The following is a 72,089-nucleotide window of genomic DNA, read 5'->3' as shown; positions in this document are numbered from 1 at the left end:
AAGAATTTGCAGAAAGAAAATAATTTGAGGCAATCCATGCAAAATGCAGATGGACATGATCCTGCTGGGATCATAAAAATATATATTATGATATTTTTTTTAACTGATTTGATAAACTGTGATTGAACGTTTTTAGTAACAGGCAAAGGGAAAAGCCGAGCAAAGAAAGCACTTTGAAGTGGCAGTGAACCTAAAGAATCCCACAAGAGATTGGAGAGAGAGGACAACTGAAGTGTTCTCAAGGGAGAGTGAGAGCTTGCAGAATCCTAGAAGGAGCAAAGACATTGCTCAAGAGAAGGTTCCAGATAGAGGACCATGCTTACCAAAAGACTGAGCAAGGAGAGCTTAGTGAGGTAAGATTACAGTAAGGAGGACTTGCTATTGCGGAGGCTTGCTGCAATGGAGTGAGGAGCTCATGAAGAGAAGATGAAGACAAAGATGATGGAAGATCATTGCAGAGGTTCTGAAGAAAGACACTATAGAGGAAAGGATGCCAAGACAAACGACATGAAGAGGATGAGTCAAGAGGAGCTTGACAAGCAACTTGCTGACATGAAAGCAAGACTAGAGATATTGACAGAGCTGCTACAAAAACCAGAAGACCAGAAAAGAGGATGAACCTTTCCACTAAAAGGAAAGAAGGTGATTTGGCACTCATTACAGATGAGGTGGAAGCAAAAGGAGATTGCATTATGGACAAAGGAACTCAAGTTCTTTGAGTCAAGAATAAGAATTGAAGATGCCATAGGCAAAATTGTTCAGAGGAAAATGCTTGAAGGAGCAGGAGAAGGAAATGAAGTTATCTGCAAGCCAGAGGAAGGAATATCTCTGGATGATGATTATGAAGAGGTGAGATTGCGTGAGGGTCTCGAAATTTCAGAAGAGAACTTGGGTTAGCATACTAAAATGTTAGCAGGAAACCTTAAGGAAAGCTCAAGGAGGTATCCTGAAATGGTGACAGGAAGACTAGAAGGAAATTCAAAGAAGCAAGTTGAACCTGTGATAAAAGAATTGAAGGAACACTCAACACAACATACTGAAATGTTGTTTGAGACACTAAAGTCTCATATTTGTAGTACTAACCTAACTGTTAATGTCAATTATGCAGGTGAAAAAGGACAACCAATGAAGATTGTCAAAGAAGTTCATGAAGAAGGAACTATGTTATCTGAAAATATAGTAAAAGATCATCATGCTGTCATGATGATAGGCATGATCGAGTCAACCATTGGAGATGTTGAGGTGATCAGCTTAAAAAAAAAGCAATGTAAACTTTGAAACGAGAACTATAAACTCAAAACGGGAACTCTGGCCAAAATACCCCGAAAAACATCAAAAACAGTGCTAGAAATGAAAAGTGTGTATAGTGGAACGATGATTTTATTTTTTAGGGGTCAATTTTGAACATGTTTCAAAAATGGCAGTGACTACGAAATTTACTACGAAACTTTTGTGAAAAATATAGCTTCAAAACGAAAGTGATGATACTGGAACAATGATTTTTTTTAGGGTCAATTCTCAAATTTTTAAAAAATGCTAGTAAAATCAAATTTTTATGTGCCAAACAAAGTTGTTTATGCGGAAAAAAACACATTAATGTTTTTGGTAGGATATCATTTTTCTTTCCTAAGTATAAATTCAACATGTTTTCAACCATAATATGCTAGATACAAAAGGAAAATGATTCCAGGAATGGCCCAGCCACTAGCCGGGTGGGCGGGCGGGCTGCCGGGGTGGCGCCAGCCCAGGCTGCGCCACCCCGGTGGCCAGCATGCCCACTCGGTTGGTGGTTGGGCAATTCCGGGAATCGACCAGCCACTAGCTGGGCGGGCGGGCAGGCCACCGGGGTGGCACAACTGGTGACTGGACGATTCCCGAATCGCCCAGCCACCAGCCGGGCAAGCGGGCGGGCAGCCGATGTGGCACTAACCCAGGCCGCGTGACCCCAGCGACCCACCAGCCCGGTGGCTCGGTGATTCCTAGAATCACCCATCCACTAGCCGGGCGGGCGGCTAGTGGCTGGGTAATTCCCGGAATCGCCCAGCCACTAGCCGGGTCGGCGGGCGGGCCATTGGGGTGGCGCCAGCCCAAACTGCACCACCCTGGTGGCCCGCCCGCTCGCTCAGTGGGTGGTTGGGTGATTCCCAGAATCACCCTGCCACTAGCTGGCTGGGCGGGCGGGTCACCGGGGTGGCGCCAGCCCAGGTTGGGCCACCCCAGCAGCCTGCCCGCCCGCCCGGCTGGTGGTGGGGTGATTCTCGCCACCCCGCCTGCCCGGCTGGTTGGTGGCTGGGTGATTTCGGGAATCGCACATGCACCAGCCACCCGTGCCCGCCCGCCCGACCGGTGGCTGGGTGATTTTAGGAATCACCCAGCCACCAGCAGCCCGCCCGGCTGGTGGCTGGGAGATTCCCGAAATCGCCCAGCCACTAGCCGAGCAAGCGGGCGGGCCACCGAGGTAGGGCCAGCTGAGGCCACGCCACCGCAGCGGCCCGCCTGCCCGCCTGGCTAGTGGCTGGGCCTGGGCTAGCGCCACCCCAGTGGCCCGCCCGCTCGCTCGGTTGGTGGTTGGTTGATTCTCGGAATCAACCACCGCCTGGTGGCTGGGTGATTCCAGGAATCAACCAGTCACCAGCCGGGCAGTCGGTTGGTGGCTGGTTGATTCTGGGAATCAACCAGCCACCAGCCGCCCGCATGGTTCCAAGAATCAACCAGCCACCAGCCGGGCGGCCGGCTGGTGGCTGGTTGATTCCAGGAATAGCCCAGCCACCAGCCGGGCGGCCAGCTGGGCTATTCCAAGAATCAACCAGCCACCAGCCGGGCGGCCGGCTGGTGGCTGGTTGATTCCAGGAATAGCCCAACCACCAGCCGGGCGGCCAGCTGGTGGTTGGTTGATTCCTGGAATCAACTAGCCACCAGCCGGGCAATCAGCTGGTGGCTGGTTGATTCTGCGAATCAAGCAGCCACCAGCTGGCCACCCGACTGGTGGCTGCTTGATTCCCGGAATCAACCAGCTACCAGACGGGCGCTGGTTGATTCTAGGAATCAACCAGCCACCAACCGACTGGAATCACCTAGCCATCAGCCGCCCACCCGCCCGCCCGGCTGGTGGCTCGGTGATTCCGGGAATCAACCAGCCACCAGTCGTCCGCCCGCTCGGCTAGGCAGGCGGCAGGCACACGGTTCGTGGCTGGGTGATTCCGGGAATCAACCAGCCATCCGCCCGACTGGTGGCTGGTTGATTCGCGGCTGGTGGTTGGTTGATTTCCGTAATCACCCAGCCACTAGCCAGACGGGCGGCTGGTTGATTCTCGGAATCAACCAGCCACCAGCCGGCCGCCCAACTGGTGGTTGGGTGATTTCGGGAATCAACCAATCACCAGCCGGGCAGGCGATTGGTGGTGGCTGGTTGATTCCCGGAATCACCCAGCCACTAGCCGGACAGGCGGTTGGATGATTCATGGAATCACCCAGCCACCAGCGAGGCGGGTGAACGGGCCGCCAGGATGGCACGGCCCGGAATCTCCCAGCCACCAGCCGGGCGGGCGGGTGGGCCACCGGGGTGGTGCCACCCCAGGCCGCGCCACCCTGGCGGCCCGCCCGCCCTCCCGGCTGGTGGTTGGGTGATTCCCACCCGACTGGTGGCTGGTTGATTCTCGAAATCACACAGCCACCAACCGGCCGCCCGGCTGGTGGCTGGTTTATTCTCGGAATCATCCAGCCGCCCGCCCGGCTAGTGGCTGGGTGATTTCGGGAATCACCTAGCCACCAGCTCGGTGGGCGGCTAGGCCGCCTGGATGGCACCAGCCTAGGTGGCCCTCCCACCCCCCTGGCTGGTGGCTGGGAGATTCCAGGTCGCGCCACCCCTGTGGCCTGCCCGTCCGCCTCGCTGGTGGTTGGGTGATTCTGGGAATCAACCAGCAACGAGCCACCCGCTCGGCTGGTGGCTGGGTGATTCCCGGGCGGGTTGGGTGATTCCGAAAATCAACCAGCCACCAGTCGGGCAGGTGGTTGGTGGATAGTTGATTCTTGGAATCACCCAGCCACCAGCCTGGCGGGCAGTTGGTGGCTGGTTGATTCCCGAAATCAACCAGCCACCAGCCGCCCGCCTGGCTAGTGGCTGGGTGATTCTGGAAATCAACCAGCCAATAACTCGGCAGCTGGCTGGTGGCTGGTTGATTCCCGGAATCACCTAGCCACTAGCCGGGTGGGCGCTCGCTGATTCCCAAAATCACCCAGCCACCAGCCGGGTAGGCGGCTAGTTGATTCCCGAAATCACCCAGCCACCAGCCGGGTGGGCGGTTGGTGGCTGGTTGATTCCCGGAATCACCCAGCCACCAGCGAGGCGGGCGGCTGGTGGCTGGGTGATTCCCACCAGCCGTGCGGACGGCTGGTTGATTCCCGGAATCACCCAGCCACCAGCTAGGCGGGCGGGCGGGCCGCCAGGGTGGGTTGGCCTGGAATCTCGCAGTCACCATCCGGGAGGGCCATCGGGGTGGCACCAACCCAGGCCGCGCCACCTCTGCGGCCCGCCCGCCTGCCCGGCTGGTGGTTGGGTGATTCTCACCCGACTTGTGGCTAGTTGATTCGTGGAATCACCCAGCCACCAACCAAGTGATCGGCTGGTGGCTGGTTGATTCCAAAAATCACCCGGCCACCATCCAGGCAGGCGGCTGGGTGATTCCGGGAATCAACCAGCCACCAGCTGCCCGCCTGCTGGTGGCTGGGTGATTCCAGGAATCACCCAACCACCAGCTGGGCGGGCGGCCGGGCTGGCGCGGCCTAGGCTAGCGCCACCCCGGTGGCCCGCCCGCCTGCCCAGCTGATGGCTGGGAGATTCTGGGTCGTGACACCTCAACGGCCTGCTCGCCCACCTCGCTGGTGGCTGGGTGATTCCAAGAATCAACGAGTGACTAGTCGCTCGCTGATGGCTGGGTGATTCCGAGAATCAACCAGCGACTAGTCGCCCACCTTGCAGGTGGCTAGGTGATGCTGGGTGATTCCGGGAATCAACCAGCCACCAGCCGGCTGCCCCGCTAGTGGCTGGTTGATTTCCGGAATCACCCAGCCACGAGCCGGGTGGGCAGTTGGTGGCTGGTTGATTTCGGGAATCAACTAGCCACCAGCTGGGTGGGCGGCTAATGGCTGGTTGATTCCAGCGGAATCAACCAGCCGGGCAGGCGGCTGATGGCTGGTTGATTTCAGGAATCAACCAGCCAAACGGCGGTTGGTGGTTGGGTGATTCCCACCAGTCGGGCGGGCAGTCGGTGGCTGGTTGATTCCCGGAATCACCCAGCCACCAGTCGGGCGGGCGGCTGGTGGCTGGTTGATTCCCAGAATCACCCAGCCACCAGCCGCCCGCCCTGCTGGTGGTTCGGTGATTCCGGGAATGAACCAGCCACTAGCCGCCCGCCCGGCTAGTGGGGCTCATTGATTCCCGGAATCAAAAGAAAAAAGAGAGATAGTTAACATTTATAAAAAACCACAATTATTGATTAACTATCTTATAGACATTTTTTTCAGATGAAGGAGGTTGGGTTCTGGATTTATTTTCTGACTCATGTAAGTTTTATTATATGGAATTGAATTTCAATATGTTATTTTTTAATATGTCATTGTACTAATTTAGTTCATTATTTCTTTTGTGCTTGATAATTAGGTACAACACTAGCATGTTGCCTTCAAAAAGGAAGAAATTGCATTGCAATTGAAAAATATCCAGTACAGTGCAATTTCATTCAGCAAAGAATTAATGTTCTTCAATTTCTTCCAGATGCAATGCAAGAAATTGGGTTGAAGAAAGGGGACTTTAGTGAATCACGTGTGGAAAAAAGGCAAAGGAACCCCAACCACCATTACATGGAATGTTTGGAAAGGCATACATTGGGAGATTTGCAGACATCAAAGACCCATTAGAAGAGGAAAATGAGCAAAAGGTAACATAAAATATTGTGGAAGAAGACAATGATGAAACTCTAGAGGACGAAGAGTTTGGATTACATGACATTGTTGATTAAATTTAAGTTATGCTTGTAAATCAAGCTTTGCAATGTTTTGACTTTGACATTTTATGAGAAGAATAAACACTCAATTAGGGTTGTTATACGTTCAATATTTGTAATATGTGATTTCCGCATTGATTTTTAAGTTAATCATTAATTTTTTTAAAAAATGATTATTATTATTATTTTGACATGAAATTCATAAAAAAACTATTAATTAACGATTTAGTTAAAATTATTGTATAAAATTGTGATTTTGACATGTCAATTCTAACAAAAAATTATCAAAACATGTAGTTTTTAGTTATATTTATGTTAAAAATGGTTATTTTTATGTCCATTGTTAAAAAATATTGTTTTTTAGAAACAATTATTTCATGTGTATTGAAAAATTAATTAAGGATGTATAAATATGTAGAATATCGAAAATTTTAAATATTGACCTCCTAATTTAAAAATGCAAAACAATAAAAACCTCACTAAAAAAAAAGGTTAAAATTAAAATTAAAAACAAGAAAATGTGAAGAAAACGACCACTTCAAAAATGATCAAATTTACAAAATAATTATTTACATTTTATACATTAGAAAATTTAAAGCCAAAACACAGGTCTTTTAAAAAAAGGGGGTGATGCAGAATACTCACTTTTTTAAATCAGCATGAAAATCACTATCATTCTAAAACGATTCTAAAACATAATGTACAGAAACAAATTAAAGTGCCAAAAACTATGCTCTAAAAAAAACATGTTCGTTCTGCATCACCCCTTTTCAAAATCAGGTCACTTTTTTGCTATCTCTACGAAACGGGTAACAGTATCAGTTCCCATTTCAAAGTTTACATTGTTAAAAACACCTCAAGGAAGAAGACATGAAGCAGAGATTCACCTAGCAAAAGGCAGGAAAAAGGAAGAAGGGCTGACAATGACAAGAAGTCAACAACAAGATCAAGGAGAAGAAGAAAGAAGCTCTCATCAAGAAAACAATCTTGAGCTGGTGGTCAGGTCTCATGAAGTTAAAGAGGAAGGTTATGAAATTGAACGTGATGGCAAACTTATTACGGTTTTCTCAGCTCCAAACTATTGTGACCAGAGAAGGAAGATGAAACAGGAAGAAACTAACATGCAACAAAAACGGAGGAGGAGAGCATATGGACAACTCCTGAACGAAGTCTGGGGCCTAGGAGAAAAAAATCTCTTTTTGAAAGCACATGATCACGAGATCATGAATGTTTTCAAGTGTGGGAGTCTGATGCAGGAGCATCTAGACTTGGCCAGCAATGTGACATGGTGGTCACATGTTGTGGCTAATACAAGATTGGAGGAAGACTTAGTTGTTAAATTTGTATTAATTTCAATAAGTGTAAGTAGTTAAGAGTGGTCTAATTCTGAACAGAATTAGGAATAAATGGTAAGTGATCCTCCCTGCATGGAGATCAAGCCAAGTGGTCTAGTTTGTTTAGATGAGGATAGGATTGACTTCTAACTGTACAGCTAATTCCTCCATGTGTGGAAAGAAGTAGTTAGATATGACATATGTATAACTTCTTTTTGGAGTTGCAGAGGCGGAGGAGGCCGCAAGGGAGGAGACAGAGAAAAAAAAAAAGAGGACCCGAGGCACTTGTAAGCCTAAGGGCAACATAGAATTCCAAGATTGTGTTTGTTTCCTGCAGTATTGATTGGGGTTCTCTAGTCTTGATAGTTTTTATTGGGTTTTCTTCATTTAGTCTCCACTGTTCAGAGGATGGCTTTGTGACTGAGACGCCTACCTAGAGAGTTATGGAAACAACTGGTAATATTATCAAGACGATTTTCTTTCCTCAATGTGAGTTCGAAATAGTTTTTTTTTCTTCCATTCTTTCATCAATTAGTTGTTTGCTATTTGCAAGTTTTGATTCCTGGGTTTCGAGAACCGTATGGACTAATTTGTTATTAAAGATTGTCTCTTATGAGTTATGGGAATGGAGGATGGATGATGTTAACCGCTTTGATGCGAGGAAGGCGTTTTGAAATTCAAACCCTTCTTGCCCTGTAGACTGACAGAGTAGTTCAAGCAGGATCGTGTTCGTTTAGCAATCAAATCTCAAAGGGAGAAAATGCCTACCGAAACCTTATAGAAAAAGATAGACATGCAATCCTGAGAATAGGGCCTAGAACTAGAGACATGGTACAAGAGAAGAAATCTGGAGGAGGAATGCACAGCTGGCAGGATCTTTTCTCGAAATCCTTCCAGACAAACAAAGACATGGTTTCAGAAATCAATTGAAAAACTAGAGACATAATTTTAACGAGAGGTTGAACAAACAGTTCCAGCAACAGCGTAAATCTGAGAAGCACAGAGACATAATATTAACGAGAGGCCGAACAAGCAGTTCCAGCAACAATGTAAATCCGAGAAGCATAGAGACATAATATTAAAGAGAGGTTGAATAAGCAGTTCCATCAACAACGTTTTTTGCTTTTGTACATGCACTGGTGATGCGGGCTATCCTGCCTCTCATGACAGAGTTTAAGGTGGAAATTGGTATGAATGTCATGCAACCTTAAGGCTACATCAATAAACAATTGGTATATCCCCACTTGGTTGGGTGGATGAGTCACGAATGAATGTATGTATGAGTCATTGGTGATAGGAAGGTCAAAATCACATAGTTGAGTTATAGAGTCATGGTATTTTTCTTGAAAATATTTGCAGACTATGCATATGCTCAGGGGGAGCATGGATGATATAGTACATCTCAGCATGAACAAAGGGGGAGTTCAATCAGAGAATTCATCATGTGACTAGGGGGGAGCATGATTAATACTCAGCTATTCATATATGAAAGTCTTCATTTTGGTCTACCTTTTCTCTTGATACCAAAGGGGGAGAATATCTTGGTCCGCCCTTTGCCCTTGATGTCAAAGGGGGAGAGTGACTTGGTGTTGTTGTTGCCATCAAGTCCAAAGGGGGAGATTTTTGGCATTATGATGCATGTGTTGTACTTGATGGAAACCCACTTGTAGCAGAATAACTCACTTGTACATGATAACTATATGAATCTTCAGAAGAGATATCAAATGTGACAGAATGCATGGCAGTGGTATTTATAGATGTGATGAAATGTAGGGCAGCTTCAAGGAATCAGTTTAGAAGGCAACTCACTCAAATGAAAGATCACAGTATAGCAGGTAAACAACAAAGAATTATAGATCAATCCTTCACAGAATGAAGAAAGAGAGGTATACGTAGGTTCACCCTTGACCAAGCTGTGTATACACGTAGGTTCGTTGTTTACAAGTCGTGTATATGTACACACGCATTTTCACAAAAGGAAAAGCGCATATACCTTGGAAAACTGAATTTTTGGTAAGAAGTATTTGGTCCATGGTATTTCAATCCATGGCATTGGTCCAAAGTATTTGGTCTGAGATATTGACCCTAGGTATTGGTCCTCAGTGGTTTTGGTCCATGGTATTGAGAAAGGCCTAAAACTATATAAGGAGGAGAAAATCATTAGACCAAGGTAGACAAGCATCAAATATTTGATAAAGTGTGAGATCTAGTATGCAGGTTATGGGTTTATGATGCTCTGCTTGATCTGACCCAAGGAGGAACCTTAGCGGTTGATGTAGGACAAGATTTATTGATGGATCAGCATCTTAAGGCTTGGAATGAATTATCTTTATATGGTTTGATCATGTTTATTCTAGATCTGTATACTGATGCATGTGTTGTTCTGTACATATTATGATCTGGGTATAACTGAAGTCTGGAATAACTGCAAAATTATGAATGAATATTTACAGATGTATACACTGGTTGACTTTGGTAAAAGCACGTATACATGCAGGATCCACACATTGAAGTAGCATATACCTTATGAACTATGATGTTTGAAGTTACAATTGGTTTTGGTTTTTGATGCAGAGTTTTGGGTTTTGCTTTATGTTCTGGTGACTGCATTCTGGTAACAATGTTCAGATTGATTGATTGTGATTTGCTTTAGTGATGATGGATGAGATCTAATAATGGATCAGGATCATAATGACTTATCATTATGAACTAGATCTGATTGCTAACACATGTATTATCCTTTATATGTGATGATATGGGTATGTCTGAAGTCAAGAAGTGTAGCGAAGTTATAAGTAAGTATTTGCATATCTATACGCTGGTTCACTTTGATGATGTTGTGTATACATGATGGTTCAACTCTTCCAAGTTGCGTATACACTCTGATGCATGGTTTTTCATGTTACAACTTATTTTGAATGATGATGCAGTGTTCTGGGTACAGATCTGTGTAATGTCTACAGTGATCTCTCTGTTACAGTTGATTTTTTGAAGTTGATTAAAATATGAATGAATGGTTGATTCAGTTGTGCCAGAGGTTCAGAGGTTGTCAGTGATTGATTGAGTTTCAATGGTTGGTTGATGCAAATATAGTTGATGGTTGTATTGCAGTGGTGATTGATTTTGAGCTTCAATGATGTTGATAGGTCCAGTATGAAAATTGGATGAAATGTGGCCTTCAAATTATGGTGTTGTGTTCCAGGAGTATACAGTATGAAAATTTATGAAATGAGGTCCCTGGAGGAGGAGAGAAGGTTGTAGCCTTCTGTAGGTTGGCGCCTCCATACTAGTAAACATATTGGCTAGTACAAGAGCTAGGGGGTTGTAGCTCCCTTCCAGTAGTAGCCGGAGAATGAGAGAGGTTGTAGCCTTCTGCAGGTAGAAGCCTGTGTACTGGTATGAGTCTGCACTAGTACAATGTTGTAAACATATTTTCTTATTATTAAAAGAAGACAGAGACAATAGCAACAGGTGGTTTTCCCCCACATAGGGTTTCCACCTTAAATTTTGGTGTTCATGTGTGTTGCTTATGTGTGATGGTTCACTCTGTTATTAACTGCATATGGTTACTGTTTAATGTTTAATAAAGTATTGATGCATAGATTAAAGATCAACATATGATGAATTAATTAAATCATTAGTTTGTTGGATATATGCTTGTTTCCTTAAGCACAGTTGCTTGTACATGTGGGTTATCCACATGGAAGTAGTGTATACAAATTTGAGTATGAAAAGAGAAAGACTATTGACTTGACTAACACTGATTCACGCCCCCCCCCCCCCCCCCCCCCCCCCCACTCTAAGTATTATTTACAACAACATAATTTCTTCCTCCTAGGGCCTTCTGTCAACCTTCCATGCCTCCTAGAGGATGGCTAGAAGTCATTTATGGCTTGGTCGTGGGCCTAGAAGGCCTCAAACCCTTTGATAGAAGCTTGATTGCTTGAAGGAGATCCATAGAATAATGGGAAAGAAGCTAAATAAGAAAGCACCTCAAAAGAAGAAGACATCTCAAAGGAACTATGGCAGTGGGAGAATCGATTGGGGATTATGTGGAAGAAAATCTTCAGATTCAGAATCACCTTAGAATGAAGATGAACAAGCAAAAGAGCTATCAGGTATGAATTTGTTATCCTCTGGTGATACATTTCTCCATCCATTTGAAGATGATGAAAGTGAATCGAAACCACTGAATTTTCTCTTATGGGTGAGGAAGAAAGATATCAAATAGAGGCAGAATTTAAAAGACTTATGGACAAAATTAGAGATCAGCAAGATCTATTGGACAAAAGGGAATGTCCCTTCAAAGAAGAAGCTACCAAACTAAAAGCTCAACTAGAGGAAGGAAACAATGTAAGGAAGCAATTCAAGGAAAAGGAAGATCAATGTTAAAAGTTGTAGGATGAAGTGACATCATTAAGAAATGAAGTAAATGAAAGCAGCACAACAATCAAGAAACTCAAAAATAGATCCTGTTACTATGAAAGTCTTGAAGCTAAGATCCTCTCGCTAAAAGAAGAACTTGAAAAATCAAATAAGCAAAATGAAGAACGACTCCAAGCTCTTGGAAAACAAGAAAACAAACTTCTTGAATTAAGGCAACAGATGGAAGAAGGAAGAAAAGCGGAAGAAATCATGAAGAAGCAGTATCTTGAAATGGAAGAGCAACATCAGGTTGAGGTAAATATACAAAAAGGTAAATTAGAAGAAAAGTAGAAGCTTTACGATTTCAAGATAGTACTAAGATTTTGGATGATATTCTTAGTAGTCAAAGGTCTCCTGCCATCAAATCTCGTCTTGGTTTCCATGAATTTTTTGAAGATGAATCTAGCTCACAAGCTAAGGCAAGGAACTGTAATGTAAAACCTAAAATGCTCAACAAGGAGATGAGAGGTCAATCCCATCAACAACCAAGGAAAGAAATTCTTCAAAGAAAATCTTTTACTCTTAACTATGGAAGTGATAGTCGCTTATTTCCCCAAAAGAATAATGTTGAATGTTTTATAAGTCATAACCTTGGACATGTTGTAGCAAGATGCGGAAGTAGAATGGTTCAAGACCATCACACAAAAAGATCATCAGCTCCCAGGTACTTTAAAGGATATTGTTTTTCTTGCAATATGAAATATGTTTGGTCACAAAGCCATTGACTGCTATAGAATAAATATGAAACATGTAAGATGTTATGCATGTAACAAATTTGGACATATAACAAAGGAATGCATGAGAAAATTTCGAGCACCATACCAAAAGGAGAAAACATCATCACACTCGAAGATGTGGAAAAAGAAGGAAGTACAGTCAGAAAAATGTGGCATGGCATAGTGTACAAACATGATATACTCAAGAGAAGCCGAAAGTATGAAAATTCAATGTTCTAAATCTCATATGCAAGTTTCATGAAGACAAGTCACATATATACGTGAGTTCGAAGCTGCAGAGTCACGTATATGTAGGTTTGAGAAAAATGCAGTGGGACAGACTCATAAAAACTGATCTGATATGGTTCAAACAATTATCAGTTATCTTTTCTTTCATGATGATAGATGACTAAAGTCTATGGATGTTATTTAGAAGTGTTTTTTATCCTCACAAGTTGTTGATAACTTTATGTATATTTGATTAATGATGATGCCTTGATACTTATTACTAATATATGCAATGATCAGATCTGACAGTGAACAGGTGGAACAGGTTCAGGGAGAGAACATGCTATGCTTCTAATAAAGCATTGTTGGCATTATGTTTATAAGTCTTTGGTACATAATCAATGATGATGATGCTTATATGGCTAAATGATACATCTTGCTATATGAGTTGCCCATGATAAAAACTCATATGATTCTTTGGGTCACATAGTTGGTGTTCAGCTCAGATTTATGGATGATTGTGGATGACTCTGTAATGATGCATATAGTAAATATATGTTTCTTACATGATGATCTTCATAAGGACAAAGAGGAGTACAAAGCTTGAGTACCAAACTTCATTATTTGATGATGAGCCACTCATTTCCTTTATGTTGTTGTCATCATACCTTCAAAGATGCATAAAGTTCATATGGTGTAGTTGTGATTTCTATAGTTCTTGGCGCTCTCATGGTTGAGGATTTTTGTTGTTGATGATATCAAGAAATCTTGACAAATGACCATGAGCTCATGGTTTGCTAGATACATATTGCTATGCTGGATACATGGATGATTACTGAAGTTGCGTATTGACAAATATTTTGGTTGGCCAAGAGAATGGTGTTATTACAGGTCTCATGAAGACATAGCTATTTGAAGACATGGATATTCGAAGACATGGCTTACTTAGTCCCATAATGATGACGAGTTCTTACCTTATGATGATAGGTTCATACTCACATATGTTGATTATCATGGATGACGCTTATCAGATGTGGGATTTTCCCTAGTGATGATACATGGTTGATATATTGAAGGTTCTTGTGGAAAGATCATGTAGTTCTTGATGATTATGTGAAAGATCATGTGATGACTATGGTGTTTTTAATATAGGATATGGTGTGAATGATTTTGTTACTGCTTGGAGATATGACATATGCTGAGTTGATTCATGGAAAGAAACGAAGCAAGCTGATCTTGATGAGATCAAGAGGATGAGTTGATATCTATATACAGACATACTTTGTCACAAGTTGATGATATTTACACTGACATGGACATATACAGGTTGCTGGTCTAGATGCTGTTGGCAAATGCTTATGGAGAAGATCATACATGGTGTATGATAGTTGTTGATGACTATCATGGTCTTTTTTAGATATTTGGTCTCTGTTATAAATGTCATGTATATCATTCAATGTAAAGGTCATATCAAGACCCATGATGTAATAATTTGTCTATGTTTGTTGTAGTCTTTTCATGAGTCCCTTTTGGTCATATGATGTAATTTGTACCCCCACTATGCATAGGAAGGATTATGTAATATGTTTGTCATGTATAAATGATGTAGGAGCATCTAGACTTTGCCAACAATGTGACAGGGTGGTCACATGTTGTGGCTAATACAATATTAGAGGAAGACTTAGTTGCTAAATTTGTATTAATTTCAATAAGTGTAAGTAGTTAAGAGTGGTCTAATTTTGAACAAAATTAGGAATAAATGGCAAGTGATCCTTCTTGCGTGGAGATCAAGCCAAGTGGTCTAGTTTGTTTAGATGAGGATAGGATTGACTTCTAACTGTATAACTAATTCCTCCATGTGTGGAAAGAAGAAGTTGGATATGACATATGTATAACTTCTTTTTGGAGTTGTAGAGACGGAGGAGTCAGCAAGGGGGGAGATAGAGAAAAAAAAGATAGGACCCGAGGCACTTGTAAGCCTAAGGGTAGCATAGAATTCCAAGACTGTGTCTGTTTCTTGCAGTATTGATTGGGGTTCTCTGGTCTTGATAGTTTTTATTGGGTTTTCTTCATTTAGTCTCCACTATTCAGAGGATGGCTTTGCGACTGAGATGCCTACCCAGAGAGTTAGGGAAACACCTGGTAATATTATCAAGACGATTTTCTTTCCTCAATGTGAGTTCGAAATAGTTTTTTTTTCTTCCAGCCTTTCATCAATTAATTGTTTGCTATTTGCAAGTTTCAATTCCTGGGTTTCAAGAACCGTATGGATTGATATGTTCTTAAAGATTGTCTCTTATGAGTTATGGGAATGGAGGATGGATGATGTTAATTGCTTCGATGTGAGGAAGGCATTTTGAAATTCAAACCCTTCTCGCCCTGTAGACTGACAGAACAGTTCAAGTAGGACCGTGTTCATTTAGAAATCACATCTCAAAGGGAGAAAATGCTCGCCAAAACCTTATAAAAAAAGATAGACAGGCAATCCTGAGAATAGGGCCTAGAAACAGAGACATGGTACGAGGGAAGAACTCTGGAGGAGGAATGCACAACTGGCAGGATCTTTTCTTGAAACGCTTCCAGACAAACAGAGACATAGTTTCAGAATTCGATGGAAAAACTAGTGACACAATATTAACGAGAGGCCGAACAAACAATTCCAGCAATAATGTAAATCAGAGAAGCACAGAGACATAATATTATCGAGAGGGCGAAAAAGCAGTTACAGCAACATGTAAATCTGAGAAGAACAGAGACATAATATTAATGAGAGGCCGAACAAGCAGTTCCAACAACAACGTTTTTTGCTTTTGTACATGCACTGGTGATGCAAGCTATCCTGCCTCTCATGACAGAGTTTAAGGTGGAAATTGGTATGAATGTCATGTAGCCTTAAGGCTGCATCATTTTTGGTATCAGAGTAGGAAACGATTTCCTGTGGAAAGGAGGAAAGGAGTTTTTGTGTACAAAAAGAGAGGAGTGTGACCAGCCAAGGTGACAGAGCTGGTGATCAGAAAGATTGGCGGGACAAAAAGACAAAACAAGCGTGTTTTTTGTACAAGGGTTCAAAGGTTGCATATGGAGAAGCAGGTCTTGGAAAAAGACAGAAGTTGACAGTAGTAAGGAGGTGAGATAGCAAATATGGGTTGTGATAAATACTCCTAAGGAAAAGTTGCAGAGGGAAAATGGCCAAGGACAATAGAGATCAAAGATAACAGAGATGAAAGATAGCAGAGAGAGTTGAGAATTTCATTCTCAAGGGAGATTTTAAATTCGAACACATCACAGAACAGAGAGGAGAAGAGTTTTACTCTCAAAGAAAGAATTTGCAGAAAGAAAATAATTTGAGGCAATCCATGCAAAATGCAGATGGACATGATCCTGCTGGGATCATAAAAATATATATTATGATATTTTTTTTAACTGATTTGATAAACTGTGATTGAACGTTTTCAGTAACAGGCAAAGGGAAAAGCCGAGCAAAGAAAGCACTTTGAAGTGGCAGTGAACCTAAAGAATCCCACAAGAGATTGGACAGAGAGGACAACTGAAGTGTTCTCAAGGGAGAGTGAGAGCTTGCAGAATCCTAGAAGGAGCAAAGACATTGCTCAAGAGAAGGTTCCAGATAGAGGACCATGCTTACCAAAAGACTGAGCGAGGAGAGCTTAGTGAGGTAAGATTACAGTAAGGAGGACTTGCTATTGCGGAGGCTTGCTGCAATGGAGTGAGGAGCTCATGAAGAGAAGATGAAGACAAAGATGATGGAAGATCATTGCAGAGGTTCTGAAGAAAGACACTATAGAGGAAAGGATGCCAAGACAAACGGCATGAAGAGGATGAGTCAAGAGGAGCTTGACAAGCAACTTGCTGACATGAAAGCAAGACTAGAGATATTGACAGAGCTGCTACAAAAACTAGAAGACCAGAAAAGAGGATGAACCTTTCCACTAAAAGGAAAGAAGGTGATTTGGCACTCATTACAAATGAGATGGAAGCAAAAGGAGATTGCATTATGGACAAAGGAACTCAAGTTCTTTGAGTCAAGAATAAGAATTGAAGATGCCATAGGCAAAATTGTTCAGAGGAAAATGCTTGAAGGAGCAGGAGAAGCAAATGAAGTTATCTGCAAGCCAGAGGAAGGAATATCTCTGGATGATGATGATGAAGAGGTGAGATTGCGTGAGGGTCTTGAAATTTCAGAAGAGAACTTGGGTTAGCATACTGAAATGTTAGCAGGAAACCTTAAGGAAAGCTCAAGGAGGTATCCTGAAATGGTGACAGGAAGACTAGAAGGAAATTCAGAGAAGCAAGTTGAACCTGTGATAAAAGAATTGAAGGAACACTCAACACAACATACTGAAATGTTGTTTGAGACACTAAAGTCTCATATTTGTAGTACTAACCTAAGTGTTAATGTCAATTATGCAGGTGAAAAAGGACAACCAATGAAGATTGTCAAAGAAGTTCATGAAGAAGGAACTATGTTATCTGAAAATATAGTAAAAGATCATCATGTTGTCATGATGATAGGCATGATCGAGTCAACCATTGGAGATGTTGAGGTGATCAGCTTAAAAAAAAACAATGGAAACTTTGAAACGAGAACTATAAACTCAAAATGGGAACTCTGGCCAAAAAACCCCCAAAAACATCAAAAACAGTGATAGAAATGAAAAGTGTGTATACTGGAACGATGATTTTGTTTTTTAGGGGTCAATTTTGAACATGTTTCAAAAATGGCAGTGACTACGAAATTTACTATGAAATTTTTGTGAAAAATATAGCTTCAAAACGAAAGTGATGATACTGGAACAATGAATTTTTTTTAGGGTCAATTCTCAAACTTTTTAAAAAATGCTAGTAAAATCAAATTTTTATGTGCCAAACAAAGTTGTTTATGAGGAAAAAAACACATTAATGTTTTTGGTAGGATATCATTTTTCTTTCCTAAGTATAAATTCAACATGTTTTCAACCATAACATGCTAGATACAAAAGAAAAATGATTCCAAGAATTGCCCAGCCACTAGCCGGGTGGGCGAGCGGGCCGCCGGGGTGGCGCCAGCCTAGGCCGCGCCACCCCGGCGGCCAGCATGCCCACCCGGCTGGTGGTTGGGCAATTCCGGGAATCGACTAGCCACTAGCTGGGTGGGCGGGCAGGCCGCCGAGGTGGCACAACTGGTGACTGGGCGATTCCCGAATCGCCCAGCCACCAGCCGGGCAAGCGGGCGGGCAGCCGATGTGGTGCCAGCCAAGGCCGCGCGACCCCAGCGACCCACCAGCTCGGTGGGTCGGTGATTCCTAGAATCACCCATCCACTAGCCGGGCGGGCGGCTAGTGGCTGGGCAATTCCCGGAATCACCCAGCCACCAACCGGGTCGGCGGGCGGGCCATCGGGGTGGCGCCAGCCCAAACTGCACCACCCCGGCAGCCCGCCCGCTCGCTCAGTGGGTGGTTGGGTGATTCCCGGAATCGCCCAGCCACTAGCTGGGTGGGCGGGCAGGTCACCGGGCTGGCGCCAACCGAGGCCGGGCCACCCCAGCAGCCTGCCCGCCCGCCCGGCTGGTGGTGGGGTGATTCGCGCCACCCCGCCTGCCCCGCTGGTTGGTGGCTGGGTGATTTCGGGAATCGCACATGCACCAGCTGCCCGTGCCCGCCCGCCCGACCGGTGGCTGGGTGATTCTAGGAATCACCCAGCCACCAGCAGCCCGCCCGGCTGGTGGCTGGGCGATTCCGGGCGATTCCCGGAATCGCCCAGCCACTAGCCGAGCGAGTGGGCGGGCCACCAGGGTGGGGCCAGCTCAGGCCACGCCACCGCCGCGGCCCGCCCGCCTGCCTGGCTAGTGGCTGGGCCTGGGCTGGCGCCACCCAGTTTCCCGCCCACTCGCTCGATTGTTGGCTGGTTGATTCTCGGAATCAACCACCGCCTGGTGGCTGGGTGATTCCGGGAATCAACCAGTCACCAACCGGGCGGTCGGTTGGTGGCTGGTTGACTCTGGGAATCAACCAGCCACCAGTCGCCCGGCCGGTGGCTGGGCGATTCCTAGAATCAACCAGCCACCAGCCGGCCGCGTGGTTCCAGGAATCAACCAGCCACCAGCCGGGCGGCCGGCTGGTGGCTGGTTGATTCCAGGAATCGCCCAGCCACCAGCCGGGCGGCCAACTGGTGGTTGGTTGATTCCCGGAATCAACTAGCCACCACCCGGGCAGCCAGCTGGTGGCTGGTTGATTCTGCGAATCAAACAACCACCAGCTGGCCGCCCAGCTGGTGGCTTCTTGATTCCCGGAATCAACCAGCTACCAGGCGGGCGCTGGTTGATTCTAGGAATCAACCAGCCACCAACCGACCAGAATCACCCAGCCACCAGCCGCCCACCCGCCCGCCCGGCTGGTGGCTTGGTGATTCCGGGAATCAACCAGCCACCAGCCGCCCGCCCGCTCGACTAGGCAGGCGGCAGGCACCTGGCTCGTGGCTGGGTGATTCCGGGAATCAGCCAGCTATCCGCCCGACTGGTGGCTGGTTGATTCGCGGCTAGTGGTTGGTTGATTTCCGTAATCACCCAGCCACTAGCCGGGCGGGCAGCTGGTTGATTCTCGGAATCAACCAACCACCAGCCGGCCGCCCAACTGGTGGTTGGGTGATTTCGGGAATCAACCAATCACCAGCCGGGCGGGCGATTGGTGGTGGCTGGTTGATTCCCGGAATCACCCAGCCACTAGCCAGACGGGCGGTTGGATGATTCATGGAATCACCCAGCCACCAGCGAGGCGGGTGAACGGGCCGCCAGGATGGCGCGGCCCGGAATCTCCCAGCCACCGGCCGGGCGGGCGGGTGGGCCACCGGGGTGGTGCCACCCCAGGCCGCGCCACCCCGACGGCCCACCCGCCCTCCCGGCTGGTGGTTGGGTGATTCCCACCCGACTGGTGGCTCGTTGATTCTCGAAATCACACAGCCACCAACCGGCCTCCCGGCTGGTGGCTGGTTTATTCCCGGAATCACCCAGCCGCCCGCGCGGCTAGTGGCTGGGTGATTTCGGGAATCACCTAGCCACCAGCTGGGTGGGTGGCTGGGCCGCCTGGATGGCACCAGCCTAGGTGGCCCTCCCGCCCCCCTGGCTGGTGGCTAGGAGATTCCAGGCCGCGCCACCCCGGTGGCCTCCCCGCCCGCCTCGCTGGTGGCTGGGTGATTTCGGGAATCAACCAGTAACGAGCCACCCGCCCAGCTGGTGGCTGGGTGATTCCCGGGCGGGTTGGGTGATTCCGAGAATCAACCAACCACCAGTCGGGCAGGTGGCTGGTGGATGGTTGATTCCCAGAATCACCCAGCCACCAGCCTGGCGGGTAGTTGGCGACTGGTTGATTCTCGAAATCAACCAGCCACCAGCCGCCCCCCGGCTGGTGGCTGGGTGATTCCAGAAATCAACCAGCCAATAACTCAGCAGCTGGCTGGTGTCTGGTTGATTCCCGGAATCACCTAGCCACTAGCCGGGCGGATGCTGGTTGATTCCCGGAATCACCCAGCCACCAGCCGGGCAGGCGACTGGTTGATTTCGGAAATCAACCAGCCACTAGGCGGGTGGGCGGCTGGTGGCTGGGTGATTCCCACCAGCCAGGCGGGCGGGCGGGCGGGTCGCCAGGGTGGGGTGGCCTGGAATCTCGTAGTCACCATCCGGGCGGGCCACCGGGGTGGCACCAACCTAGGCCGCGCCACCTCTGCGGCTCGCCCGCCTGCCCGGCTGGTGGCTGGGTGATTCTCACCCGACTTGTGGCTAGTTGATTCGTGGAATCACCCAGCCACCAACCAAGTGATTGGCTGGTGGCTGGTTGATTCCCAAAATCACCCGGCCATCATCCAGGCAGGCGGCTGGGTGATTCCGGGAATCAACCAGCCACCATCTGCCCGCCTGCTGGTGGCTGGGTGATTCCAGGAATCACCCAACCACCATCTGAGCGGGCGGCCGGGCTGGCGCGGCCTAGGCTAGCACCACCCCGGTGGCCCACCCGCCTGCCCAGCTGATGGCTGGGAGATTCTGGGCCGTGCCACCTCAGCGGCCTGCCCGCCCGCCTCGCTGGTGGCTGGGTGATTCCAATAATCAACGAGTGACTAGCCGCTCGCTGGTGGCTGGGTGATTCCGAGAATCAACCAACGACTAGTCGCCCACCTGGCAGGTGACTAGGTGATGCTGGGTGATTCCGGGAATCAACCAGCCACCAGCCGGCTGCCCGGCTGGTGGCTGGTTGATTCCCAGAATCACCCAGCCACAAGCTGGGTGGGCGGTTGGTGGCTGGTTGATTTCGGGAATCAACTAGCCACCAGCCGGGTGGGCGGCTAATGGCTGGTTGATTCTGGCAGAATCAACCAATCGGGCGGGCGGCTGATGGCTGGTTGATTTCGGGAATCAACCAGCTAGACGGCGGCTGGTGGTTGGGTGATTCCCACCAGTCGGGCGGGCAGTTGGTGGCTGGTTGATTCCCGGAATCACCCAGCCACCAGTCGGGCAGGCGGCTGGTGGCTGGTTGATTCCCAGAATCACCCAGCCACCAGTCGCCCGCCCTGCTGGTGGCTGGGTGATTCCGGGAATGAACCAGCCACTAGCCGTCCGCCCGGCTAGTGGCTCGTTGATTCCCGGAATCAAAAGAAAAAAGAGAGATAGTTAACATTTATAAAAAACCACAATTATTGATTAACTATCTTATAGACATTTGTTCAGATGAAGGAGGTTGGGTTCTGGATTTATTTTCTGTCTCAGGTAAGTTTTATTATATGGAATTGAATTTCAATATGTTATTTTTTAATAAGTCATTGTACTAATTTAGTTCATTATTTCTTTTGTGCTTGATAATTAGGTACAACACTAGCATGTTACCTTCAAAAAGGAAGAAATTGCATTGCAATTGAAAAATATCCAGTACAGTGCAATTTCATTCAGCAAAGAATTAATGTTCTTCAATTTCTTCCAGATGCAATGCAAGAAATTGGGTTGAAGAAAGGGGACTTTAGTGAATCACGTGTGGAAAAAAAGGCAAAGGAACCCCAACCACCATTACATGGAATGTTTGGAAAGACATACATTGGGAGATTCGCAGACATCAAAGACCCATTAGAAGAGGAAAATGAGCAAAAGGAAACATAAAATATTGTGGAAGAAGACAATGATGAAACTCTAGAGGACGAAGAGTTTGGATTACGTAACATTGTTGATTAAATTTAAGTTATGCTTGTAAATCAAGCTTTGCAATGTTTTGACTTTGACATTTTATGAGAAGAATAAACACTCAATTAGGGTTGTTATACGTTCAATATTTGTAATATGTGATTTTCGCATTGATTTTTAAGTTAATCATTATTTTTTTTTTTAAATGATTATTATTATTTTTTTGACATGAAATTCATAAAAAAACTATTATTTAACGATTTTTATTTAAAATTATCGTATAAAAATTGTGATTTTGACATGTCAATTCTAACAAAAAATTATCAAAACATGTAGTTTTTAGTTATATTTATGTTAAAAATGGTTATTTTTATGTCCATTGTTAAAAAATATTGTTTTTTAGAAACAATTATTTCATGTGTATTGAAAAATTAATTAAGGATGTATAAATATGTAGAATATCGAAAATTTTAAATATTGACCTCCTAATTTAAAAATGCAAAACAATAAAAACCTCACTAAAAAAAAAGATTAAAATTAAAATTAAAAACAAGAAAATGTGAAGAAAACGACCACTTCAAAAATGATCAAATTTACAAAATAATTATTTACATTTTATACATTAGAAAATTTAAAGCCAAAACACAGGTCTTTTAAAAAAAGGGGGTGATGCAGAATACTCACTTTTTTAAATCAGCATGAAAATCACTATCATTCTAAAACGATTCTAAAACGTAATGTACATAAAAAAATTAAAGTGCCAAAAACTATGCTCTGAAAAGAACATGTTCGTTCTACATCACCCCTTTTCAAAATCAGGTCACTTTTTTGCTATCTCTACGAAACGGGTAACAGTATCAGTTCCCGTTTCAAAGTTTACATTGTTAAAAACACCTCAAGGAAGAAGACATGAAGCAGAGATTCACCTAGCAAAAGGCAGGAAAAAGGAAGAAGGGCTGACAATGACAAGAAGTCAACAACAAGATCAAGGAGAAGAAGAAAGAAGCTCTCATCAAGAAACTAATGTATGGGAGAAGGAGCTAGAGTTACTGGAGAAATGGCAAAAAGCACCAGTACCTGATGAAAACTACAAGATATCTTCCACATTTCTTCCTCAGTCCTTGTCACATTCGACTTTGAGAGGAATTGGCAGAGACAAAGAGATCGCTGGTAGAGGTCGCATGCCACCCCCTTTTGCTAGACACCTTCAAGGCCCATGCATGGGGCTTGAGATATATGGTCTAGCCATGGGACCTCCTGCAGTTCATCATCCTTTGGATATGTTACCACCGCCAGAAGTGTTGGAACATAAGCTTACAACACAAGGTGCAGAGATGCAAAGTCCTGCAACGGAAAATCAAAGGTTAGCTACAACACATGGAGCTTTCAGACAAGATCTTGTTATGTCTCAACTTGAATTGGAGTGATTGAATTCGCATATTGCAGCTATGCGGATTGATAAGGATCAGAAAATTAGAAGTGTTTTTGACAAAATTGCAAATATGGAGGCAGATCTCCGGGCTAGTGAATCTATCATGGCAGAGTTGCAACAAGCTCGTTCTGATGTATAGAGTCTTCAATCAGCTAGACAAGATTTAAATGAGCAAGTGCAACAGCTAAAGCAAGAATTGCAGTGAGCCCATGTAGAAGTTCAATAGATTCCTACTATGCATACAGAAGTAGATAGCTTAAGGCAAGAGTTTCAACGTGGAAGGGCTGCATTTGAGTATGAAAAGACTGTAAGCAGTAAGCAAGTAGTAAAGGAAGCAAAAGCAGAGGAACAAGTTCACAACTGTGAACCAGGGCAAGGAAGCATTATTAGAAAAGATGACGCGGAGGAAAAGCTTGAAAACTCTTTGAAGGAGTTAAATCAACACACTGAAGTGTTGATGAAAGAAGAAAGTCCAGAACAAGAAGTCGAAATACTGTTGAAAGGAGACACACAGTCTAAATATGTGAAACAGAGGAAGATGCAGCTGGACAGCAGCAACTAGTTAAAGCAGGAAGGAAGAATTAATGAAGAAGACAAGCAAGAAGACCTACTAGAAGCAGAGATTGAAAACATAAGGAAGCTGATGTTGAAGTAGACCAGAAGGCAAAGGTTGGCAGCATCAGAAAAGGTGATCAGTCAAGTACTAAAATATTTTCAGTAGGTTTAGAGAATTTGTCCAAATGATCCTGATGCCACCAAGAATCTTAAAGATACCGAGATAACAGTCTAAAAAGTTAGACTTATTGAGGCCATCTCAATGAATGATCTTGAGAATCATTCTGTTGTGGTTTCCACTGATTTTTGTTCAATAGAGGTAGAGCCCCAGTATGCTGGTGTTAGAATAGAAGGAGAAAATGTAACATTGGAATTTGTGAAGAAAATGATGGATGACTTCAAGAATCAGAAAAATATACACAGAAGGTATGCATTTCAAATATTATTGCAAATAAAGGATTTGTTGGAGGCGATGCCATCGCTGGTTGACGTCAATATTCCAAATGGAAAGCAATTCACTGTTTGTGGTGACATCCATGGTCAGTGTTATGACCTTTTGAACAACTTTGAGATTAATGGGCTTCCTTCAGAGGACAATCCTTATCTTTTTAATGGTGATTTTTGTTGAAAAGTGTGCAACAAGAAATTCTTGTTGAGAATACAATGAGATGATGGAGCTTAGTGGAAAGGAGTCGCCTTCACTGAGTGGTCCCGTAGGCAAGTTTTGGCACAAAGTCTATTTTTAGACTATGTCTATTTTTAGACATATGGATCATGGTCTATGAGTTGCAGGATGTTGTTTATGGATGATTGGTCATGTTGGGAAAAATAGATGTACTTCTATTTTTGGATCACAGCAGGAGTGATCAGAGTCTATTTTTAGACTATCAAGTAAAAATAGAAACAGTCAAATATTATTAGCCCTTAGTAATATTTGGACTCTAAACTTTATCTTATTCTCTTGGAGCACTTCAGCTAGAGCTACAGATGTGGCACATGCAACTGCCTGAAGGAATCACGTGGTTACCTATGGGTTCACTGAGCTATTGCATGAAGGACTTCAATTAGAACTCAAGTGGTCGAGTTCTGTGGAGTTAGATGATTAGTTAATGGAGTTTTGTTTAGTTTGACTTAGTTGAACTAGTTGTATTTAGTCTAACTGATCAATAGAGTAAGTGATGAGTTGTGTGAATTAGTTATTAATTAATTCACTAATTATTAACTCATAATGCAACTGAAGAATACATCAGTTAACTCAGTGCATGGATAGTTCAGTGGAGACAAGTGTTAGAGGTGAGTGAAAGGGTGAGTTGTGACTATCAGTTGTGCATGAGATCTTGCACAATCAATGGATTGAGTATACCAATGAGTATTCGCAGTATTTTCCCAGTATTATAGCCTGTGCTCACGTGATTTCCAATGTGAGTGATTTTCCAAGGTAAATAGAACTTGGAACGAGTTTGGATTCATTCATTCTCAGCAGGTATTGTGCAGTGGAGGCAGGCAAGCAGCGGAGGAGATTTGGAGATCAGATTTGAGTTGTATTGTGTGTAACAGGTGGAGCTAGTACTGATTACTTGTGAAGAGTATTGTACTATGTATTGTTACATGTTCTTAATCAATATAATATACAGATAGTTGGGGTTTTTAGCGAGATGCTTTCCCCAGGAAAATACTGTGTTGATATGTGTGATTGATGCTTCTATGTGCGCATGTTATTGTTTCTTCTTCTGTAAATTGATGATCAACGTCGAGGAGGTTATGTATTATGCATGTATTCTGCAATAGTGTATAATCGGGATAATCTCTGTGAATATGTGTCATATTATTCAAAATTTCTACAATTTTGTTGATTGAGGATCATTTTCAGTTGAAGTCATACTTGTACTATTTGCATTCAAGTGTATGTGTCCAACTGGACACTATCTTGCAAGAGGAAATCATGAAAGCAGGAGTATCAACAATATTTATGGTTTTGAGGGTGAAGTCAACTCCAAATACAGTGAAAGCATGGTTGAGCTTTTCACTGAAGTGTTTTTCTGCTTGCCTTTGGCTCATGTCCTCAATGACAAGATTTTTGTTGTCCATGGTGGTCTTTTTAGTGTTGATGGTATAAAACTGGATGATATCAATGAAATTGATCGATTCCAAGAGCCACCTGAAGAGGGTCTAAAGTGTGAAAATACTTTGGAGTGATCCACAGCCTCGTAAAGGGCATGGGCCCAGTGAACGAGATGTTGGTTTATCTTTTGGATAAGTTGTGACCAAAAGGTTTTTCCAAGAAAACAATCTTGAGCTGGTGGTCAAGTCTCATGAAGTTAAAGAGGAAGGTTATGAAATTGAACGTGATGGCAAACTTATTATGGTTTTCTCAGCTCCAAACTATTGTGACCAGAGAAGGAAGATGAAACAGGAAGCAGCTGACATGCAGCAAAAACGGAGGAGGAGAGCATATGGACAACTCCTGAACGAAGTCTGGGGCCTAGGAGAAAAAAATCTCTTTTTGAAAGCACATGATCACGAGATCATGAATGTTTTCAAGTGTGGGAGTCTGATGCAGGAGCATCTAGACTTGGCCAGCAATGTGACATGGTGGTCACATGTTGTGGCTAATACAAGATTGGAGGAAGACTTAGTTGTTAAATTTGTATTAATTTCAATAAGTGTAAGTAGTTAAGAGTGGTCTAATTCTGAACAGAATTAGGAATAAATGGTAAGTGATCCTCCCTGCGTGGAGATCAAGCCAAGTGGTCTAGTTTGTTTAGATGAGGATAGGATTGACTTCTAACTGTACAGCTAATTCCTCCATGTGTGGAAAGAAGTAGTTAGATATGACATATGTATAACTTCTTTTTGGAGTTGCAGAAGCGGAGGAGGCCGCAAGGGAGGAGACAGAGAAAAAAAAAAAGAGGACCCGAGGCACTTGTAAGCCTAAGGGCAACATAGAATTCCAAGATTGTGTTTGTTTCCTGCAGTATTGATTGGGGTTCTCTAGTCTTGATAGTTTTTATTGGGTTTTCTTCATTTAGTCTCCACTGTTCAGAGGATGGCTTTGTGACTGAGACGCCTACCTAGAGAGTTATGGAAACAACTGGTAATATTATCAAGACGATTTTCTTTCCTCAATGTGAGTTCGAAATAGTTTTTTTTTCTTCCATTCTTTCATCAATTAGTTGTTTGCTATTTGCAAGTTTTGATTCCTGGGTTTCGAGAACCGTATGGACTAATTTGTTATTAAAGATTGTCTCTTATGAGTTATGGGAATGGAGGATGGATGATGTTAACCGCTTTGATGCGAGGAAGGCGTTTTGAAATTCAAACCCTTCTTGCCCTGTAGACTGACAGAGTAGTTCAAGCAGGATCGTGTTCGTTTAGCAATCAAATCTCAAAGGGAGAAAATGCCTACCGAAACCTTATAGAAAAAGATAGACATGCAATCCTGAGAATAGGGCCTAGAACTAGAGACATGGTACAAGAGAAGAAATCTGGAGGAGGAATGCACAGCTGGCAGGATCTTTTCTCGAAATCCTTCCAGACAAACAAAGACATGGTTTCAGAAATCAATTGAAAAACTAGAGACATAATTTTAACGAGAGGTTGAACAAACAGTTCCAGCAACAGCGTAAATCTGAGAAGCACAGAGACATAATATTAACGAGAGGCCGAACAAGCAGTTCTAGCAACAATGTAAATCCGAGAAGCATAGAGACATAATATTAAAGAGAGGCTGAATAAGCAGTTCCATCAACAACGTTTTTTGCTTTTGTACATGCACTGGTGATGCGGGCTATCCTGCCTCTCATGACAGAGTTTAAGGTGGAAATTGGTATGAATGAATGGTTGATTCAGTTGTGCCAGAGGTTCAGAGGTTGTCAGTGATTGATTGAGTTTTAGTGGTTGGTTGATGCAAATATAGTTGATGGTTGTATTGCAGTGGTGATTGATTTTGAGCTTCAATGTTGTTGATAGGTCCAGTATGAAAATTGGATGAAATGTGGCCTTCAAATTATGGTGTTGTGTTCCAGGAGTATACAGTATGAAAATTTATGAAATGAGGTCCCTGGAGGAGGAGAGAAGGTTGTAGCCTTCTGTAGGTTGGCGCCTCCGTACTAGTAAACATATTGGCTAGAACAAGAGCTAGGGGGTTGTAGCTCCCTTCCAGTAGTAGCTGGAGAATGAGAGAGGTTGTAGCCTTCTGCAGGTAGAAGCCTGTGTACTGGTATGAGTCTGCACTAGTACAATGTTGTAAACAGATTTTCTTATTATTAAAAGAAGACAGAGACAATAGCAACAGGTGGTTTTCCCCCACATAGGGTTTCCACCTTAAATCTTTGTGTTCATGTGTGTTGCTTATGTGTGATGGTTCACTCTGTTATTAACTGCATATGGTTATTGTTTAATGTTTAATAAAGTATTGATGCATAGATTAAAGATCAACATATGATGAATTAACTAAATCATTAGTTTGTTGGATATATGCTTGTTTCCTTAAGCACAGTTGCTTGTACATGTGGGTTACCCACATGGAAGTAGTGTATACAAATTTGAGTATGAAAAGAGAAAGACTATTGACTTGACTAACACTGATTCACGTCCCCCCCCCCCACTTTGAGTATTATTTACAACAACATAATGTCTTCCTCCTAGGGCCTTCTGTCAACCTTCCATGCCTCCTAGAGGATGGCTAGAAGTCATTTATGGCTTGGTCGTGGGCCTAGAAGGCCTCAAACCCATCCTAAGCCCTAGACGACAGCCCTAGAGGACTTGTTGTGGACCCTTAATGCCTATATGGCCTATCCGCAACTCTTTTACAAAATTTTCCTCCCTCCTTTTCCTTTCACTCTCCCTTTTTGGCCTCTTTTTTATCCTTTTCAGCATCTCTGCCACCTTCTTCCCTAGACACTACGCCTTTTAGTCCTCTTCTAGCCCAACACTAGCCCTATTGGACCTAGTGTTAGCCTACCTTGGCCTTAATTTTCCCTCTGTCCATCTCTGAAATTTCTAGACTGAATATTGGTGGGTTTTGCAGGAAGAAATTGGCTCAAATCTTGTGTTTTTCATATGGCATATTCATCTGAAAAAAATTGGACGAAAATAGATAATTTGTCTTCAAGGCCTTAGGCCTAGGGTTTGATATCTAAACCCTTATTTTCTCACTTTTTTTCTACAAATGTAATAAATTATCCATAACAGTGATTTAAGTTCTCTACAATCTCTTCTAAATAGTCCCAACACAATAAAAAATTCATGGTAAAATTTTTCTAGTGTTTTGGCTATTTGGGCATTGAATATTGGGCTTAGATCTATTTATTTGTTGAATGGAATATCTTTGCATAATCAAATAGATCAGATCTGATATACTCTAGAAGGAACACATTAAGAGGCATAAATTTGATTAATGTGATGTCTAACATATTGCCTTAACATCTAAATGTCTTAGGCATCAATCTTTTGGCATAAATCTCCAATTTATAGTGACTTATAACTTTGAATAAAAGTGTGATCAGATCTGATATCTTCTAAATAATACATCTTAAGAGGGATAAAATTTCATGATTTTATATTGGGAATGTTGTTTTATCACTTAGCAATTGCTGGGCACAATTTGGCACACACTCTCACATTGGTAGTTCATTGTTTACATAATTTTCTCACTATTGTAATAAGTGATTTCAGATCTGATATATCTCTTAGTAATTCATCATAAGAGGGTTAATTAGCTTGTATTTTCACTTGACAAGTCTCTTAGAATTTCATTGGTCATAATTCGTTTTACATGCTTCCTAATTTATTGATCTAAAGTTGTTACTTGTTGTTGTCCTAAGAGTTTAGTAATTTCTCATAAGATATAAGATCCCTCTTTGTTCATGCTTTATTATTGCTCTTGTTTCATGGTTTTGTAGAAAATTGACTTAAGTGCACTAACACATTTGTTGTTGTGAGTTGATCTACAAGTTTCAAGTTCACATCTAATAAATACTCACTAAAGCAATCTTATCTTAAAATATCTTGGTGTTAAATATCTTAACTCTCTTTGGGCATATTAGTATCTTGAGATTTAAGTGACATTGCCTCTTGATATCTAATTATGTTGGAAAGTGATAAATTGGCATTTGAGTGTCTTATTCTAATTGTGTTTCATAAATATTGAGGTAGCTCTTTCTTTCTTGAGTATCTTGCAGTCCAATTGTTTAAAGAGCATTGATAAAGGAATTTTTGGAAAATTACTAAGCACATTGATATATCTATATTTGTCAGGCCAGGTAATAACTCCACGAAATTCAATTCATTGATTTCATTTAGGTTGTTGTTTATTATATACATGAGGGACAGGTTGTTCATTTCATCTCCCGGTGACTATTCATATTCTCCATTATTTATTTACATCAATTTCATTGATTCACCCAATCTTGGTGACTAGGTGTCAACATTCCCCCCCTTAATCTGAAGGGATGTTTGTGAGTCCAAGCATCATTCTGAATCTTTCAAGTTTTTCTCTGCTAAGCGCTTTGGTGAAGATGTTTTCAATTTGCTCATTCGTGGAACAATGGTGGAGATGGATTGTTTTGGCCTAAACATGATGTCAAATCAAATGATATTTATTATTGATGTGCTTCGTTTGATCATGGAACTTTGGGTTCTTGGCCAACTTTATTGCAGAGGTATTGTCAATCATTAGTGGAGTTGATTGTACGTGTTTTACCTGCAAATTTTCAAGAATTTTCCTAAGCCACACAATTTCTTTTGTTGCTTCAGCTGCTGCCACGTATTCTGCTGCTGTTGTAGAATCTGTTGGAAATGATTGTTTACATGATCTCTAGGAGACAACTCCTAATCCAAGACTCATAGCATATCCTGAAGTAGATACCCCATTTTCTTTGTCTCCATCGAAGTCTGAATTATAGTATCCAATCAAGCTGAAGTCGTCCACCTGTGTATACTTGATTCCAAAATCTTGAGTTCCCTTCAAGTACCTTAGAACTCTTTTTGTAGCAGACCAATGTCCCTCACAAGGCTTTTGCATAAACCTGGAGAGGATTCCAACAGCAAACTAAATGTCTCGTCTGGTAGTAGTTAGGTAGTTGAGACTTCTTACAAGTTGTCTATATTTTGTTGCATCCTCAAATTCTTTTCCTTCAATAGATGTGAGCTTTAAGTTTTGTTCAATTGGAGTAGTAAGAGGATTGCATTCTGTCATGCCAAACCTGTTCAACAGATCTCCAATATATCTCTTTTGAGAAAGAAATATGGACTTCGGATGTTGGGTTACTTCAATACCAAGATAGTAATGAACATAGCCCAAATCAGTCATTTCAAAACATACCCCAGGAATGTTTGAAAAGCATTAGATTTTTTCTTCAATAAATAAACCTAACACATTCTGGTGTAGTCATCAATAAATGCCATCATATATTTATTTCCATTTGTAGAAGGAACAGGCATTGGACCACATAAATCTGAATGAATGAGTTCAAGTTTTCTATGTTCTCTTGAATGTGAATCATGAAAAGACTATTTTCTATGCTTTCCTAGAATGCAAACATTACATTGCTTAAGTTTCCTAGGAATTGTAGGTAAACCAGCAACACCATTTTTCTTCAACAAGCAGAGGCTGTCATAGTTCAAATGTCCAAATATAGCATGCCATAATAAACTTGATGGAAGTGTACCTTCTTCATAATGAGAATTGTATGAGAAATTTTGTGCACAAGTAGAGGTTCCTTGCAGCTTGAGAAGCCTTTCTTCTTCTATTCCCCTCATGACAAGTGAGTGGTCAGATGCTTTTCTTACCTCAAGCTTGCCATCAAACATATGAATGGAGTGACCTTGCTAGCGGATGTGGACCAAGGACAACAAGTTTCTCTTGAGCTGTGGGAGATATAGAAGATGATGCAGAAGAAAGTTTGTAAGACCGGGTAGTTTAAGCCTGATTGTGCCAAGCCCTGATGGCTTGATTTTTGATTGGTCTGCAAAGTATACTGCTCCATCAACATTGTCAGTAAATTCTTCAAAAAAATCTTTTCTATGAGTCATGTGGCAGGTTGCTCCTGAATCAAGCAACCAATCATTTTTCCAAGAAGCAAGTGAAGCATTAAATAAATCTTCATTTACTCCAATATTACATTGTGCCACAACATAGTGAGCGGATTCAGGTGCTTTACCTTTGTCTGTATCATCAGTTTTACCTTTCTATTGGTTTCTTTGCTGCTCAATTTTGTCCCATGGTAACTTGCATGTAGAGGCATCATGTGATCCATTTCTTTTGCAGTGTATGCAGTGCAAATCTGCCTTTTCTCCTTGAGAGTGTCTGCCCCCCCTACCTCTGAAATATCTTCCTCTTCCTTTTCGACCACCTCTTCCTCTTGGAGAATCTTGAGCAGAATGCTTTTCTTTATGAGCAAGGCACACAACCTCTTCAGAAGATTCAAGAGCTGTCTTCTTTCCAAAAGCTTTCTCTCTTTCAGCAAACTTTTTCACAAGAGAGTCAAAGGTGATATCTTTGAGATTTCCATTTTCTTGCAATGACTCAAGATAATTGGAGTAAGTAGGATAAAATGCCTTGAGAAAAGTGATAAGAGGAATATCCAATTCAACCTTAGTGGATTTGATATCATGCATTATAGACTTCACTTCAGATGTAAGAGCAAGAGGATCACTATTTTGTAGTTAAAGAGTGAAGAGTTTAATCATGAGTTGAACAACTTCAAGTGCAGAATGTGAGTCAAATAGTTCTTTTAGCTTTTGTAAGGCTTCAAAGGCAGTTGAAAATGATGAAATATGGTGACTCACCTCTTCATTTAAAGATGCTGCGACTAATGCATAAGCTTTTTTGTTCTTGTTTTCCCAAATGACGAGCTCTTCGTTTGAGGTAGGTTGTTCTAGTTCACTGTCTCCATCTCTGACACACACTCCTTTCCACAACTCATTGAAAATGAGGGTGTGTTTTATCATCTGGGACCACTTAGGATAGTTCTCCTTGCCAGTGAGAACTATTCCCACAATAGATATGATTGAATGCATACTGTAAAAAAAAACTTATGCTAGGAAAATGTGCTTCAAAATACTATAGCCTTATTCTTCCTTCTTCATTCAATATACAAAGATCAAAACTATATTCTATGCATATAGACTATAACAAAAAAAAAATTGTATTACAGTATGGTTGCAATTCAAGAGAAATAATATATAAGTTATTATATAAGTCTTCAAACTCAGCTTCTGTACTTTTGCATCTTCAAAACCTTCTTGACAATCTTCTGTTCTTCGACCAAAAATGATCTAATAATTCAGTCACGTATAGCTGAACTAGATAAAACGCCTCCATAGGCTCTGTTAACTATTCTCCAGTTCCTACTAAGCCTCAACCTCTTGTACTTAGCAGGTCTCAGATGGGGAATCCCATGAATTCTCTTGCTGGTAACAGGGCATTTAGGTCCGCTAGCCCTCTTTTTTGCAGTAACAATGGACAAGTCGTCTCACGATCAACAAGGGGCAGTGAGCGTGTATTATAAGGCATTGGTCACGAAAAGAAAGCGGCTCCGAGCAAGCCAATCTTAAAGCCTGTGCTAAGAGAAGAAGCTCGAAAGAATATTTGAGACACGGGGCTCCTAGATCATCTGCTCAAGCATATGACAGACATCGTCATCACAAATGGAGAGCATTTCAGGCGCCGTCATAATGCTGAAGGGGCCATGGAATACTGGCTTGAGCCAGCAGGGCTTATGGAGATAAGAAAGCAGGCCGGTATTGTAGAAATTTTGAATAATATGACACTTATTCACAGAGATTATCCTGATTATACACTATTGCGGAATACATGCATAATACATAATCTCCTCTATGTTGATCATCAATTTAGCAGCATCAAAAACAATGAAACATCAATCGCATGCACACATTAACACAGTATGTAACCCGAGGAAAGCATACAGCTAAAAACCCCACACTATCTGTATATTATAATGACTGAGAACATGTAACAATACATAGTACAATACTCCTCGCAAGTACTCAGTACTATCTCCACCTGTTACACACAAACTAGCTCAGATTTGAAGCCTCAAGTCTTCTCCATTGTTTGCCTGCCTCCACTGCGCAATCCTACAAGAGAAATAATCACCCACACTGGAAATCATGTTAGCACAAGCTATATTACCCTTGGTATTGGCCTACACTGTGTAATTCTCATTGGCATAACTCAATCCCATTGATTGTGCAAGATCTCATGTACAACTATAGTCACAACTGATAGCAATCTCATCCTCTAACACCTGTCTCCACTGAACTGTACATGCACTGACATGCAACTGATTTAACTGATGTATTATTTAGTTGCTTTATGAGTTAATAACAACTCATCATTAGTTTGTTTGTAGTTAGACTAAATACAACTATTTTAACCAAGTCAAACTGAACACAACTCCATCAACTCCACATCCAACTCCACCAAACTCAACCACATGAGTTCTAACTGAAGTCCTGCATGCAATAGCTCAACTGACTCATAAGAAAAGCGTATTTCCTTCTGAAAGCTGCATGTGCCACATCTGCAGCTCAAACTGAAGTGCTCCAAGAGAATAAGATAATGTTTATAGTCCAAATATTATTATGAGACAATAATATTCGACTGTTCTATTTTTAGCCTGGCAGTCTAAAAATAGAAACCTGCCCATATGTCTAAAAATAGGAGTCCATCTATTTTTACCAACATGACCAATCATCCACAAATAACATACTGCAACTCATAGACCATGATCCATATGTCTAAAAATAGACATAGTCTAAAAATATACTTTGCGCCATAATTTGCTTGCGGGCCCACTTAGTGAAGGTGACTCCTTTCCACTAAGCTCCATCATCTTGTTGCATTCTCAACAGGTATTGAAGATCCTGCATGGGTTCCTCCTCCCAGTTGAAAGCCTGGGATGGTCACGATACAACAGCGTAGGGCAAAGAAAATTTCTTCGCAAGACAGAGGCGATCTGAATCCTGCTAACTGCTCCAATACCTCCAAAAGCTGTCACAGCGTCTATGATATAGAGCAACTATGAAAGCACTAGCGGATATGAAAAAATATCAAAAGTAAGAAGATGAAGTCGCAAAATAAACATTTCAGAGTCGAATGGGCGAATCCTGCTCCACTTCTGGAAAACTGAGAGACGTTACAATCATGCAAAAAAATCGTGCGAACTGTTAGGAGGGAATGGCAGAGAGCCTAGAGGGCACAAAAAGCCCAGAGGGCGCAGAAAGGAAACCAGGCAATTATGCATAGCCCAGGGAGTGTAGACAAGGAGTTAAAACTAATTTTAGGAACTTGGATCTGATACCATATCAGGCCAGGTAATAACTCCACGAAATTCAATTCATTGATTTCATTTAGGTTGGTGTTTATTATACACATGAGGGAGAGGCTGTTCATTTCATCTCTCGGTGACTATTCATTTTATCCATTATTTATTTACATCAATTTCAGTTATTCACCCAATCCTAATGATTAAGTGTCAACAATATTAAACGTTGACATTGATAGAAGATCATTTGCATATGCCTTGTTTTAATCTCTTGAGGATCTTGAGTTGTTATCGTTAGTTAAGTTTTGTAATCTTGTTATCATTGGAGAAATTTATCTTTGGGTTGTTTCAATATTGGAACTTTCTTGGTCCTAAGATTGTTTCATAATTTCAAGTACTCATGTCATAAGAGGCTAATCATAGCTTAAGTACTTAAGCGTTAAGCCAGTCTTAAACCAAGAACTCGCTCATGTATTTTGCATAAGCATTATAGGCCTAGTGCATTAATAATTTACCTCCAAGAATAAGCTTGGTTGATAGACTTCTAGGGCTACCCTTTCTCACCTAGCTTTGAGGGATTCATCACGCTTTTAGTGGTTAACACAGTGACCTTGCAATCTTCAGAGCCATGGTCTCTGCAGCGCCAAAGGGAGTGGGTGGTTGGAACACAGGGGGAGGTATTGTTAATCAAGCCTCTGCTTGCTTCCAGTTGGCATCCATCCCACAACCTACTCTAAAGCCCGATTTCAAAATAGTTAAGAGGAAGGTTCCATTTAGAAGAGGAATATAAAGTAAAAGTGACCAAGATCCTTGCATTTCATCTAGATCTTAGGATGTGCATCTCATTTAGGTTAGTGAAGCATCTAAGCAACAATTTTCCATCCAGTTACTTAGTCTTCTTAAATTATAATAAGCAAGGATTTTGACTACATAAGGCACTGGTCTCATAATTGAATCTAATCTAATCTTGGAGTCTTGCTAACTTTAACCAAGTAGCTAGGCCACTCAATAGTGTCTCTCGAGCTTTTTGGTTGCCAACTTATCCTCCACCTTCACATTTCCATAGGGACTACCCCTCATAGCGTGATGTTGGGAGACAACTAGAACGGAGTGGGCAGGGATCATAGTGACAACCCTCACTCTGTGTCGTTGTCGTGGTGCCTGTACAATCTGAGCAACACAAGACCAACCATGAAATTGACACATTGTGGGGGCAGACTCGATTCATTATAATGGAAACTTTAAAATCAACTATCAAATTGACACATAATGAGATCAGATTGCTAGTCGAGGATCGACACTGACTCTGCAGAAAAAATATAAAAAAATAAAACAAAATAATAAATAAATATATAAATAAATAAAAATGAAAAATACAAAAGAAAAAAATTAAAACATTGAAAAAAATAAAAACTAAAGCAAAAATAAATAAAAACCAGAAAGAGTTTAAAAAAATAATAAGTAAATAAAAATATGTATTAAAACATAAAAATAAAAATAAAAACATGACCTAAAACAAAAGAAAGCAAAAATTAAAACATTAAAAAAAAAAACCTAAAAAAAACACACAAATTTTTTTTTTAAACAATAATAAGTAAAAATATATATATATATATTATAACATTAAAAAAATAAAAAACTTGAGGAAAAAAAGAAATGAAAAGTTAAAACATTGAACAAAATAAAAAATAAATAGAATGTTTAAAAAAATAATTTTTTTAACACATTCATTTACCTTTTATATATTGCAAAAAAGGGGAAAGGAAGCTAGTTCCTTGTACAATTAGAGGAGGGCTGGATCAAAGTAGAGCGCAATCGGGAGCGCAATCCCCACAGCTACTTTAACAACCTTGTTTCTTAAAAACTTCAAAAAATACAAAATGTGACTTGAACACCTTAAGCCTCGCAAAGAGACCACACCCGCACTTAACTTTGAAACATCGAACTTAACCAAAAACCCACACTTAACTTTGGAAAAGGCGGACATAAATACAAACACATGAGACTCAAATTCCTCTTTTCGACAACCTTGGCGCAATTATCAAAAATTACATTTATTAGGTTCAATCTCCACCGTAGATTTCCTCCATCAAATTTGACAGACACCACCGAACGCCAATCATTCAACCTGCACGTCTCTCCACTACCGTCGACCCACATGCAATAGATCCAACGACGAGTAAGGGTTTCAGGTGGGAAAATTGCGCAGAGAATACCCGACTGATAAATCGGTATTTTGACCCCACCTACATGCTACTTGTCCAACGGAGAGTGGAATCGAGGGGATCCCTCCTAAAACCACTGACCGCTTAATCACCTCCCGATATACCATTCCTACTTATTCCTGCCTTTTCTCTGACTAAATCTCGCGCAAATTTGTGCCCGATGACGCTTGATCTGCCTCCATCAAGTTCCTCTCCCGATACTTTTGATGTCATTCCTTATCCGTTGATCTCTGGATCCAACGGTTCATGTGCGATGGTTCTGTCATACTGTCTCAGGTCGCCTGGGAGCTTGCGCAGGTGAACCTGGAGACCTGACTATTACTTGCATTACCGTTACAGTCCAGGCGTTCGTGGTTGACATGACTAATGCCGACTTCGCTCAGGAGGGGGACAATTGAAATCTTGTTTCATCATATAGTGTAGCTTTTTGGGATTATGAGAGTTGTGTGCTCTAAGCAAGGCTGATTATAGTTGAGAACCTCTGCTAACATATATTCTCTGTTTCCTCATGCAATCTCCATCTTTAGTTGATGTTTTTATTCTTCTTTTTTATTTTTCCCCCTGTAAAATTTCTTGTGATATTCTTCGGATCTATATCTTCTTTCTCAATCCTCATACTGGGTGAGTGGATCATGGTATACTTTCTTCATAAACATCATTATTCTCTTTGACAACCCCAACTGGTCTATCAATTGCTTTGTTGGCATGGCTATCAGTATCCTTATTTTGGTTTCTCAGGACATGCTTTATAGTTATTTTTCTTAGACTTTCAAAGCTTGTTCTGATCCTTTGATAGATTTTGTTGATGGCTATGCTTTTGAAGTCCCTTTTGGCATCCAATGCTACTATTATGATAGCCAAGTACCCTATTATTATAGGGTCCTTGATTGCATTTTTGTTTAAAATCATTGTGCCTAGGAGAAGGCTGTATGCTTTAGCCCTGTGGTTTTTCATTTCTCCAAGGCTCCATTCATAGGTTATTATTTTTTTCCATTGGATCTAGTATAACTCCTCCTGCCCCTACTTTACCTGGGTTATTTTTTGCAGCTCCATCAAAAAAGTGAATGTGCCTCTTCTTTTCTTTTATCCATTCCGCAAATTCTTTATCCTCCAATCTTAATTTCCAATTCTTATTTGTGTGAAATTCTTTATTTTTTGCTATAGCTGCTGCTTTTTCTTTTTTTTCTAACATTGCTTTGTTGTACCGGTCTTTCTCTTCTTGTTGTAAGCCGTTCTAGTCTATTTTTGAGATTCCATTTGTACTTATTATCTCTGCAACTTGGCTCCAAGTTTTTTCTAGAATCTTGCCTAGATTTGGCTTTTGTTCTTTGAAAATTCATTTGTTTCAGGCTAACCAAATTTGCCAACACAGGATTGAAGGGAGACATTTCCATATCCTATTTATTGTTGCCTTTTTTTCTTTGTATATGGGTAGCTTTTATCCCAATTTTTATGAAGAGTTGTCAACTGAATTGTTGGATTTATGTTTATTTCCAAAGGACTTGTTGCCTGTTTCCAGCACTCTCTCGCCACCATACAGTTAATGAAGAGGTGTTGGATTGATTCTTCCTCCTTTTGACACATGACACATTTTGAGGGCCCTTGTATTCCTTTTTTTTTAATTTTCAGAGGTAAGAATTTTACCTTTGAGAAGTGTCCATGTGAAGACTTTAATTTTGGGCAGACCCTTTGAATTCCAAGTTTCCTTCCAATGACTCCAGTCATTTTGATTGTGGATTTTTTGGAGGAGGTTGTACCCTGATTTCACTGTGTAATACCCTCCATTTGGGTCCCAAACAAAGTCATCCTGCTCTTCTATGTTGATGGGTGTGGCCCCTGCCAGATGGACTTTTAAAATTTCCCACTTACTTTTTAGTCTTGGTGGTGTAGCCAGCTTTTTCCATCTTACCCAGTTATTCTGATCCTAATTCGAATAGAATGAAGAGCGTTAAAACTTTCCTCTTCCATCCATATCTGAAGTTCCCTTAAATTTTGTTGTTGTTTTAAGGGTTTTTTCCCCATTATTATATCCTCCCAGATAGAAATTGTTTTTTCATTCCCTGGATTTTTGGATATTTGATCTCTAATGAGAGGAATTATCCTTTTAACCAATTTCCAGATTTAGGTGCATGGTCTGTCTGGAATAGTTTCAGTGAGCAGCTTTGTTCTATGACAATTTAAGTATTTCATTGTTACTACTTTTGCCCACCAGTGGTCGTTCCCGTTTATCATTCTCCAGATAATTTTTGTCCCTAGAGCAATGTTCATTAGTCCTAGCAGCCATATTGCTATACCTCCTTTTTCATAGGGAAGAGTAACTTGCTCCCATTTTTTTTGTTGAAGCAAGAGATAGACCTTCTATTCATTTGTAGCCAAAAAAATAGGTTACATAAAATACACCAAACCCAAATGAGAAGAGGGCCATAGAGTTAACTATCACCCGTAGAGTTAACTATCACCCTGAGCTTTGGGTACAAAGCCAACGACTCGAGATCCAGTCCAAGGGCATACAAAACAAAACATATTGTCTACACCGACTGATCCAAATTCCAAGATCTAACAGACGAGGATCAAAATCGGAGCAAAAACAAGTCAACTCAAAAAATCTCTAAGCAAACCCGACAAGAAAATAGAGACCGCAGTATGTAGATTTCAAGTCTGCTTGGGGGATAACCCTTGTGCAAGTACTCTGTCCAAAGTCCACCAAACCCAACCTTGACAAGAAACAAGCAAGGAAGATAACCTAGACCCACCAACTAGCGCAACAATCCTTAGGCATCGATCTGCTTTTACTAGATCCAACAGCTGAGCAGAATATCGGGCAGAAAAGAAGCATGAGGAGTACCTGCCTGATAAAGGCGGTTTTCTCTCTCCACCTTGAGCCACGTGTTGATCGGTTAGTGGCATTAGGAGCTTTCCTAATAAACTACTTGGGGTATTGAGGACACTCGAAAACCACATGGACTGTAGCAAAACTGTTTTTTCTGTGGGTTAGATTCACACTCTTCCCCCACTGCCATTCATCGAACTGGGAGACCCATTTGTGCCTATTCTTGGCTCTTCTGTTTGCCGAACCTTTAACCTCCATCTACTTAATTTTCAACTGGCTATTTCTCCTTCCTGTACTGATGATGTTCCCTGTCTACCCTTGCCATAGTTTGGCAATCCTCCTGTAGTTTCCCTGCGGGTACCGACTCCCACCCACAACTCTTGTTGTTTTTTATATCTAGCACTCCTTCATTAGCCAGCCGATCCGCCAATCTTTTGGCATTTCTATGTATATGGACAAATATTAGAGTTCTTAAGATTCTTAGGTGTGATTGAATGCAATGATAGACCTGCAAAAGTCTCCAGTGGTTCGACACTTTATTTGGTGCTATGCCAATACCTATCTTTTTGACCGAATTAATTGTTAATTCAGAGTCTGCCTCTATGATTGTGTTCTGTAAATTAGAATCTATCATAATTTCTAAGCATTTCTCGATGGCCATGAGTTTTGCCATATTATTGGTGGCATTCCCCAAATGACTGTGAAAGGTGACTTTTATATTACCCTTGTCATCTCTTATGACTCTTCCATAACCAGCGTCCCCAGAGTTTCCTTTTGAAGCTCCATGTTTATTGAATTTCAAATAGCCTTGGGGAGGGGGTTGCCAGAAAACCTTTCCCTCTGAAATATATCTTACAGTCTTGTTCATGCCCTGAGAGACATGCGGCTGGAGCCCCAATAGTCCAAGAATGTGAACATCCTGGTGACTAGGGGGTTTCTCAGGGGGTTGCCTTAGAACGGCAGTAACAGTTTCTTTGAGCTATCTTAAGATCTGTGCATTGATGATTTGGGTTGAGTCAGATTTTTTCTTGAAGATCCTATTGTTACGTTCTTTCCAAACAGCCCAGATCATGAATCCTGGAGTCAGAGTCCAGGCTGTGTTGACTATCTCATAATTAGAGAAGTCTTTCCTCCAATCCTTTAAAGTTTCAGTGATGTAATTTTCGTTCCCATGAGTTTGCCTAAAGATTGAGGCCACCCAATTCCCTAAGGTGGAGGTGAATGAGCAGCGGTTGAGTAGGTGATCCATACTTTCTTCCTGCATACCACATAATTTGCATCTTGATGGACCCACATAACCTCTTTTTCTAAGATTTTCCCAAGTAAAAATCTTTTTATGTTGAACCAGCCATATGAACAGTTTAATCTTCATCCAGTGAGGGTTCTACCATAGGTATTTCCATGTTTTATCAGGGCTTGGTAGCTAAGTCTGGTGGAAATTATTTTGGCTTCTTTGAGGTTGAAGTTGCCCTCACTCTTTCTCCCCCATCTTAGTTGGTCACTCAAGGTTGAAATCAAAATTTTTCTCTTTTCTAGGATCGCTTCCAGAACTTCAGCTTGGGCCTTCAAAGGGGTCCCTTCACTGTAGGTTGGTACCTTCCAAATTCTCCACTTACCATTATCCCTTATCTGATCCAAAAAGCCATTGACCCTTTTCAGTCCTTTATTGATGGTATCCTCTTTAATAATGTCCAATCCTTCTCTGCATAGGTTGGGTTCCTGCTGCCAGTTATCCTCCCAAAACCAGGCTAAATTCCCACTTCTAATCTCCTAGAAACTATGTTTCTGAACTAAGGCTCTATTTTCCAAAGCCTTTTTCCAAATATGGGAGCCTCTGATTTTTCCAGTCATTCGAATGTGGTCCCTTTCTTGCCAGTCCTTTGCATAGCCATCTCCACCATAGTTTTTTCCCTAAAACTTTGCTTAGAGTGTCCAGGTCATGGAGACCTAAACCACCATGGGTTTTGGGTTTGCATATCTTGTCCCAAGCTACTGGAGCCCATTTCTTTTTCTCTTCCCCTTTACCCCAAAGATAATATCTTTGGATGTTCTTGATTTGATGAGAAACTCCTATTGGGATAGGAAGAGCTGCCAACATGTAAATAGGAATGGTTTGCAGGACATTCTTTGTCAGAACTAGCCTGCCTACTAAATTCAAAGATCTACTTGTCCATTTACTGACTTTGTCCTTCAGTTTATTAGTCACTAGCTCCCAAACCTCCTTGCTCAGAGGTTTGTCAGTGAGAGGCATTCTAAGATATTTGGAGGGGAGATGATCTCTTTGAAAGCTGAGAATTCTGGAGAGATTTCTCTGCATAGAAATGTCACTATTGAAAAAGAAGACTTTTCATTTTGAGAGGCTTACCTCTCTGCCAGCATCCATTGCAAAATCTTGCAAGATTTTTTTGAAAGCTTTGGCTTCCTTGACAGTGGGTGTGCCCTGAAGCATGGTGTCATCGACAAATTGTTTATGAGTCAATGTGTTCTCATTCTGCGTTAGTTTGAGTCCCTGGATTCTTCCTTCTGCCTTGGCAGAATTGATCGCTTTGCCTAAACCTTCCATCATGAGAATGAAAACGAAGGGGGAGAGCAGATCTCCCTGCCTAAGACCTCGCGAAGGCAAAAAGGTTCTGGATGGAGAGCCATTGAGAAGGATAGAGAAACCAGATGAGGTAACCAGGGCCATAACCCATCTTATCCAGTTGTGGTCAAAGCCATACGCTTTTAGAACTTCCCTGATGTATGACCAACTTAGCTTATCATAAGATTTCACTATGTCAAGTTGTATGATCATACCTGCTTGCTTATTAGTCTTGAGAGAATGAACCACTTCGTGAGTTTGAATGATGTCATTGAGAATTTGTCTACCTTCCACATAACCAGTCTACTCCTATGACACGAGTGTTAGAAGAACGAGTTTGAGTCTGTTAGCAATAACTTTAGAAATAATTTTATACACCACTTTGCATAAAGTTATAGGTCTAAATCTGTCTGGTGTAATGGATTTTTCCTGCTTAGGGATTAAGGCTATGACGGATGCATTAAGCGCTCTTAGAATAGTTCCTGATTTTCTCGAATTCTCCACTACATCAAGAATATCATTTTTGACTATGTCCCAACATGTTTTGAAGAAGTCTACATTCAAACCATCTGGGCCTGGAGCTTTCCCATTGTGCATCTCTTTGATTACTTCATTGACCTCCTCTTCAATCACTAGCCTGTTGAGATTATAATTATCTTCCCTGGTTACCAATTTTGGGATATGCTGAGTGAAGTTGTTAATATGATGAGATCTATCTATGACAGTCTCCTCTGTTATGTTTTGAAAATGATATACCAGAACAGATTCCACTTCTTTATGTGTATTTAGCTCTTTCCCTTGAGGATCTATGAGTTTTTTGATCTGATTATGTGCCCTGTGTTCCATGGTAGACTTGTGAAAGAACCTGGTGTTCCTTTCCCCTTCTTTAATCCATTGCACTCTTGATTTCTGTCTCCAGAAGATTTCCTCTTGCTGGCATTTTCTGTCCCATTCTTGTTGAAAAGAGTCATCTGACATTTTCCTTTCCTCTGTGAAGCCTTCTATGATTAGAGTTTGGTTAGTTTCCTTTATTATTTTTTACACTTCTCTTTTGGCTTCAAAAACATTTCCAAACTCATTTTTTTCCATATTTTAAGCCTTAGCTTGGTGTGTTTTAGTCTCTGTTGCAGGAGGAACATTTTTGTGCCTTGAATGGACATTTCTTCCACCCACCATTTTCGAACATTAGTGATGAAGTCAGGGTGAGTGAGCCAGACAATTTCAAACCTGAAAGGTATGTTCCTCAGAGTGCCAATAAACGAAGCTTCTAGCTGAATAGGCTAGTGGTCCGAGCCTCTGAAAGGGAGGACAAAAGCATTCAGAATGTGGCCAGTGAGAATGAGGTCCTCCAAGATTAAGAACTTGTATAGTTTCAAGGCAACTTGAGGCTCCTCTCTTGTTGTTCCATGTGAAGGTACCATTTATTGTTTCCATGTCCACCAACCTCATGTTGTTTAGGAAGTTCTGGAAGGCTATGGAGTCTCTTCTGAGTGATCTTGTCCCTCCTTTTTTCTTTGTGAGAGATCTAATCATGTTGAATTCCCCTCCTAGAATCTAGGGCATTACTAAGTGTCTCTCCCTCAGCTCCTCCAGAGAGGTGAGGAGCCTGAGTTTGTCTTCAAGTTTTTGAGGACCATATACGTCTGTGATCAAGTAGCATTCCTTGTCACCCAAAGGTTGGATAACCATTGAAAGGTGGTTCCTGGATGCCTCCGCATCTAGGATTCCAAGTTTCTGAGGATTCCAAAGATTGATAATTCCTCCCGCTGTATTGTTAGCTTTGACTACTAGGTATTCATATTTAATAAGTCATTTGTTGCGTATTTCTCTGATTTTATCTATTGAGCACTTTGTTTCCTGAATAAACACCATATCTGGTTTTTCTTCTTTTATTCGGATATTGAGATTTCTTTGTTTTCTTTACTTCCTAGACCCCTAATATTCTAGGTTGTAAGCTTCATGAAAATGGGTTTGTAAAGGAGTAACTGGTAATATCTTTCATCTTGCCTAAATTAATCATGAGTTTCCCACACTCTGCCAGCAGTTCTTTCCGTCCCTTCCTTCCTCTTTTCTTACCTGGGTTCTTGGTAGAGTGTCCTAATGTTACCTCCATTGATTTAACCCCTCTATTCTCCTATCTATCGTGATTCCTTTTGACTCTAGCAGCCTTTGATTGAGACCTTCGAAGGAAAAGCTATTGTACTTTGTCAAAGTCCTCTTGTGGTAGAGATTCCATCCCTTTGTTAGTTCCTTGCTCTAGAAACTTTTCTAGATCCAGATTCTCCCTCTCAAGAATCTCCTGAATTTCTTGGTCCTCTGTACCACCTTCACTTGGGTCATCTCTAGGTCCCTGCCAAGTTCCATATTTCTTGGTAGATCCTCCTTTTGTTCATTGTCTTCATGTATGATTTCCATGCTATCCTCTTTTTCCTTCGCTGCCTGATTATTCTCCATTTCCTTGTCCATTCAATTTTCTCCCCCTTCCTCTTCCAATATCTCGAAACTGTTATGACTTGGTAGCTTTTTCTCGCTAGGTTTCTTTTGATTCTTTTTCCCCCTCCTTTCCCTCTTCCTCCCACTTTAGTGAAACCTTCAGGGTCTCTTCCTCTGTTGGTTTTCAGATTTTTCTCCCTTTTGTTGAGTGAGAAATCTCTGAATAGGTGCCCATGTTCATGGAATTTATGACATCTGAATGGTATATGCTCATAGTCCACTGGTTGTGTCCATTCCTCATCATATACTTCTAGGATGACTTCATCCAGGAGTGCTCCTGATAGGTCCATTTCTACAAATATGTGTGCGAAGGAGGTATATTTTCCTCGCAGAGTCACCTTTGATATCTTTAAAAAATTCCCTAACTTGTTGCCTATAGCTTTTAAGGATTCAGGTAGCCAATAATCTAATGGTAGGGAGTATATTCTAATCCATACGGGACCGATGTGAATGTTTCTCGCTCCGGGACAAGGTTCATCACCCAAGGTCACATGTAAAGTCCTGCAACAATATATAAGTAGGGCCCTCCTTCAAAAACTCTATCTTTTTCTTCTAGGTTATTGAAAACCACTGTGAAAAACCCTTGGACCCAAGATGTAGATTTATTTCTCCCTTTGGTTTCCAGTTTTTTCTTATCCATGTGTACAAAGCCTTCTCCGTAGGCCATATACCCATAAAATTACAAATAACCACATAAGTTGCCATGTGATCTCTATGCACCTGAAGTGCAGGATCATTTAAGACCACCCGGGGTTTAATGTTTGTCTTGGATTTACAGGGTCCCGTCATAGATATGTTCTCAGTTCTCTTACTGTTGTCTCTTGATTTCGTTTCTCTCTTGACTTCCTCGTGGATCCCCTCCAGATCAAGGGATTTTCTACTTTCCGACTTTTGAGTGCTTGTATTTTCTGTTTCTGCCTCCGTTGGTTTCCGAAAATTGTTCAGACTCACCTTGTTATGAAACCAGCTCAAGAAAAGATAGAAAAGATAGATCAACGCCTTAGAATTCAGCCTCTTCGAGGGGGCAACCTCCTTTACATTACATAAATGAAAAATTCTTGGATGATACAAATGATAAAACCTCCTTTCTATATATAGGAGTCTAAGGAGTCACAATATAATCCAGCCGACCTAACAATAATAATATAAAGCCACAAAAATAACAATAGAGGGATTCTATGGGGCACAGAAATAACAATATGGGGGTAATAGGGGCACAACAATATAAATAAGGGTATAACTACAATAGTAATGGGGTAATCACTAGTATTATAGGGACCCAACATGCCCCTCTCCTTCAAAAAAGTGTTGTCCTCAACGCTTGAGCAGTTCTGGATACTTCTGCATAAAATTCTCATCCTCCCATGTGGAATCTTCAGCGGATAAGTTCTTCCACTTGATAAGATACTCTGAAATTGATCGATTTCGTAGCTGTCGAGTTCTTGTTTCTGTGACTGCTTCCGGTTCCAATATAATTTTTCCTTCCTCGTCAAGTTCTGGCAATATTGTTTGAACTGGGAGCTTGTCGCCTATAACCTTCTTTAAACATGAAACATGGAAAACTGGGTGCAATCGAGAAGCTGCAGGAAGCTCCAATTTGTATGCCATAGTACCAATCTTTTCCAACACCTTGTATGGACCATAATACTTTGGTGATAATTTATTATCCTTCTTAGCTTGCTTTAGGGACATTTGCTTATATGGTTGTAGCCGTAGGAATACCCAATCACCTACATCAAAACTTCTTTCACTGCGATGTTGATCTGCCTGTTGTTTCATTCTATTTTGTGCCAACACGAGGTTATCCTTTAAGAGTTGGAGGACTTGTTGTTGATGTTCGATGTGATGTTCCACTGCCTGAACCTTAGAATTTTCTCTTAAATATGATGTGATTGATGGTGGTTGGTACCCATAAAGTGCCATAAATGGGGTCATTTTTGTTGCTGTATGGAAGGAAGTGTTATACCACCATTCAGCCAGAGGCAACCATTTGACCCATTGTGTCTGTTTATCAGATACAAAGCAACGAAGATATCCTTCCAAACATTTGTTTACTATCTCAGTTTGCCCATCAGATTGAGGATGATAAGATGAGCTATGAGCTAACTGAGTACCAAGACAAGAAAATAATTTTGTCCAAAAATTTCCAGTGAAAATGGGATCTCTGTCACTTACAATAATCTTTGGGTTTCCATGTAGCTTTTGAACTGTTTCCATAAATGCAGTAGAAACTGTACTGGCTTTAAATGGATGTGATAATGCACAAAAGTGTGCATACTTGGTAAGTCTGTCAACTACCACCATGATGACACTCTTTCCCTCAGACTTGGGTAAACCTGTGATAAAATCCATTGAAACCTCCTCCCAACGTTGGCTTGGAATGGATAAAGGTTGTAATAGACCCGGTGTCTTAATTGTTTCAACTTTATTTTGTTGGCAAACCAAACATTCCGCCACAAACTTTTGAATATCTGATTTAAGGCCATCCCAAAAAAATTCCTTCTTAACCCTGTGGTAAGTTTTTAAAAATCCTGAGTGCCCTCCTAAGGGAGAAGTGTGCAATTCCATAAGAATCTTTTGTTTTAGCTGGGAATTCTTACAGAGGTATAAGCGATCTTTGTACCATAACGAATCATTTTTCCAGCTAAATGTATCAGAAGTACTGGAATCTTGTTGTAGCTTTCGAATAAGTGCCCACACTTCTTCGTCATTCTTCCATTCCTCCTTTGCTTCGTTTATCCAATCTGGTTGGATAATAGAAATGGCACACAACAATGCTTCCATATCCTCATCCTTTCTTGAGAGTGCATCTGCCACCACATTTTGCTTCCCTTTTTTGTAGATGATTTCAAAGTCATAACCCAACATCTTTGTGACCCACTTTTGTTGCTCTTCAGAGGATAATCTTTGTTCTAAAAAGTATTTAAGGCTATCATGATCCGTTTTTACCTTGAAGTGTCTTCCCATTAGGTAGGGTCGCCATTTCTTAAGTGCATGGAGTATTGCCAACATTTCCTTCTCATAAATAGCTTTGCTTAAAAACTTTCCCTTGATTGGACGACTTTCAAAAGCAATGGGTCTTTCATCTTGCATTAGAACAGCACCAATTCCATTTCCTGAAGCATCACATTCCACAATAAAGGTTTTTGTGAAGTCCGGTGTAGCTAAGACCGGTGCTTGGCACATTGCCTCTTTAAGATGTTCGAAGGCCTTTGTTGCTTCTGGAGTCCATGAAAATGCATCTTTCTTTAATAATGTTGTTAGAGGTACTGCTATTCTCCCAATTCTTAACAAACTTGCGATAATACCCTGTCAACCCAAGAAATCCTCGTAGATGCTTTATGGATGTGGGGATTCTCCATTCCTTAATGGCTTTAATTTTGCTAGGGTCTACCTTAACTCCTTCATGAGATACAATATGACCCAAATATTCCACCTCCTGGACTCCAAAGAAACATTTGGATCTTTTTGCATATAATTGTTTCTCCTCCAATAGTTGTAGCACCTTGTCAACATGTTCAACATGATCCTTCCAAGACTTGTTGTAGATTAGTATATCATCAAAAAATACTAACACAAATTTTCTAAGGAATGGTTTGAAAATTGAATTCATCAAACCTTGAAATGTTGAAGGTGCATTGGTAAGGCCAAAAGGCATGACCAAAAATTCATAATGACCCTCATGAGTTCTAAATGCCGTTTTCGGAATGTCTTCAATCTTCATTCTGATTTGATGATATCCCGAACGAAGATCCAACTTGGTGAAGTAAATTGATCCATGCAATTCATCCAGTAATTCATCAATGACAGGAATGGGGAACTTATCTTTAATAGTGAGCTTGTTGAGCTCCCTATAATCTGGACACATGCGCCATGATCCATCCTTCTTGTGCACCAATACTACTGGAGCTGAGAAAGAACTTTGACTCGGTTGAATTATACCAGCCTCTAGCATTTCTGCAACCATACGTTCAATTTCACTTTTTTGGACATATGGATATCTGTACGGCCTGATGTTTGGAGGAACACTTCCTGGAATCAGATGAATAGCATGATCATGATCACGCATAGGTGGGAGACCTTTGGGAGTCTCAAATACCTTGGAATGATTGTCCAGGACTTTTTGGAGATCTGGAGAAATAGATGATTCCAATGTGGAAACATCTAGCGAACATAATTGTGCAATTACACCTCTTTGCTCCTTTTTTAGAAGCTTTGTCATGCCATTAGAGCTGATTATCTTTCCTGGTTTCCCTGCAATACCCCTTAATTCAACTTCCTTTCCTTCCACAGAAAATTTCATGAAAAGTTCTTGAAAATTAAAAGCTATTGTACCCAAGGATTGTAGCCATTGGACTCCTAGTACAACATCAGCACCTCCCATTGGAATGGAAAGCATTGGGCTAGTCAATACATATTCTCCCATGGATAGCTTGATATTATGGCACTTTCCAGAACAATTTATTGTTCCTCCATTTGCAATCATCACTTGACACTCTGGTGCTGGATATAGGAAGCAATTCAATTTTTTTGCTACCCTACAATGAATAAAATTGTGGGTGCTTCCTGAATCAATCAACACTATTACCTTTTTCTTCTTGATTTGTCCTTCTATCTTGATGGTTTGAGGAGTGGTAATTCCCGCCAATGCATTACAAGATATGGTCGGATTTATTTGTTCTTCATCTAGGCTTTGTTCCTGGAATATATCCTCTTCTTTTGACCTTTCTTGCTCCTTTTCTTCTTCCTCTTCACAATCTATGTAGAATAATTTCTTCTCAGCACACTTATGACCTTTTGTGTATTTGCTATCACAATTGTAACAAAGCCCTTTTGCTCTTTTTTCTTCCAATTGTTGTGGTGTCAACCTTGTAGGTTGTGGAAGACTATGGGCAACAACACTTCCGTCTTTATAGTTGTGAATGGTATGCTTCCTAGTTGCCATAATTTTGCTTTCCATTTTTCTTGCTAACCTGAATGCCTTCTCTAATGAATCAGGTTCCCAAAGGCGCACATCATGTTGGATATTATCCTTTAAAGACCCTATGAACACATCAATCCTATGCTCCTCTGGAATATCTTTTACCCTTATGTTCAATTTTTGGAACTCCTCAATGTGCTCCATTATTGAACCCTTTTGTTTGAGACTTATCAATTGGCTAAAAAAAGTGTTGCTTTTTGTATCCTCATAATGTGCTATCAATTCTTCCGTAAAAATTGCCCAAGTGATAAATTGTTTACGAGAACAAAGCCATTGATACCATACAAACTGATTTGGTTCCAAATATAAAGTTGCCATACGTACCTTTTGTGTGTTTTGCACATTATTGAGATCGAAGAATTGCTCCATCTGTAATATCCATGTGGCGGGATCCTTGCCATCAAACTTCCTCATATCGATTTTTGGAACATGGTGAGTCTTCGATCCAACATTAGCGTCTATGGTATCATGATTAACATTTCTTTTGTTCTCATCATGAGTTTCCTTTACTACCTTTTCACCATTAGTGATCCTTTCTTGTAGCAACTTCTTCAATTCTTCCATATCTGTCTTCAAATCTGCCATGTCTCTCTTCAAATCTGTCTTCGAATCATCCATCTTAGCTTCCATGCCCTTTATCTTAGATTCCACGCCACTTATCTTAGCTTCTGTTAGCTTTTGTGAGCGTGACATTTGTTGCACTTGTTCTTGTAATTTTGATATATCATGTAGCATTTCTTCCTCTTCTTCATGAGTCATGCTAGAGCTTTCAGGTTCCTTACTAGGTGTTTGCATTTTCTTTCCTCGGGGCATCAGTTACCGATAATAATGCTTTACTATGCCCTTTGAATTCCGTTAAACCAAGCTTACACAAAAATTTAAAAAAAAAAACTACACACCTTTTTTCACTTTATAGAAGCCTGATATTGAATCTGATGTATCTCTGTAATTTCGGATCATTCAGTTCCGAAATTGATACCTGCAGTAGCCTTCTACGTCCTCTTTCCAATGCCACAAGTCTGAGCCAAATTGGATTCTCCAAGGAAGAGTTATGTGAAATCTCCCACATTGACTTGCTTTTAGACTGGTTCAGTAGAGCGAACTTGTACGACGTGCCACGAGTCACTGTTTCAACCTTTGAATCTGAAACACACATACAAGAAACTACATTCCGTCCTCTTTCTTTACCTTTTTACGAAATTTCAATCCAATCCTCAGAGAGAGTTATGAAGATTTTCCTCAGTTCACCTGTTTTGAATGTACTTCCGGAGTCTGCAAAAAGGCCAACTTCCTTAGATCATATCTCTGAAAATATCGCGCAAAATGCTCTGAAATTCGGACCCAAGGTTCAGCGCCAATTCTTCTCAAATGGGTTGTTTTTGCGACTTCGGAAACGTCACAGAAAAAAAGTTATAGCGAAAATGCAACGATGACCTGTTTGGAGCAGTGAAACCCTAGAATCCAAAGCTCTGATACCAAATGTTATGAAACCAGCTCAAGAAAAGATAGAAAAGATAGATCAACGCCTTAGAATTCAGCCTCTTCGAGGGGGCAACCTCCTTTACATTACATGAATGAACAATTCTTAGATGATACAAATGATAAAATCTCCTTTCTATATATAGGAGTCTAAGGAGTCACAATATAATCCAGCCGACCTAACAATAATAATATAAAGCCACAAAAATAACAATAGAGGGATTCTATGGGGCACAGAAATAACAATATGGGGGTAATAGGGGCACAACAATATAAATAAGGGTATAACTACAATAGTAATGGGGTAATCACTAGTATTATAGGGACCCAACACACCTCCTTTCTTCTATTTGAGACCACGTTACTGAAGGAGGGAGTAGAGATCCCTCCTTTGTGTCCCTCCATTGTTACCAGCTCGCACCTATCACACCCTGTTCAAACCCTAGCCCTGCTCACTTCAAATACCACTTTTTCTTATATTCATTAAAGGTTACTTTCCATAACTTTCTCCCATTTAACAAGGCTGAATTTTTTATTATCTTGCTTTCCTCCTTGCCAGAGGAAGCTTCTAATTATCAGTTCCATTTGCTTGTGGGTGTTTTTCAGAGCCATAATGATTGCATACTGATATATAGGCAAGGCTGAGAGAAGTTCTTTAATCAGTGTCACTCTTCCTACCAGGTTGAGCCACATCACTCCCCAATTCTAAATTTTTCCCTTCATTCTCTCCACTTGCTTGTTCCAAACTTCTAATTTTACCACTTCCTTTGCTAAGGGCAGCCCAAGATAAGTGAAGTGGCTCCAATTTATTTGTAAAGGTATTTCCAGTATTTGTGAGATACGCTGCATTGTTTTTGTTGGGGTATTCCAGCGATATATTCTGAATTTGGAGTTGTTTAAAATTCCTCCTGAAGCTAGGAGAAATTCATCTAGGACTTTTTTGAATCATTTTGCTATAATGCAGGATGCCCCGCCTATGAGAAGGGTATCATCTGCAAAGAGAGAATGGTTTATATCTTTGACTCCTCTCGATATTTGGATCCCTATTATTTTTTTCTCTTTTCTCTAATTTTCCAGCATAGCACTCAGCGATTCAGCCATGATGATGTACAAGAATGGAGAAAGCGGACAACCTTTCCTCAACCCTCGTGTGCTTTGGAAAAATTTACTGGGCCGACCATTGATTAATGGAGCTATCCAAGGATTTGATATACATGCCTGGATAATCTCTATGAAATTTGTTGAGAAGCCAAACCTTTTGAGAGTTGCTACAAGAAATTTATGGTTAACTCTATCAAAAGAATTAGCCATATCTAACTTAACAATCATTCCTCTATCCTTTATTTGGATACTGTTGTGGATAATACCTATACAATTATCACATTGTCTGTGATTTTCCTCTTGGGGACAAATCCTCCTTGGTTTTCTGAAATTATTTTCGGAAGTAATTTTTTCATTATGTTTGCATGAATTTTTGTAAGTATCTTATAGGGCGAGTTGTAAAGGGAGATTGGCCTATATCTAATAAAGTTGTAGGATTGAGTTCTTTGGGAATGAGGGCTAGGAAGGAGGATTTTGTATTTCCTCCAATCATTTTTTTTGGAAAGCATTTTTGAGCATTCTCATTAGGTGTTTTTTGATAATTTCCCAATGTTGTTTGTAAAAGTGTTGGCCGAATAAATTGATCTTGCGGACAAGGCCGATCTCCCTAATATCAGAAGATAGTCTAGCAACAAACAAACAAACAAACCTATCTTTCTCTAGACATATGTGATTTATAAATAAAGACTACAGAGGTGTTAAGATCCTACCTTAGATCCAATGCTTGTTCGTAGTAGTCATCCTTCAATCATTCGAAAGAGTTAACCTCCAATCGTTCGAAAGAGTTAACTTTAAAGACCTGCAATCACAAACAAGCAAACATTAAATAGCACCTACATAGCAAATATCATAAATCATGTCTATTATGGTGATCAAGGAATCCATAAAATAAACCATAAATAAACAACTTATTGAGAAAAACGAATTTATTTGTATTAACTTTGAAGTAGAAGAACCTTACAAACTTTTCAGCCTTGATGTTGAACAAGTTCTTCCTGGGGTCCGAAATAGGAATTTCCTTTACTCTGACAAGCCTTGCACTCTTCCAAATGAGATCTTAGAGGTATGTAATCTCTCCTCATAAGAACTCAACTAAAGAAGACTAAGTTCCAGCAGCATTTCACCTCAAAAATATTCAACTTTTCAACCTCTCAAGTAACCAATGCAATGCTTCTTTTTATAGTGCATAGGAGGAGGTTACAGGTCCACCTATGAAGGGATAGAATCCTCCTTCAAAGGGATAAGCGCCTCACATCAAGGGGTTAGCTCCTTAAGGTATGGAATAAATGAACCTTAAGAGAGCGAACTTGCCACCTCAAGATTCCTTCCAGAAGCTTCTAGAAATGACTGAAAGTGAGTTTTTTAGAATGTACTTGTGCCTTTTTAACTTTACAGGGGTCCACACCCATAACACAGATACACAGCGGTCAAGTGCGCAGTGGAAATGACCATTAGGTGCGGGATCGCAGGTAATGCAAAGAGAAAGTGCGGAACCAGAGTTTTAGATACTTTTGAGGGCTTTCTCTTATTTTCAATGCTTGATATGAGGAACTGAGGCTTAAGACTTGCAAAGGAGGAAAGTATGAGTGGTAATGGACTCACATAGATTGCAGGATGTCAAGGTGACAATTTTTAGTGTAACAGATTGCCCCCTAAAGTGCGAAGTCTGTAATAGATGAAGATGAAGTCTTTCATGTATGAAGAGTGAAGTACTTTATCATTTCAAGGATCATCCTGTGGACACCCCAGTTAGAACCTGTAAAAACATTCAATGCAAAATATATATATATAGACATATCATTGCTGAGGTAGGCATTCCCATACTTAGATCAAAATTGACTAGAAAACTTACTATAAAACTAACTAAACTGTTCTGATACAGGAATGATTTTGTAATACATCCAGAGTATAGACATGTGTAGACACAGTATGGACGTAGCCATATGTTTATGAAAAGTCCACTGCATAATGAATAACAAAACTCCTCGCAACCCGGATAGTATAAACTAGATCCAGGGTCTTGATTTCCGCTTCCCGAACTAGTACGATTCTATCCATGTGAATGAATGTGTCAAAGTCAAACATGGTAGAAACCACTTGATTACCAGTCAATGATGTGAACTGTTAACAAGTGTTAGAGAAACCACCAGTAATGTCAATGGCTCTCAAAGTACCCAGTACAATCCGTGAAATGTGAATAAATGAGCTGAAGTCGAACATGTCATAGAATCATTCGATCGAAGTTCAATGAGGCAACCTATCGTCAAAGGTGAGAAAACTGCCATTAGGGCATGCAGCTTTCAAGGTACTGACAATTTCTAGATCAACTTCTTAGATAATGCGCTGAAGTCGATAGAAAGTGATCCGTCGTAGGGAAGCCCACAACACGAAATCATAGATCAAGTTTTGAAAAAAATATTTGCAAGGACTGACTCAGGGATGGTCAAAATGGATGATATATATTTTGCAGATGAATGGTTTGTTTGAACTGTTCTCTTGAACACATAATGACACTGCAGATGGTTTGGTGACAATTGACCCAAAGCTAATACCAAGAAACTAGCTAAAGACTTTCAATGTGGTTTGATTAACTATTAGGCAAAGGATTTTCCCAACCCAGGTGAACAAAAAGTGTCGTGTTCAAGAGTGGTTGACGACTTTTTTTACAAAACAAAGTGTAACAAATAGGTTCATTTTTCTCTCTTTTCCCCCACCATTTCTAGCAAGTACCTCTTTATTTTTGACAAGCTTGAAGAGGATAACATTTGCTTGTTTATAAGCTCATCCTTCGGATGAGTTCAACTTAGTTTAAAATTCGAACCCTAAGAAGGAGTGGTTCGTTCATGTTTGAAATTAAACAGGTCCTTTACTATTAAATTTTAACGAGTCTAGTATAGGAAAAACTCGGTGTTTTTCAATTTTAGGGAGTCAAAAGAAAAACTTAAGAAAACTCCATGGGGGTACTTTTTCATAAAATAATCCCTTGTTCGAAAAAGGATAAAATAATACAGAAGGGATGACATTTCCAATACTTTAACGAGCTAGAAAAGATGAGCGCTCGACAATCTTTTCATATTTAACGAGTCTGAAAAGGGTTTAAAGAGGACTCTATTGACCGTAATTAGTCAACATATACCTTTTTCGTAAATAGTCCATTCCAGTCTGTAAAAGGGGTAAACTTATACTGAAGAGACGATTATTCATTTATTTTAACGAGTTTGAACAATCAAGTGCTCGATAATCTTTTCAATTTTCGAGAGTCTAAAAAGGGCTTAAAGAGGACTCCAATGTTTCGATTTTTTGTAAATTTGTGTCCCTCGAGCCCGAAAAAGTATAAAATAATACTCGAGAGAACCGCTTGACCATTACAATCAAGGAGTACTTTTCATAATTAGTGGCCTCGATTCGAAAAAGTAGAAAAGTGATCGAAGACATGTCGTTTCGTAACCAGTATCGAACCTGAAACGACAAAAGTCCGGCGATCTTTTCATGTTTATAGGGTCAGAAAAGTGTTGAAAGTGGATTGCCTTTTTAATTCTGTTTAACGAGTTAAAAAGGCAAAAACTCGGCAATCTTTTCATATTTTACGAGTCAGAAAAGAGCTTAAAGAAGAATCGTCCTAGAGGAATGGGTGGTATAAAGGGTAGCAACTGGTTTCGGCAATGGTGGAACTGCTCAAAACATGTAATGGTTAAGAGGCTGGCTAATAAAACCACTTATAGCTGCGGTTCATCAAGAAGGGTAAACAATCAAGTGGAAGCGTATGATCGGCCAAAAGAATGGAGGTGATGGGAGGAACACAACCAAGGCTCAAAAGGCTGATAGCATGGCAATCACAAAGGTTATTTACCGAAGGTGGGTTCATTTTTTAACGAGCTTGAACCATGGATAATTATGCTCGGTGGTAGGTTCATTTTTTAATGAGCTTGAACCATGCGATAACACATGCTTGGTTTTTTAGTTTTTCTTTTATGCAAGCTAGTAACGACAAAACTAAAAAAAACTAGAAAAGACAAAACTAAAAAGCTAGAAAAGCTAAAAAGCTAAAAGGATAAAAAATGAATTTGAAAAAGGTTTGCATGCCCCCAGCATGGTGACTCAAATAGAGGTACATGCCCTCCAAGCTTAATTGCATTCAACAAGGTGGATGGAATGAAGGTTCACTTTCGTGATCTTGGAAAGACTCGAATTGGATTTTACGAGATCTAAATCAAAGAGTCGATTTGGAAAAGGGAGTTGTTTCATTTTTTAATGAGGTTGACATAGTAAAAGAACTATCCTCATAATCCTTGTTTCATTTGGTAACGAGGTTGACACAAGATCAAGAACTTTCCTCAAAACCCTTGATTCATTTTTTAACGAGCTTGACACAAGACAAGGAACTATGCTCAAGACACCTGGTTTCATTTTTTAACGAGGTTGACATAGGAACAGACTATCCTCGAAATACCCGGTTTCATTTTTTAACGAGGTCGACACAGGAACAAACTAACCTCGAAACACCTAGTTTCATTTTTTTAATGAGGTTGACACATGAACAAACTATCCTTGAGACACCCAGTTTCATTTTTTAATGAGGTTGACACATGAACAAACTATCCTCGGATGCCTTGTTTCATTTTTTAAACGAGGTTGACACAAGCTCAGAACTATCCTCGGCTACCTTGTTTCATTTTCTAAACGAGGTTGACATAAGATCAGAACTATCCTCAGATGCATTGTTTCATTTTTAGAATGAGGTTGACACAAGATCAGAACTATCCTTGGCAATCAAAAGCCTTTAGAATTGTCGGAGACTGATTGAGTGTGGGAGAACCGAGCGATTTCCAACACTGGATCGACATAATACACGTAGAAGCCCCTTCATCAATCACAGTCTGAAAGCAAGGTCTGTTTTTTATTAAAACTATAATCTGGAAAGCCATTTGATGAGGGAGGTGGGGTGTACTATTCTCTAAATAGAATATTATTAGGTTTGAATCCTGAATATCGACAGCTCCTATAGCAGACAATAGTAATTTACGCTATGCTGGGCACGATTGCAGCACTTCCAAAGCCAACATTGCTGAAGGGGAAATAGCTAAGTCTTCAACAATGTTGTACTTCTGAGCAGCTCTCGCATGTGGATTGAAAGCTGATTTACGAAGTACACCTTTAGCAAGCGGTTTGATTACTAAGTCAGGGTTGGGTTTCTCGATCTGTAGTGGATCAAAACCAGGAGGAGGTGTAGTTGATGTGTTTGAAGTAGAAGATTCTGCTTCTTTACCACCAACAGGATTTTTACTACCACAATCTTGCGATCGCATCACAATCTTGACATGAGACATCATCATAATGGGTTCTTCTGAGGCATTCGAGGAAGAAGCAATCATCTTACTATCTTGAGTAGGAAAAGGATCCTTCAGGACAACAGGCATTTGAGAACCTTTAACGAATTCTGAAAAGGATGAAAAGGAATTCAAGGTGGTGAAAAACTAAGACCCAGGTTTTACTTAGGAGGTTTCCCCTGAAGTCTGCGAGATTGTCTCAGTAATTCGGCCACGATTAAATATTAATTAATCACACGCAAACAAAGAAAATTTCAACAAAAACACCTAAAGTCTCTAAAGAAACAAACAACTGAATCACACGCCTAAAAAATATAAGAGTTCAAAGCAAACACAAACAGTAACTTTCCATACTAAAAACACTAGTTGGTGATGAAATCCAACTTAGTAGAACTTTAATACAGAAAGGGCGGTTGGAACAGTTACCTCGACAACCTACTTAATGAAATAGACTGTCAAAAGTTTCTTCACAAAACCATCTCGAGTGAAGAGAACCCCCCAGAGAGTCCAAGTGAGTCTAGTCGACGTCTGCTCCAGGTACAGTGAAATCTTTCCTTCACCGTCACCTTAGGAAATAATCTTAATTTTATGGACACTAAGGTTACCAACAGCAACAAATACAACTGGGGGAATAGTCTACGATCCGATCTACACGCAAAGGCAGAGTAACAAAGCTCAATCCCCTTGAAGGTTTCTCGACATGGTCAATCTGAGGTTTACCAACAAGTGACCCTAGGCTCCCCGACAATGGTTAATATGAGGTTTACCGTTTATAATACGCACAAATCTTCTATCTTTCCCAATGAAACAGAATTGATTGTCTCAAAGGTTCGGACATGATCTCGTGATTGACTCCTTTAAGAGAAGCTTCCTAGAATGTATCAATTACAATTGGATTTATTTCCTACCGCAAGATGTATCTACTTGTTTTTTTTAACTATATTGGAGAGTTAATTACTCCCTACTCCAAGATACTATCCTAAGCTATATTGGTGATAAGAGCCCTAGAAATAAAAAAGATTATTAGATCAATTTTAATTAAGCGTTGCTTTGATGGGTTGTTCCTTAAGTCAATAGGTATGGAAATGAAACTTTGATGGTGTGAAGACTCGACTCCAAACACTAAAAAATGCACCTAAAATGATGAGCAATTCGTTTTTCTTTCAATGAAATTCTAGCTAAAAGAAAGAGTTCGAGAATGCAATTCTTTAAGAAACAATTCTTTCTTTCAACATGGAAACGAAAAGAAAATCTTTTTGTCTTTTTCAATAAGAACTCAAAACGAGACTAATAATTAATGCTCAAAATAAATCCCTTTCACTTTTCAAAACTCGAAACTACAAGAAAAACAACTTGATTCAAAAAACATCTACAAGTTCTAGAAAAAACACTCAAAACTACAAAAATTAATTTTGAGATCTAAAAACTTTTAAAAATCTAATTTAATAGATTCAAAAAACATCTACAAGTTCTAGAAAAACACTCAAAACTACAAAAATTAATTTTGAGATCTAAAAACTTTTAAAAATCTAATTTAATAAAAGCTTAAATTCTTTTTGAGGACATTTTACTTAGTTGTTCAGTAAACTAAGGATTCATTTGTTCAGAATAACAAACCAATCAAAAAAACATCCAGATATGTTTTCTTTTGTAAAAATGAAATTCAAAACTTATAACAAAGTTTGTTCAAATATTTGCAACGAGAAAACTGAATCTATTTCTCACAAAGGATAGATTTCACAACCAAGTCAGACTCATCAAGAAGACAAAAAGACACCAGGGTAATCTAAGGTTTCTCAAGCTTCTGATCTTTGAGTCACTACAGAGACCAAGTGAAAACCACTCTAAGCATGCAAACTTCTAGAAAATCATCTAAAACAAAAATACTATCAGAACTCACTCACAAGAGGTTTTTGACAGGAAAAATACAGATTTGGGTAGACACTAAAACTTCTAAATCAAACCTAAACCTAACTGGAAGAAGATATTTTAGGTTTTTCAAAAAAATTTACAGGGTCCGCAGGCCCCAGAAGTAACAGATGTGGTCCCTGTTATAGACATTTTTGTGCCTCGCAGCATGGAGCATGAAATGTCGATAATTACAGGGATCCTCAGTCCCTAAACATGTTGTTCTTACCCCTAGAAGAACAAGGTCAGCAAACCACAGCACTTCCCATCAGTTCTCCACCTGAAAACACTCAGAAACAGGTTATTTTTGGATCATGTCAGCTGCTCCACTGAGCATCTGCGCTGTATTGCAACTGCTCCTCCTTGTACCTGCGCTGGAAGTCCAATCTAATGAAGGCTACCTGCGCTAGGCGAGATTGGCCAAGTGGCACAGTCATTCTGCAAGGTGTCAATTGCCCAGGAAGCTTCCAAACTGACACTTGGTTCATGGGATTCGCCCTGTGATGAGTAAGAGGTACTTGATCTCCATGTGTAAGCAAGGATCTCCAAGTGGACTCAAGAACTGAAGTTTAACTGAAGAGGGAGAGGACACAAGGCAGCTTTATGTCAGTCTCAATCTGACTCATCCTCTCTTCTTCTATCCTATATATAGAGCTCTTCTATGAGGTCTAAGGAGGCTGGAATTTTGTGCAAAGCAAGGAAGTGCTGTTGGTTTACAGTTAGAGCTATTGGGTGATTGCTTTTATAGAGGTGAAGAGGAGATTTCTTGCTGCTGGGGAGGTGTTGCTGGATTGGAGCCATTGATGGTTGTAACCTTCTCAGAACCCTTTTACTTCTATCAATAAAGCTTTGAATGTTCTCCTATATACTTGTATTGCATTGATGTATTGTATTTACTTGTATATCTGATTCACTCTAATCCATGCATCAGTTATGAGTACATGTTTCTTGTAGTTTCTCTCTTGTGTTTGTGCAGGATCTGTGTGTAGCTGGACCGGCAAAGGAAGTAGGGAGCTGGGAACAAGAGACAAAGAGAGAGGATAGGATCGACAAAAGCGAAAGACAACGGTTGGTCAATCTTTTCTTCCTTCTCTGTACTTTCATAAAGGAAAATAATCAAAGCTTTACTTTCAGTTGTTGCTAAGGACTGTCACCCTTAGAGTAGGGATAGGGTCATCCGAGTCGGATACTTTTCCCCACAACAAACTGGCGACTCCGCTGGGGAGCCTAGTATCTTGTTGGTGTTTGTAGTATCTTTGCTATTCATTTCTTGAACCAAAGAGTACCGAATCGAAAAGCTTTTGACTATATCAAAAGCGAAGTAGAGGGGCTGCTACTCTTGCTCATTTTTGAGCAGATTCATGATTTGAAGAGCTGATCTACAAAAGACTCTTGTACTATTTGTGATAGCTTTTCATCCTCTTGATCATCCCTTAGCTTGTACTTGACCTATAGCTTTTTATTTCAGCAAAAACAGTGCATTTTTGAGCTTTTTATGACCCGGAAATCCTTGTAAACGCAACTCTCGTGTCTCAGTGCAGGCTGTCCACAGGCAGTCTGCATTCCAGCGCAGGTACTCCCTTCGGGAACTGCGCTGAGAGTCAATCTGACAGACCAGAGCCTGCGCTGATCCAGTTAGGCTATGTCTTCCTGAGGTTTCCCACTGTGTCTGAGCCCTGTTTTCACTGATTTTTTGCTGCTGATTGCTGGTCATTGTACTTGCTGTAAACCAACTTTCCTTGACATTATTCCGCCTCAGTTGTGTGATGAAACTGTGATTGTTCTTTCAGTATTTCTTGTTTCAGTTACAGTTTCCCATTGTGGAAATCAAACCAGTATAGCTGTGACCTCTTAGATCCTGAACTGTAAAAGTGTCTTTATGATCTTAAGAGCTAGTTTTATTACTGTTCATGGCTGTTTGAGTTTGTTTGTTTTTCATCTTATGGTTTGAATTCATACGTTTTTAGTGTCGAAACAAGTGCTTGTAAAGCGTCTTTTGATTTTAGACAATACTTGTTTGTTTACGCTTCAAATTGAATTCGAAAATTACACGACAATTTCCTTTTTGTCTACATCAACATTAAAGGAAAAGAAAAGAAATACATGCATCTTGCATTTGCATTTTGGTAAAGTTTGCGTGATTGATCTAGGAGAAAGTGCATTAGTTTGTGCTTTGTGCTCTGTGTGGAAAGATAGTGTTTTTCTCTCCCCTCAGTAGTTAGGATTTTCAAAGCTAAAAAGATTGTAAAGCTTGCTTATCATTTTAGCTGCATTTAGGAATTTGTACCAATACATCTCGTGGTGATCCTGAAAGACAAACTGCTAAACAAGATCAACTTAAAATATATTGAATGAATCTAAAAACGCATTGTAACATAACGCTCACAATAGAGGTCTAGGTAGAGACGTGTTCCGGCGTCGTTAAACGTAGTGACTGTCGATCTCTACGAAGGTGGGTGATTCCTCCTGAGGGACGATAGCACTAATACGGACTTGTGCTCCCGCGTACCGTCGCGTATATTGGGAGACCCCTATAGGCATTTATCCTTTATCCTTAGGAAGCCGTGTCGGCCGCCCTACTGATCGCGATGCAGTGAACACAGCATTCACGAAGATCGACCACCCGTACCGTAAAACGTATTCTGTGGTTTCGCGAAAGGTTTGGCACACCCTCTGCCTAGATCTCCAGAGCAGTTTCTTTTGGCCCTTTTCAAACTCTATAACTGAAAAGGTCCAACCGAGCATTTGTCACTTCGGGCTCGTTAATACATCGAAGGCGACTAGAGTCATCTTTAGCTTTTTCTCGACTCTTAAAACATGAAAAAGCAAAGTTGTGTCTAAAAGCGTCTAATAAAATTCATTCAATACGGAAACATAATTCCCCTTTTTGTATTTTAGTTGATCAAGTAATCCGCAACCGTGGAGGAAAGTCAATTAAAACTCCGTCGTTCAAGGAGACTCGCGAGTCAACCGTCTTTGTCTCCGGAATCGAGAGTAGTACGGACAAAGCGAACTCGCTTGACCGGGTCAAAATCTCCCATTAAAGTTAGAACAACAGTTCCGACGACATCTGAGATTCTGGTCACTCCTGATATTTCTGGAATCCCTGCCTCTACTGAAGAAGTTCAACAGCAACAGAGGGACAGTTGTACTGATCCTAGTCTGAAGACAAGTGCTTGCATAACTGAACCAGTTCCATTTGAAACCGGTCCACAGAGTCTTGTTGTTCAAACAACTGTCGCTGTCGAAGCAACCCCTTCTTCGGCACCAGAAATCTTTTACGGACCTGACGGTCTTCCTCTTCCTCCTGGTCTGATTGCAATAGAGGAAATCGTAGAGGACCAGCAAGCAAATACTCCAACTCATTTTGGAGTAGGTGCCACTCTTTTTCCTTCTGCATCAGAAGTTTGTCCATCGCCACAGGAAGTTCCTGTAGAATCGTTAGGCAGTTTATTGGATAGACTTAAAATGTCTGAACAACCGTCGACATCTAGGACTGTGCCAAATGACACAGCGACAGCAGAAGTTCCTGCCGTCAATCCAACGATGTTTGCCGGCATACCAGCTGTCCCAACTAGCTCTCATCAGCTAGAAGGAGTCCACCCAGGGACTATTACGACAACTTGGTCTGTTCCAGTTTGTTCTTCCGGTATAATACCCGGTAATTCTTATGTTGAAACTAGACAAATTGATCCCTTTGGAAATCAGTTTGGGCCATCCAGTCCTCAAAGGAAATCTATACCCTTGAGCTCCGGATTGTTACCGTATGGGGGGCAATATGCCCTTTCACTTCCCCTTCCGGGGGGATACCCATACGGCAGTTTTCAACAACATTCAGGTTTGACTGAAGTAACGACGAGTGGTTGGGTACCTATGTTACCCCAACAACCAAGAGTTGTATATTCCATGCAACAGTGTGTACCTATGTCTAGTATCCCGACGACGCCAGCAATTGTAACCGTGTCGCAAGTTCAATCGATGCCTGTTGTATGTCAACCCCAAGTTGTAATGCAACAGCCCATTGACCCTGCAACACAACCACAATCGCCAACTACCGGGACGACACAGATACAAACGGGAACCATAACCCCGCATCTTGGTCCGTCGGTTAGTGTCGCACAGCAAAACATGGCTTCACAACCATGGATGGTGCAATACCAACAACCTCAGTTTCAACAGGTGTACCAGGGATCTGAGCAACAGATCTTTGCGAATAGTGGGCAACCCTATATTCAGAACGGGTTAAATCAACCACTTTACAGTGGCCAAGCCCACCAGCCGTATCAGTCATATCAACATCAGTTGCATTATGCTGGTATGCAAAGGCCTACTGCTCAGGCGATTCCATCGTATCCTGGGTACGCCTCGCCAAACCTGAATCAGCAGTTGCCATTCGTGGCGACCCTAGAATTACCAGATTTACATCGATTGACGAACGATCCAATCGCCTATGCCCATTGGTGGCCAGCGATTCCTCACAAACTTCCTTCGGACATTCCTAAATTCAATGGAAATCCTGGCGAAGACCCGTCGAATCATGTGATGACATTCCATCTGTGGTGTTCGTCGAATACCTTGAATGATGATTCGATAAGGCTTCGCCTTTTCCAGAGGACATTGACTGGTCCGGCGGCTAAATGGTATATTGAATTACCTAGAGCCTCCTTCGACAATTTTAGTTCCCTAGCCACGACTTTCTTAACACACTTTCAGTTACCTATAAGGTACGAAACTGGAACAGAGATCTTGACCAATTTCAAGCAGACAACGGCCACACATATATCAGATCATATACATGAGTGGCGTCGTCGTCGCAGAATGGTAAAGACCTATGTTCCAGATCAGCTATTAGCTGAGTGGTTTATAAAGTCGCTTCTTCCTGCTATAACAGAAGATGTGGCCAAGGGAGGCGTCGTAACAGAGGAGCAGGTTATTGCTCGTGCTCAATATTTGGACTTAGTATATACTCAGTCGGGCACGCTCTATGATAAGATACCTGACGCCCCCAGACCGGAATTTTCAATCCCTCCTCCTCCCGGATCGAATAGTGACTCTCACGCCGGTGATGGCGTGATTGGAACTGCAAACGCTAAGTCGACAAGGGATTCAAATAAGAAAGCCCGTAAGACTTCGAATCAAAAAGCAAATCAAGAGATTCTTGCTTCGGAGGTAAATGTTGTATCTACGGATAAAGGCAAAAACTCCAATCAACCAGGAAGCAAGAAGAAACAAAACAAAGGGAAGAAGAAGAAACAGGGTGAGTCATCCCCTCAAAAAACTTCTTCAAACCCTCCTGGGCAAGGGAAACAATTTTATCCATGTCAAATATGCGATGAAAATCATTCGACAAAGAACTGTCCGTTCAAAGCTGAGTTAAAGAGGTTCTTTAAAAGTTCCCAAACTTCAGCTGTGTTGACTGATCCATTTCCTACCCCAGGTCAAAATATGGTTGATAGTGGAAATGCTTCCCCGTCTCAAGTGCTTATGTTGTCAGTTTCTAAGCAAAATGATGCTTTGATCTCGACAAGGAATAAAGATTATGGGAATCCGCCGGTGTCGAACGACAAAGGGAAAGATCAACCCAGTAGTTCGACAACAACTTCGGCAGAAGTTGTACCCCCCCTCACGCATGAATTAACAATAAAGCCACCTAAGGGAGTAGTACACAAGTCAACATTTAATCCTCGTGCCAGAGCGGCGCAGCATTATAACATAGTAGAAGATTTGGCCCAATCGCCATCTGCTATGTCGACTCTTGAGGTACTACAAAATTGTCCATCCCAAAGGCAGGCATTGTTATCAGCAATTGGTGGAGTGGATCCTAAAGATTCCAATCTTGTATCCTTTGATCACAAAGGATATGATCCTCAGTTACCAGCACAACTAGCTTTCCTTATTCAAGTGAAAGCACTCAACAAAATTGTTCATAGAACGATTATTGATGAGGGAGCATCGACATGTATCATGTCGATGAGTTGCTGGAAAACTCTTGGATCTCCAACCTTGTCGCGATCTTCGACGACATTGAAAGCATTTGACGGTAGGTCGTACACTCCGTACGGAATCCTAAATAACTTTAAGGTTGAACTAGGAGGAAAAACAGTGGAAATTGATGTTGAAGTCATTGATGGCAATCTTGACTATAACATCCTACTGGGAAGACCATGGATATATGCCATGGCAGCTGTAGTGTCGACATATTTTAGGAAGATCGCATTCCCGTTTGAAGGAGGGATTACGGTCGTCGACCAGCAGAATTTCCTCCCTAATGGTTCACAAGTTACTGGAAGCATTCCCCTGATCCATGGGAGCGACCATTCAATACAAGATATCGGAGTAGGCCTGCTAAAAGATCCCACAATGATGGGAACTTTCGCGTTGCCACCTCCTTTCCATGTAGGGAATATCCCGTTTGTAGCAACATGCAACATGGTATCTTCTTCGAAGGTCGCAGGAGACAAAGTCGTCATGGATTATCAAGTGGTGTTGCCACCTAGCCCTATAGAAATATTGTAGCAATCAATGTTTCAGGCATGGGAGGCGAGCCCAAATCAACGCTCGTCAAGCGTTTGGGTAGATAGGTCTGGAGAATATGGTACCCCATTAGATCCATGGTCAAAAGTTCATGGGACTGACGAAGGAATCTTACAATCAATGATGATTGAGGGGGCACCATGGAATGATCACCACCATCGTTCCCTTCTTCCAGAGTGTGAAGAAGAAACTCAACGCGACCTATATCACCCTTCAGTGTTTGAATTCCTAACAAATACTGTAAATACGGTGGATTCAGAGCGAAACCTATCCAATATTGAAGAGACCGTAGCCGTAAACATCTCGACGAAATCTGATGTTGTAGAGAATATTCATGTCGGCAAAAGTTGTTCCCCTTCAGAACTGGAAATATATGGTGCTCTCTTTCGCGAATTTAGAGATGTCTTTGCATGGTCATATGATGAAATGCCAGGCATTGACTCGAGCATAGTTGAACATGAGATTAAAATGTATCCTGATGTCAAACCAGTAAGACAACGGCTTCGACAGGTACACCCCAAGAAAGCCGCTGCCATTAAGGCAGAAGTTGAAAAACTTCTCCATGCTGGATTCATCTACCCGGTTCCTCTAACCGATTGGGTATCGAATATTGTCCCTGTTATGAAAAAACAAGGGACGATAAGAGTGTGCGTCGACTATAGGGATGTAAACCAAGCTTGTCCAAAGGACAACTACCCTACACCCTTCATCGACCAGATAATTGATGAATGCGCCGGATGTGAAATCTTTTCCTTTATGGATGGATTTTCCGGGTATAATCAAATAAATATCCGCCCACAGGACCAGTCTAAGACTGCATTTATTTGTCCGTGGGGCACATTCGCTTATCGAAAATTACCCTTTGGTTTAAAGAACGCAGGGGCGACGTTTCAGAGGGCAATGAATTATGCCTTCCATGACATCAAGAACATCGTTCAACCTTACCTTGACGATCTTCCGGCTCATTCGCGGAAGCGGACTGATCATCCGCGGCATTTGAGAGCAATATTTCTACGTTGCCGACACTACAAGATAAGACTCAATCCGCACAAGTGTGTGTTTTGCGTCGGCTCTGGTCGTTTACTTGGCTTTGTAGTCTCTAAGGATGGGATTCGTCTCGACCCCTGTAAGGTTCAGGCAATCATTAATTTGCCTCCACCTTCAAATTTGCTTCAGATTCAGAAACTCCAAGGGAAAGCAAACTTTCTGAGGAGGTTCATTCCAAATTACGCAGAACTTGCCAAAGGTTATACTCGTCTTTTGAAAAAGGATGTACCTTTTGTCTGGGACCAGGTTGCACAAGCTTCCTTTGACGCTCTGAAAGATTCTCTAGTAAGAGCATCATTAATGTACGCCCCGGACTATCAAAGAGATTTTAACCTGTATCTAGCTGCAGCAGATACGACCATTGCGATGGTCTTAGTGCAAGAAGTCGATGGAATTGAACATCCTATTTATTATTTAAGTAAAAACTTAAATGACACAGAAAGTAAATATTCCTATGTTGAAAAACTAGCGCTTGCTGCTGTTCAAGCGATTCAAAGTTTTCGACATTATGTCCTCTTTAGGAAAACTACCATTCTGTCAGATTGCAACCCCATGACGTATATACTGTCGCGACAGTTGCTTGGGGGCAAATATTCGAAATGGATAGCGATCCTTCAAGAGTTTGATCTGGATTTTGTAAAATCCAAATCGAAGAAAGCTCTAGTTTTCGCGGAATTATTATGCGATCTCCCATCGTCGTCCAACGATGAAACATCAGAAGAGTCAATCGTGGATGAAAATTTGTTTCTGATATCGGTAAGCGATGAGTGGTATGGAGACATCATTGTTTATCTCCAAACCCAAAAATTTAGGCCTAATACCTCACACTCGGAACGGAAGCGTATACGATACCAATCTAAAGACTACATGATCGTCGGTGATACACTTTACCGTCGTGGTGTCGATACGGTTCTGAGGAGGTGCCTTACCCATGAGGAGGCCGAGAAAGCCCTGAATGATTGTCATTCAGGCGCGTGCGGGGGGCATCAATCTGGATATGCAACAGCACAAAGAATCTTACGAGCAGGATATTTCTGGCCAACTATGTTTAAAGATTGCATAATAGTTGTCAGAAGTTGCCATGCATGTCAGATCTTTGATAGCAAAACCAGAAGACCACCCGCACCCTTGCAGCCTATAGTTGCTGTTGGGCCTTTCGCCAAATGGGGCATCGATTTCATGCAATGTAACCCCACCTCGACCGGGGGGCATGGGTATATTATAGTCGCTGTTGACTATTTTACCAAATGGGCCGAGGCGATGCCTACATTGGATAACACTGGTGAAACAGCTGCCCTTTTCTTTTTTAATCATGTAGTCGCCAGGTTCGGCGTTCCGCAGGCTATAGTGACAGATCATGGATCGCATTTTCGCAATCACATGATGGTTGAGTTAGCTGCCAAACTAGGACTATCGCACGACAGCTCTACCCCATATTATCCACAAGCCAACGGACAAGTTGAGGCAATCAACAAAGTCCTGAAGCGTATGTTGCAAAGGATGATCGGGGTTCACAAAAGAAGATGGCACCTACTCCTGTACTCAGCATTGTGGGCTTACCGAACCTCGGTAAAGAACGCCACTGGGTTCACACCATTCCAATTGGTGTATGGCCTGGAGGCAGTCTTACCGATCCAGTGCGAAATTTCGTCTCTTAAACTCGCAATTGACCTCCTCCCCGGAACCTCAGAAGAAGAGGCTCGTTTCTTGGAATTGATCCAGTTGGATGAAAACCGTCGTGACGCCGCTTTGGCGAACGAAGCCCATAAGAAACGAGTCAAAGCACAGTTCGACAAGAATGTCAAACCTCGTATCTTCTCTGAGGGTGACTTGGTTTTGCTTTACGACCAAGAATCCGACAAATTAGGAGCAGGAAAATTTAAGTCCTTATGGATGGGTCCCTATATTGTTAAAAGCGTGTTAGCAAAAGGAGCCTACGAGTTAATGGATTATGACGGGATACCACTGGCGCAACCCCGCAACGGGTTGTACCTCAAGCGTTACTATGCCTGAATAGTAACCTGAGTGCTTTTGTTGTATTTTGTTTTCGCTAAAGTGTTTGTTTCAATTTAGTAATCCACCCTTCTCGTTTGTTGCAGATGTCGAATTATTCTGAGACATATGTGGGATATGCCGACGGAGCGAGTCGTAGTACGCGGAATTTGTCCTCCGCAGCCTGGGCCATTTTTGATCCAAGCGGCGAGTTAGTGAGTTTCAGAGGTGTGTGTATTGGACAGTCAACGAACAACATCGTTGAGTATAGCGCGTTGATTGAACTCCTCTCTGATACCATCGCTCATGGTATACGCCGACTAATTGTTAGGCTAGACTCACAGCTTGTGATACTACAACTCACTGGTATATATTCAGTCCGCAATCCAGCTATCTATCGAATGTTTCTAAGGGTTAAGATTTTGGAAAGAGAGTTTGATTCAATTCAATACCAACATATTTCCAGAAACTTGAACACACTAACAGATTCGTTAGCAAACTATGTGTTAGATAGACATTTACGACATATATAAAAAGAGATGCATCGGTGCTATGCAAGTGGGTCACAAATAAACCAAAATAAACCCCGAAAATCAAAATATATAAAGCTGTTTATAGTTTGTACATAATGTGTTGTAATCAAAACAAAATTGGTCGTATGACCTAGAACTCAAAAAGATGCTAGGGGGCACCCTAGCCTAGTGGTGCTCATGAAAGAACGTCACGGTCTGTGCTATCATGCGCAAGAGACGAGTCCATCGTCTAGGCACGCCAATAGTGTGCCACTGCAACTGTAAAGGTAACTCGTCAATCTGTACATCCGGAAGACCACGAGTAAGGCTCTCAACCTGCTCCTGCACAGCTGCAAGTATCTCAGTATCACCAAGGTCGCGAATAACAACTTGCCTAGCAGGCTCTGCTGCTGGGGCAGCAACTGGCGATCGTGGACGAGCTACTGGACGAACAGGACCAATATCTGCATGCACCCAAGAGTTTGATCAGTTTTGCACAGTAACATCATGAGTAAAAACAATAAACAGTAACATGGTCAGAGATTTTACCAATAGCGCCCCATTGCTCGCCATCCGGTAGCACCAAGTCCGGATCACCTCGGTAGTCCATACCCACATATGGATACTCAGAAAACGCCATCTCCTGACGCTCGAACCACCTAAAGAAGGCCTCAGTGAAAGTAATCTGAGGTTGACCAGCATGTCGGGACATGTGGTCAACCCACCTCTGCATGCGTGGCTCGGTCGGAGAAGGCAAGTCAAGTATGATGTACTGAGGCTGCATCAATGGGATTTTCTCCAAGGCAAAGGCAGTCAGAATAGAACCAAAGCCAAAGTTCTTGAGCCTCCCGTCCTTTACCTTGGTCAATTGACTTTTCATCTGAACAAGTACTGCATCACACCAGTTAAACACTTTCGGTTGGAGACACTCCAAAGCGTGCTGCATGTAAGATCTGTTGGCAACATGTAAAGTTGCGCTACCGGCCATCCTACCAATAGTAAACAGAATGGACCTAAGAGACCTGTCAGTGATGTCACGGATATTGATCTTGCCGTCTTTGCTCGGCTGTGAACCTTCCCAGCAATACTGACAGATATAGTCTCTGGTGGAAGTAGTCCCTCGAGCCGTACCTGACAAAGAAATGGGGGCACCCCACCTTGACAACCCAGTCAAGAAGTACATGTCCTCTATGGTCAAGGGGATGGTTTTCCCCCTAATCTGGAATACTTGGTTAACAGGATCCCAAGCATCAAGCATATACTACAGTAAAGAAATCTGTGCTCTCATGCTAGAGATACGGAAGAACTTCAGTAGGCCACAGTTCCGAAGCGCGCTCGCCGTGACCGGGTCATGGAGTGCAACCATGTCCTCTGCTTCATGTTCTCGTTCTCGCCATGTAAGGGACATTTTGTTCAAAGTTCCCTGCAAGCAAACAAGAGAAGGAGTAAGTTCCTAATTTTGATGAAAAACTGGCGAAAAAATCATCAAAAACACATGCAGGATCAGTTTTTCTAGGCCCAGCGCAGGCAGAGAGTCTTCCCCTTGCGCTGAGAGGCAGTCTGCCTTAAGACCACCTGAAATACAGCGCAAGTTTCGAAAGGGGAACCTGCGCTGATGCCAGGGCGCCGTGATGAAACCCCTGGGGCTCAGAAACCCTGAAAAATGTGCATGAAACTGAAAAAGGAAACCATGAAAGTGAAGGGCTAAGGTTTAGCTCCTACCTGGTCCAAACGGCGCCGAAAATCGTCCACAGAATCTCCCGGAATCAGCTGGTGAAAATCAAGGAAGAAGAGGCACCTCCAGAGCTCCAACAAGCAAAATACAAATGAAATGGTAAATGAGAGGTAAAAACACCTTTTTATGACTTTTACACAGTTTAAAGTTAAATATTAGGGTTATAATCTCCTTTTCATGCAAATATTGTCCATTTCTAACAAAGTT

At 41.5% G+C, this 72,089-nt stretch overlaps 2 pseudogenes; both read left to right on the top strand.

The window, feature by feature from the left end:
- The first annotated feature begins 23,028 nt into the window (after positions 1 to 23,028).
- Positions 23,029 to 23,853, top strand: LOC149199610 (protein FLX-like 2; annotated as a pseudogene).
- Positions 23,854 to 23,875: 22 nt separating this feature from the next.
- Positions 23,876 to 33,404, top strand: LOC149199609 (serine/threonine-protein phosphatase 5-like; annotated as a pseudogene).
- Positions 33,405 to 72,089: the final 38,685 nt, after the last annotated feature.

The sequence above is a fragment of the Pinus tabuliformis genome, chromosome 2_1, assembly GCF_031772625.1.
Source record: "Pinus tabuliformis cultivar Carrire ecotype Pingquan chromosome 2_1, CPIR1, whole genome shotgun sequence".
Classification (NCBI taxonomy): Eukaryota; Viridiplantae; Streptophyta; class Pinopsida; order Pinales; family Pinaceae; genus Pinus; species Pinus tabuliformis.
The sequence above is the reverse complement of the archived record's forward strand: the minus strand, read 5'-3'. Positions and strand labels throughout refer to the sequence as shown.